This window comes from Adiantum capillus-veneris, chromosome 4 (genome assembly GCF_014529385.1).
Source record: "Adiantum capillus-veneris isolate H3 chromosome 4, ASM1452938v2, whole genome shotgun sequence".
In the NCBI taxonomy this organism is placed as follows: Eukaryota; Viridiplantae; Streptophyta; class Polypodiopsida; order Polypodiales; family Pteridaceae; genus Adiantum; species Adiantum capillus-veneris.
Genome location: NC_140934.1, coordinates 34,744,023 through 34,816,111, shown reverse-complemented (window position 1 = coordinate 34,816,111; position 72,089 = coordinate 34,744,023). Strand labels below are relative to the sequence as shown.

Sequence of the window (72,089 nt, the reverse complement as noted above, 5' to 3'; positions counted from 1 at the left end):
ATGGAGAAATTTTTTACAAGGTCCACCACTTGTCCAAGCTACAATAATATTTCTCACCATTTGGAAAATCATGGATAGTTTTATCATCTAGACACTCACATGACATAAACTCCGTGATAGTAAGGTGGCACTCATATGCAAGAAGGGGTAATAATTTTGAGAACCCATGGATAGTTTTATCATCTACACACTCACATGACATAAGTTCCATGGTAGTAAGATGACACTCATATGCAAGAAGGGTTAACATTTTTCTTTTTCCAAACTCACAATAGTGAGCGGATGTATTTTATTCTCCCAAAAAAAACGTACAGAGCGACCTCAAGCTCGTGTCAAACCTTGAGGGATTTCATATTACATCGATAAGCTACCGAGCCTTACCAAGAGGCAAACAACTACCCATATTTTGGTTAGCCCTAATCTATCTTTATGTCATTGACGATCCTATACACTTTTCTAAGTCCTTCCTTTTACCAATGAATATAATCAATTCCCTTCTCTCTTGAATGAACTCTAGGAAGCTAGCAATTGAAAGATATTTCTCAAATATTTGATAGTTCTTGGCCTACTAGATTTTCTTAAACTAGAAAAATCCAACACTGTGTATGCATACTCATAGAACTTGGTTTTTCATCACCATCCCTCCAAGGAACGGGTTGTTCTTGAAAAACCCTATTTCCCAATTCTTTTCTACCCATTTGCAATTCTTCCTTGCTATGCCGGGCACTCCTTGACATACACTCCTTGAGTAGGTGAACACGGTCCTCAGAAGCCATTTTGTAGCCTGAACATCTATCTAAGTCAATACCTCTGGCAAGAATCTCTCATTCTATTGGAAAAACACCCCCCATAACACTTTCTATAGAAAGAATGATCTCATTACAATAATATCAAAACAATACAAACATTAGATCTTAAAAATTCTTCTCCCCCAACATGTCTAGAGTTTTAAGATCTATGTTTGTATTCATATCATTGTAATGAGATCGGGATTTCAACTTGCAAGCTTTCTAGGATATAAATGAGGGATATGAACCACATTTTCATAAGATAGTGCACCTTGGGGGTTGCCCTATTGATCAAAACCCCCCTGTATAACTTGCATTCGGGGACATTTTATAAAAAAAACCTTTTTTAACATGTTTGAATGAATAAAATGACCCCTTTTGTTAATGTGTCTATGCTAATTTGACTAAATATTGTGCATTAAAAAAACTCTCTTGTTGAACTCACATGATACACTAGCATGATAAGGAAGTGCACCTCCCGATAAATATATGGTGTATGCACAATTTTCATGACTAGTTGTTGTGGGAGCAAATCACATCACCTATAAAGTGCATGCAGCACTAACTAGATCAACATAATGTCAACTGAGGACATAGATGACACGATAGGTGCACGGAGGCAATCTCTATAGCTTGTCAGGCTGAGACCATCCCACTATCCCACACATACAACACTCTAGAAGGCCAACTAAACCAAAATTAGGAATCTCACTGCTCTCAACTACACCATCCAACCCACATACACACAACAAAAGGAAACTCACCAAACCATATCAAAAACGTATGAAACTTAAGGAACAACATCCTCCTCACTAGGATACACCTGCCCCAAAGCCTCTACACTCAAAATCCTCACTCCAAACCCATATGCAAAAAATGTGTATGAAGAAGAGGAGAATTTCATAAGTGCCATGAACTGAAATTTATGAGTACCTATGTGTAGCTTATGTTGCCACAGTTCAAATGACTAATTTCTCGTAGAAAATAGACATTGTTTGATACACTTACGACCACAATTAGCTCGTAGATGTGTTAGTGTGGAATCCTTGGCATTGTTGTGTAGCTCTCTCCAAGCCTATCACAATGGTGCCATTAGATCTCCAATGCAATGAGCAAGCAAGGAGTAGCATCCTGATGAAGCTCATGCTCTCACTCTTTCTCTCTCACACATAGTTGACAGCATCACAAAACTTTGATTAAGATAAAGTTCTCTTTACCAAATGACCTAGGTACCTTATATACTAAGGCTACCATAGGTTATACCAAGAACAAAGTTCAATGGGTCAAATGGATTTGTATTTACAATTTGGAAGTGTCATTGCACCCCAGCTTTTGCAACTAGAATAGCTACTCATTACAAATGAGTAGCTACTCATTACAAATGATGTTTTTTAACCATAATCTGCATCATTTCATAACTCTCACCAAATAAGACTTTGGTACAGAAATTGAGTTATGTCGTACTATTGACCTGTTGACCCATGGGTCAACACTCCCCCCTTTGAATTCATGTATGCCCTAACATGACCTGATTGTCAATGTCGGTGCGGTCTTTATTGTTGTTTTTGCTTTTGTTTGCTCCAACGCTTGTACATTGTCTTTTGAATGCCTTTGTAAACTCCTTACTAGAATCTCTTTTGATGTCCCAGTGCTTCAGGAATGACTTAAGGCTTTGAGTCTTCAAATGGCTACCTTTGGTGTCTCTGCTCTTCTTCATTGGGGACTTCTTTTGTTCCTGCATCAAGATGATCAAAGTCCATTTTCCATTGTTAGCTTTTATGTTCTGTGTAAATCATTATGCTACTTCTACTTCATGGATAATAGGTATTCCTAATGGCTTCAAAAAAAAAGGTGCTCCTAATTCAAAGATTCCACTAAAAAACAAGAAAAATAGTGCGCTAATCTATAGCCCATAACGACAGGCAATGACAAAGCACATAGATTTGCAACAATATTACCTAAGAAAGATGAATACAACATTGCGAGCAAGAGAGATCTACAGAGAGGAAAACGCTAAAGAGAACTTAGAAGAAAACGCTAAAGGAAAAATGAAAGAGCAGAGAAATGCCTATTTATATGGACACAAAAGGTCTTTTGACTTTCCACCTTCATTTGTCTTTTCATTTCCTAAACTCACCCTTCACTTATGCACTTAATATGTTTTGAAAGAATTTTTATTTTTATGAGATTGGGGAGACCTAATTGATATATGACTTAATTAAAGCCTAAAAAACCCCAAAAACCCCAGTTAATTTCCCAAGTTTGTAATTTTCTTTAAAAGGGCCTTATCTGCCGACATCTTTCGCAATAGATGATGAGCTATGAGCTATCATTGTCCATTTGTCCCCAAAACTCATGTACATGATTTACAAGATATGTAGATGGCTATCATGTCTTCGGATAAGAAAAATTACATCTTTGGCTAGGGGTTAGACTTCTATCCCTTTTTTTCTTTTTTCTTTTTTCTTTTTTCTTTTTTCTTTTTTCTTTTTTACCCTTAGCTAGTAAGCTATTTTTTTGGATTTCAATATCAAAAATGAATGATGGACATCTCTGGCACCTTTTGGCTACCAAACTTGAAATGGGTTACATCATAAGCATCCTCTAAACATGTAGAACCAATACTATGATGACCAGAATTTGGCTTGACCCCTGGTTGCTCCTGCAGACATTTATCGCAATAGATGACTGAATTGTCATTTCTGTGCCCCTTTTTTTTGTCAGTGTATTGTTAGTCCCTTTTGTTTGTTAGGCTTCATTAAGTCACATAGAAGATAAAAGATTTTATTATAAAGATCTACTTCCTATATACGACCTTGTAGTCGCATGAAGTGTCCGATAGGCAACTTTACACTTGATAGGTGCTTTTGTTTAGTCACTTCACCAGCTTTCTTTGTCCTTGTAGGCCATCCCAAAGTTTTATGACCGTTCTCAGTCAATTTTTGCCTTGTTTTTTTGTTGAAGATTGATCAGCATTCATTTCTTACCTCTGACACATAATAGCCTTGTTCATATGGATTTTGAGACGTACCTTGTGAAGTTTCATCATTTTCCTGTACCTTCTTCTTTTTGTACGACTCGGGCATCTCTTTAGTGTTTTCCTTATCTAGATTATGGAAATTTTTTTCCATGTTTTTCTCAAGAAAATCTCAAAAAATAACTAAATATAACCAAAAATCAACTCAAAAAAAAAAAGCAAAACTATTCGAATAGAGTTCTAAATGCTATGTACATTGTACATTGTAAAGAATAAGGATGCAAGAGAGCTACACAAGGCAAGCACAAAGCACACACAGATGGAAATCTTCTTCTTCTTCGCACAGAAAAGAGAGTACAAAAATGACTAAGTGCTAAAACTGAAAAGTAGCACATATGTATATGCGGTCACTAAGTGTGAACTCGCTAGAAGCGTAATAGGCTGGCACTATAAGTGTAGTCCAGCTGTAGAATCACTGGCAGAGATCCTCCATGTCGGTCACCTAACACGCCAGTGAGAAAATGTTGTAAGCGGCCAAGACCTGTAGTGGATGCCAGCTCAAGATGTAGAGCTCGACATCTCAACACTCCCCCTCGAGCTCTGCATGTCGCAGAGTCCAAGCATAGTCCAAAAATGTCGAAGCTTCTCAGCTCCGAGGGCCTTGGTAAAGATATCCGCTATCTGCTCCTCTGTGTTCATGTAGATCAAGTCGATGTCGCCCACCAAGACTCGCTCTCGAACGTAGTGGTAAGGGACCTCTATGTGCTTGGTCCTGGCATGGAACACTGGGTTCCTAGCCAACTGCATGCTACTGAGGTTGTCACAATGGATGAAAATCTACTGGTCCACCTGCACTCCCAAGTCCTCAAGTAATGTGCGTAGCCAAGCCACCTCGCACGCCGCAACTGCTGCACCTGTGTACTCGGCCTCTGTGCTCGATAAAGCAACCGTAGGCTGCTTTTTGCTGCTCTAAGTAACAGCAGCACTCCAAAAAGAGAACATGAAGCCACTCGTAGATCTCCTATCAACAATGCTACCTGCCCAATCTGCATCTGTATACCCATACAATGCTAATGGCGCATCTGCTGCATAGAACAATGCGTAGTCAAGAGTCCCTTGCACATACCGAAGTGTGCGTCGTACTCCATCCAAATGTGGCTTCCTTGGAAGCTGCATGAACTGACTCTCCAAGCCTACTGTGTAGCTCAAGTTTGGCCTCGTGATAGTCAAGTAGATTAGACTACCCACAATCTTCCTGTACATCTTGACATCCTCAACAACATCACCCTTCTCTGCACTCAGCTTTGCATTCACATCCAAGGGAATAGAAATTGGCTTACAATCATCCATACCATACTTTGACAACATGTCCAAAGCATACTGTCTCTGTGAGGACAGCCATACACCCTCTGGAGTCCTGATCACCTCAATACCAAGAAAGTAGCGCAACTCGCCCAAATCTTTCATTTCAAACTCCTGTTTGAGAAGACCCTTCACATGGTCAATCTCCATAGCATTGTCACCCACAATAATAAGGTCATCTGCATATATGGTAATGACCACAATCCCCACATCACTCTCACGTACATAGAGTGAATGATCAACGTGAGCTCTCCTAAACCCAATACTGACAAGATACTTGGCAATCCTGTCATACCATGCTCTAGATCCCTGCTTCAAAACATACAAAGCTTTGAGAAGTATGCATACATAATCTGGGTAACCTGGATCGACATAACCAGGTGGCTGATCCATATACACTTCCTGTTGCAACTCACCATTCAAGAAGGAATTCTTTACATCCATTTGATGCATAATCCATCCTCTAGATGCAGCCACTGCTATGACAGCTCTCATAGTCGTCATCTTTGCCGCTGGAGCAAAGGTCTCCTCATAGTCTTTGCGTAACCCTTTGCGACCAGCCTTGCCTTGCGACGCTCAATGTTACCATCAGCCTTATGCTTGGTTTTATACACCCATTCACAGCCAATAGCTTTCTTGCCACTTGGCAATGGCACCAACTCCCATGTGTCGTTTGCTTCCAATGCAGCCATCTCTTCATTCATTGCATCATCCCAATGCACATTTCCAACTGCATCCTCAAAACATGTGGGCTCCACATCCTGTATCACCTTAGCCATGTAGGCTTGGTGATGAGCTAGATACCCATCATAAGTCAATTTCTGAACTGGATTTCTGACTCTGTTAGATCTGCGCGGTCCTCGGTCACTCCTTTTCCCTCTAGAATCTTCTTGTACTTTCCTTACACCAGGTGTCCTGACAGCCGGAATTCCAAATTCCTCATCAAGACTTTGTTCAGAACCATCTGAATCCATGTCTACATGTGAAAAACCTGATGATGCATCAGCCATAAAGGGAGGTTTATCAACCTTTTCCTTTCCTTTTCGTGATACGTTCCCTGTACCTGCTGGTGGAGTAACCTGCGTACGTAGTCTACCATTCCATGGCTTCTCAGCAGAGCCACGAGAAGAGGACTCTTGTGGTCCACTCAAAACCTATGACTGTGGCCTCACATTTTGTACAACCACATCATCTTTTACATCAGCCCCAATAGTGCCATGTGCATTACTATACCAGCTGGTCATCTCATCAAAGACTACATCTCTGCTCACTCGTAATTCTCGTGTAGTAGGATTGTAGCACCTGTACCCCTTTTGTTCGAGGGAATATCTCACAAGAATACATTTCTCTGCTTTAGGATCCAATTTCCTATGCAACTCATCTGGTACATGCACGTAAGCTATGCAGCCAAACACTTTCAAGTGTGCCAAATCAGTCTTTGTACCTGTAAACTTTTCCTCAGGTGTTACATCATGCACCGCAACTGTAGGTGTCCTGTTCATAATGTACACAGCTGTATTTACAGCTTCAGCCCAAAAATGATGAGGCATGTTCTTCTCATTCATCAATGCACTTGCAACCTCTGCAATGTGCCTGTTTTTCCTTTCTGCGACCCCATTTTGCTGTGGAGTATATCTGCATGTAAACTGCCTGCGTATACCATACATTCGCAAAAAATCTGAAAATTTGTTGGAGAAGTACTCTCCCCCTCCATCTGATCTCAATGTCTTGATTTGCATATCTGTCTCTTTCTCAATCATGACTTTGAAGACCTGAAAGTGACCAAACACTTCACTTTTGTTACGCATGAAGTAGACCCATACTTTCCTTGTATGGTCATCAATGAAAGAGACATAATATCTGCAACCATGTATACTTGCAGTATCGGTAGGACCCCAAACATCTGTGTGCACCACCTCAAGTGGATTTTTACATACATTGCGCTCATGTGGAAATGAGCCCTTTGACTGTTTTCCAAACTGGCATGCTGCACACACTTTATGCATACCATCCACCTTGAATTTGGGCAAACCTTTTACAATCTGTTTTGATTGCATGCTGCGCAATCTCTGCTCATTGACATGGCCAATGCGTTTGTGCCAAATGTCAACATAAGCCACAACACGTGTGCCTTGTGCAAATAATGCAGCTTTTATCTCAGGCATGTCTACATTCAACGTAAACATTCTGCCCACACATTTGCCCTCTGTGATCAGCTTACAACCATTCTGGAAATCTTCTACATAACAGCCATTCGGATTGAAACGAACCTGCAAACCCTGCTCAACCATTTTTCCAACAGAAACAAGATTCTTTGTAATGTTTGGGACATGAAGTACATGTGCTAAGTACTTTGATTTCCCACTCTTTGTATTTAGAGGTATGTCCCCTACATGAGCAATGGGGTGAGCTGTGTCATCTCCTGTCTGCACATAGCCTGACACATCTGGTTTGCGCATATCTCTAAACCACTCTCCACGAGACGTCATGTGATTAGAGGCACCTGAATCCACATACCAAACATCATCTTGGGTGGAATTCTCTGCAGTCATTGTATTCATTACATGTTGCATAACAAACATGCCCTCGCTTTTGCTGTCATCTGCATCTCTACTAGTAGATGCATAGTTGCCCTGTTCTCTCTTTCCACTTGCTTTTCCCTTTGGACAGTCACGTGACATGTGACCTCTTTCACCACAAGTCCAACATTCTCTGCTATCTGGAGTATGTTGTTGCCTGCTTGACCCTGCACCAAGACCTCTTTGACTCCCCCTGCCTTGAGACTCGTTTCCCTTGCCACCTGTATTGTTTTGATTTGATTGACCTTCTTGAAATTGGCCCCTGCAACCCCTTGGGCCTCGACCACGACCTCTGCCTCTACCTCTATTGGAGTTAGAATAGAAGGCCTGTTCAGAATTATTTCTACCATGAGAAGAAGATGTGTCAAGGTTCTTCTCCTCAAGGATAAGCATAGAAATCAAATCTTGGAACACGGGGATGTCGTCTCTTGTATTCATGGAAGACCTGAAATGTACATACTCATCTCCTAGACCATCCAAGCATGCACGGACAATGTCATCGTCTTCCACTGAGACTTTAATAGATCCAAGAGCCTCAATGACACTCTTGATCTTCAAGGCATAATCATTGATGGAGAGGTTGTTCCTCTTAACCTGATTTAGCTCCGACTTTAGCTGAAGCTTCCTGGCCTTGGTGTTCACCTCGAACACTCTGCCTAAGTTTTTCCATGCAATGGCGGGGGTTTCAGCATCATGTAGATAGCCCATCATGCCATCTGTGATGCTCATAGAAAGCCAATACATCACTTTGCTCTGGCCTTGTTGCCAGTCCCTCAAAGCTTTCCTTTGTTCTGCTATAGCATTTGCCTCGGGAATCTCTGGTTCCTTTTCATTGTCTCCTTCTACATAGTCCCAATAACCTTTTCCTTTTAGGAAATTTGTTATTGTGAACTTCCATGCAGGGTAGTTATTTTTCTCAAGCTTCTCAGTAACAATCTGACTGAAACCGTCAGACATTTTGAAGCACTAAGACAAAATAGTTGCAATCTGCAAAAACCTGCAAATCTGTTGAACCTGCTATCGTGGTACCTGTAACGCTTTCTACACTCAACGAGTGTCCACAATCAAGCGTACATACAACCACTGTACTTGTACAGTAAATCTCTGTGTACTACACTTTGGAGACCTGTTCAGAAACTTGTACGAAAAACTGTTCAGAATCGGCATCTGGTCGTGGATTGCGAACGAAGGGATTGTGATGCTCTTGCTCTCTTAGCCTCTCTTGCCTGCACCAGGCCCTAATACCATGTAAAGAATGAGGATGCAAGAGAGCTACACAAGACAAGCACAAAGCACACAGAGATGGAAAGCTTCTTCTTCTTCACACAGAAAAGAGAGTACAAAAATGACTAAGTGCTAAAACTGAAAAGTAGCACATATGTACATGCGGTCACTAAGTGTGAACTCGCTAGAAGCGTACTAGGCTGGCACTATAAGTGTAGTCCAGTTGTAGAATCACTGGCTGAGATCCTCCGTGTCGTTCACCTAGCGCGCCAATGAGTAAATGCCGTAAGCAGCCAAGACCCGTAGTGGATGCCAGCTCAAGATGTAGAGCTCGACATCTCAACATACATAGGGGCTCATATATGGCTTTTGTTCCCATAGCCCTCCTGTAACGCTATTATGAGTGAAAACACTCTGAATTTTAGCAAAAAATTATCCCAATCAAACGCAAAATTTCAATGCAGCTCACAAAACATTTCCCTCTAATATTCATAATATTAGGTTTGCATTTAGAATGTTTCCCCCCTCCCTCCTATTTGGAGTCCTCCTGGACAACAGGGTATCATGAAGGGTATGTGTTGTGCTTGGGCAATTAAAATTTGTGCCAATTCAGGCCTTGTAATGTAGCCCTATTATACATACACAGTCAGTGCATGGAAAAAAATTATGTTGTGCAAGATGTGGGTATAAGCAATTTTCTTATTGGCATTTGCTAGCTAGGCTTCCTATTCAAAACAAGGTGACGGTCTCTTATCTCTTGTGCCGTTTACTTGATTGAAGGCTTACTTATCTATTTGATGCTTCTTTGTGATCCATTTTAGCCTTGTTGTTGGTAGTTGTATTTGGCATTGTTCCTCAGCAATGGGTTTTGGCTTAACCTTCAGTATCCATATGTATTCTTGATTAGCCTATGCTTGGATCACGTTCTTTGGAACCCATACACGTTTGTAAAATCCACTTTGTCTCAAAGGTTTTAACTTACTTGTTTGAGATTTGGACTTCCTCTTTGGTTGCCTCTAGTTATTTTGCTTCTGAGCATTTTCTATGCATTCACTTTATCTTCTAGTTGTAAGCCTTGTACATCATGCACGCGTGAAGTAAGTGACTTGCTCTCTTCTAATTTTACTATAATTATATAATTATAGGAGGAATTGAAAGAATTCAAGCGGAAGTGCGATGACAATAGTTTTCTTGGTTTCCTTCGGGACCACCTTCTTTGTGATTACTGGTTGTTTGTGTTTGAAGAGACTTTTTTGGGATCAACCTTGTCTTTGTGTGAGTCAGTAGCGGTCTTTGCTTCAGCCCTTGTATGCTTGGTTGGGAACAAGATTCAGACTTTGGGAGTTGATACATTAACCATTTTGGAATCCAAGTAAACTTCTAACCTCTTTGTTCTTCAATCAATTTCTTTGGAACCCAAATTTGATTTGCAAAAGCTTGCAACTTTGTGATTTTCTAAGCGGTTCTTGCACACTTTGATTGTTTTCCTTTTGGTGTTGGACCTTCTGATTTTTCATCAAAAATCATCATCTTCTTTATCCATACCTACTTTTGGCGGAATTGGCTCTTTGGTATTCCAATTTGTCAAACTTTTTGGCTTTGACTTTTTTTTCTTTGCTTTTGGCCTTCCATGGTTGTTATGGAAGCTGCTAGTGAGGGTGATGACCGGAGTTCCTGGTAGGGGGTGTCATAAGAAGCATCGCGGTCTCTACTATCCTCAACAAGGTTGAATTTTGTCACGTTCCCTTGGTGGTCTGTCTAGTTATGGAAAGTTACCATCTATTTGCTCTTGGATTGCAGTTTTTGGGAGGACTTTTTGAGCCAATTGATTAGCGCATTGTTATCTCGTTGACATGGTCATCTTATTCTTGGCTAAGTACTGTCTTCCTGTATAGGAGCCACATATGAGGATGCTTGTTACGGTTGCATCACCATCAAGGATTCTGGAATCCACTTTTGATGCACTTTATTCTTGCAGCAGTGACATTGGTTCCTAGGCCGTTCATGTCACCTATTGGGTTGTTTGGATTCTTGTTGTTGGCATCTTCTTGAAGCTCCTTGACATGGTCATCTTCTTCTCTCCAATTGTTCTACGAAGTCATAGAACTCATCTTCTTCTTCATCTTCTGATTCATGACATTCCTTTGTTTGCCCCTCATCTTGGAAACTTTTTGATGTTTGGTTCTCTTCATTTTCTTGGATCACACTCACTGCAAAGTAAGGAACAACATCAAAGCCATTTTCACCACAAAAATTTGTTGCTGGATTGTCTTGAATAGCTCACACATCCAGAGTAGCCAAGATGTGTTCCCATTCTAGGGGCTCTAATGCTTCTTTAGGAAATGGTTCTAGGATATAGTCCTTATTTTTTATTGCCCTTTCTAGGATACATTCCTCTCTCTTTAAGCTTCAGCATTGCGAAGCTCCACACATCCACAGTTCCTTAGGCTTACCCAACCATGATGGAAGTTATGATCTTGCTATAGTAGCGGAATCAAACTCTTCTACAGGGGTTCTCATCACATCCTTGTAGCTATGGTCCTTAAAATTTAACCTTGTCATGGTTTCCATGTGGCTAAGGTAGATATGGTTTTATCCCCAACCCTAAACCATTTTCACTTGTTGCATGAATGGTCTTCCTAAAATGATGTCATAGTTGTTCTTCTTGCCAAAGTCAATAATAGCAAAGGTATTCTCATATTCAATGCCACAAGAAGTAACAATTACTTTTTCTAGCAAGTTGCAGTTTCATCTTGGTAGCCCTCACTGCTGGTTTTCCCCATTGTTTCGAGGTCTCTTTTGTTTCGATGGCAACGCCAGCTTCATTGTCAAGGATTGCCATGGTTTTTACACCTTGGAATTCCATAGGAAGAGTGGTGTTCCCATATTCTCCCTCAAAGTACTTGCCTACCTTGTTTCATGGTATTGGTCTAGTGTTTAGCTGAGGCATTTCAAGCTCTTTGATCCCTTCCTTGATTTGAGTCATTGGGTTTTTTATTCCAAATATCTCTAGGCATTTTCCCACATTAGTCCACAAATTTGGTCTTAATCTGAGCAACTCTACGAACATTACCGTCATTGCAACACGTCGCACAGAAATTGGTGCAGATATCGACAAGACAAAGTTAGTTGTAAAACTAAAAAGCATTGAAATAGGCATCGAAAAAGATGCCAATCTCGTGTCTTCGGTATAAGCATTGGTATATGTGGCGTCATAATATCCTATGAAATAAGCATCTAAACAAGCGTTCGTATACGTGCCGGTAATTCTATAGCATATTTCAGCGCGTCTTTCGAAGTGTGTACCGATGACTATACCGTAATCTGTACCAACGACCAAACCTGCAAATTTTTTTTGGGCAGAGAGGGTTGGGAATTGATGCTACGTGTACTACAGCAAAAGAAAACAGCCGTCTCTGCCTAAAGGAACAGTGCACAAGCAACCGCACTCCACCTACAAGCTGATGCTAAAGAGCGAGTGTATGGCAATTAGGCAAATTGTAAGAATAACATAACCACAAAATCAAAAGCGTGATCATGGCATAACGGCATAAAGATTTTATAACCATAATTAAAACATGAGTTGAAAACTGCAAAACCATAAATAACCCGTTTGCCATACCATAACGGTTGCCATAACTTGCTTGTCATACCATTACCATAACAGCCATACCATCATTGCACAACCATAACCATAATCATCATATGATTGCCATATCATCATAGCAAAACCATAACCTTAACTTGACTACCAAATCTTAACCATAACATCTATGCCATACCATAACCATAAGCATAAGCACTACAAAATTGTACATATGCAAACAATCACTGAGTGAGACTGTATCAAGAAGACCACAACTATAAAAAAGATTGTACTAAGAAGACTGTATAAAGATGACTGGGTAATGTTGTATCAAGAAGACCCTCATGGTAATGCCTCCCAGTCAACGTCCTCTCCCTCCTCCTGCAAAGCCGGGTCAAAAGGGTCACAAGTCCATGCTTGTACTCATACTTCTCCTCTCGGCGTGTCAGAGAGCGTTTCACGGCAACTTCCTGCAAAATTATGGTTTAATCATTAGATAAATCTTCAAATAACATATATATATTCAATAATTTAAAGCATACATATAATACTTACAAACTCATGTCAAAGCGTATCGTAGCCTCCACTCCCAAGATGTGACGCTCCAGCAGACTCAAAACATGCTCTGGCTGCATCTCTCTGCTGCTAAAATCTCTCAGGATTGTCTTGTGTCTCTCGTACAATCCCCGCCCACTCCTCTACATCCAACCATGCCGGCTTTGGATTGTCGGCATTGTACCTGTCTCTCGCCTCTGAGCAACGATGTGACATTGTGGCCTTCGCCACGCTCAAAATCCAAGGATTCAAGACTGGATCGTACCCCTCTTCCAGCATGTACTCTCTGTGAATGGCCTTGACAATGTAATTCTTTCTTTCAAGATCAAGATTATCCCAAACCTCCATCACAGAGTGACAAGCTAAATTGTATAGAGCTACCAAATCCTTTGTCGCATGGCCTTTCCGACCCTATCCGCCAAAACAACCCCATTCCTGCTCCTGTACACCTTGCTAGGATCATGCTCGTGTGATCTCTAAGGTGTACGTGATGTGCCAATTGGTGAACTATCTACTGAAGAGAGTGTTGGATGCTCTCTCGGTGGTGTGGACGCATTGGTAGAACCGCTACCACAACAACCACCACTCCAGAACGACGCCTACGTCATCTCGAGGATAAACCACCCATTTGTGTAGGGGGCACACGAGTCCTAGGCGGAGGGGGCACACTTGACTGAGGTTTGGGGCCGCTTGGTGTAGGGACCACACTAGTCCCGGGCATAGGGTCGGTATTAGTAGTACTAGAGGGACCTGCTGCCCAAAGGTGTTGTGCCATCGCAATCTTCTCTAGTGTGAACTGAGACAAAAACGAGCCCATCTGCTCGAGTGACATGCCGATTGAAGTGATAAGAAAACTAAAACTAGAAGAGTATGGCTCATCATCATTGGCCATGGCTAATCATACACAAATAACACCCACAAAATACATTAGTTTACAGAAGAAACACTTAATCAATATAATTAACAAATAACAAAGCTGCAACACAAATGAATGAATCTAAAGTGTATTGTAGACTAATAATAAGAGTTGTACAAAAGAGTTTCTAGAAAAAATCATTAGTTAATCTCTCATCTTCTATGAGATCTAATGCACCAAAGATGTCTATCTCAATCTATACTTCTGCATCTTTGTCATCCAACTCTACTTCTTCGTCGCTCTCCGCATCAGCTTCAGTATTTGACGCCTCATCTCTAGGTTCAGACAATTTCTCACTTCTGACATCCACCTCAAAATCTAAACTTAAAGTTTCCATCAGTCCTGCGCTTTGTTCATGAATCACCTCTTTGACCTCAACGTCCAATCCTTCACACACTTGCTCACTCCGTGGAGCAACTTGAACGACATAGAGCCAGCAGGGTTTAGACATATCATTCTCATCATTTTTTCTCCATAGCATGTGTGAACACAACTTTTTCACAATGCTGCAAAAGAACAAATGTATCTCGCACATCTGTCCACACCCTCCTAGAGCTCACTTGAATCAATCGACTCTTGTCTTTACGCACAATTGCATTAGGGCCGCTGGTAATAACTTTGAACCACTTGACATCAAAGATAAACACATCAAACTTTCCAAAGCTAATCTTTAAGATGTCTTGGATGTAGCCAAAGTATTCAAGTTGGCTAGTCTCTGTGTTCTCATCCCTGGCACTACTTCTACTTTATTGGACAAAGCTTGCCCTAACACCACTGTCAAAAGTGACCCTTTGTTCATCAATTTGTTGCACTTTGAAGTGTTTCCCATGCGACCACAAAGCTCCATATTTGTGATACTACAGCCAGGAATCACATGTGTGTAAGGGTTTCAAAGGCACTTACCTGAGGACTCACCGAATCTTGGCCAATCGTGCATGGTCCACATGAGAATTCCTTGCACATGTACATTCCATCATCGAATCGGCTGGGACATATCAACCACATCGATTCTTGTCTACAAGATTTGGAGCTCTTCTATAAGTGGTGCCAGATAGGTGTCCATGTTCTTTGCTTTGTACTCTCCTGGGACGACCAATGACAACAAAAGATGGCCCTTCTTGATAGCTAGCCATGGTGGAAGATTATAACTAGCTAGACAAATAGTCCACGTGCTCCATGACAAACTTCGTAATCCAAATGGGTTTACTCCGTCCATTGGCAGACCAAAACGGATACATCGAGGCTCGTTCTTAAATGTAGGCCAACTTTCCTCTATCATGTGCTTTCATGCACGAGAGTCAGTAGGTACCCACATCACATCATCTATCAATCTAGTATTTGAGTTCCATGTCATCAAAGCGGCTATGGACTTGCACTTGAACATGCTCTTTATTCCTTGAATGATAGGAAAGTGTCAAAGGACCTTTGCAGGGATAAATTTTCCATGTGTCCCCTCCCTGTACCTGTTTGATCCACAATTGGAACAATGTTCCAAATTTACATACTCATTGCCAAAAAGTATACAATCATTAGGACATGCATGTATTTTGTGATAATCCAAGCCCTAATTAGTAAGAAGCTTTTTAGCGGTTGGACGGATAGGGGGCATGTGATTCCCTTCTGGCAAGATTTACTCATTGAGCAACCTATCGTTACATGAACAAGTCAGCCCCTTGATCACATTATTGAACTGTAATATGCATTTTATCATGCTTAGGATACAATGTATTTATCTGAAAAGCTCTGTGACTGAGGCGTCAGACCAACTGTAGACAGAGACTGCAAATTAAGCATTTCCAACGTGGTACGGAGAACTAATATTTTTGCAACACTATAAAGCGACATGCATGCAAGACTTTGCATCATCTCGCCCTCTTTATCATTTCTATCATGCCAGCGATATGAACGGGATGACTGAGGTTGGTTTGTAGTATTGCGTTTAATGTTGTCGTCTTCAATGTTTTCAATGATGGGATCCATGTCAAAGAACGTGTCCAACATCTGCTCCATCTCTACTTCTTGGAATGCCACATCAGGTATTGGTTGGGAGGACTCAGTCGATGACTGCTCGTTTGAAAATCGTCTTCTCTGGGATGAAGTTGGAGCAATATCTACTTGCGGAGTTTGACCTTCAATCTCTAGACCATGAGATCGATAATGCAGGTCTTGTAGTTGCTCTATCGGAAAGAGATCGTGATTGCATATGTGTTGGTCATATATTTTTTGTTTTTGAAAGATATGATGCTTGCAATGTACACAAGGACACGCCATCCTATCATCCATACTTTATCTACCAATGATGCAACAAATAATTAAAACACTCTAGTTGTTATAACTATACACTACTAAGTACATGATAATACATTGACAACCTCACATTCTAAAGCCAGGTCTGACCCCTTCACACCTCGGTCTAGAGGTGCATAGAAATTAGGACCACATGGTAATAATCTCGTCTTTATTGGTCAATGACTATATATTAAGGTTCTTGAAGTCTGTGTGCACTTTGGAAGTTTGATTGTGTTTTTTCAACTATTTGTTGCTAGCTCTAACAACCTCACATTCTCTAGCCAGGCCCGATCCTAGCACACCTCGGTCTAGAGGTATACGAAAATTAGGACCATAGGGTAATAATCTAGTCTTTATTGATCTATGACTATACATGAAGGTTCTTGAAGTCTGTGTGCACTTTTGAAGTCTGATTGCATTTTTTCAACTATTTGCTGCTAGCTTGAGCTCTAACAAGCTCACATTCTCTAGCCATGTCCAATCCTCGCACACCTCGGTCTAGAGGTGCACCTAAACTATAACCTACCCTATCACCAAATTAAACCTAGCCTATGGCTTCACCTATAACAAAACCTAACCGAAGTCCGTTTGCGTTTTTTCTACTATTTGCCGCCAGCTCTAACCTAACTTATAATTTAACCTAACCTACAATCTAAACCTAACTTAACCTAACGTAACCTAACCTATAACCTAAACCTAACCTAACCGAAGTAGTTTGCATTTTTAGAAGTACACGAGTCATCTTCGAAGTTGGTTTGCATTTTTTCTACTATTCATTTGCCGCTAGGTCTAACCTAACATATAACCTAAACCTAGCATAATCTATAACCTAAACCTAACCTACAGGCTAACCTAACCGAAGTCCGTTTGTGTTTTTTGAAGTACACGAGTCATCTTTGAAGTCCGTTTGCGTTTTTTCTACTATTTATCGCTAGCTCTAACCTAACCTATAACTTAAACCTAACCTAACTAAAGTCCGTTTGTATTTTTAGAAGTACACGAGTCATCTTCAAAGTCCATTTGTATTTTTTCTACTATTCATTTGCCCCGCTAGCTCTAAGTTAACCTATAATCTCACCTAGACTATAACATAAACCTAACATAATCTATAACCTAAGCCTAACCGAACTCCGTTTGCATTTTTTGAAGTACACGAGTCATCTTCAAAGTCTGTTTGTATTTTTTCTATTATTTGTCGCTAGCTCTAACCTAACCTATAACCTAAACCTAACATAACCTAACATAGCCTAACCTATAACCTAAACCTAACCTATAACCTAATCGAAGTCCATCTGCGTTTTTAGAAGTACACAAGTCATCTTCGTTTGGTAGCTAATAGATGGACGTTGTATTCGGACAATTAGAACTTATGGTATGGTGTGTAAAGTCAATTAGGTTAGGCTACTCCAAATTGGATTAGCATAGTAATTAGCCATTTCAATCCGCTTCGGGCTAGACACCTAAGGTTAGCATCTTAGGACTAGTGTTGGTTTAGCCGCTAATAGATGGCCGTATTTTGGAGTGTTGGGTGCCTAGGTTTGGCCGCTCCAAATTGAATTAGTGTAGCTTTTTTCCATTTCAATCTTCTTAGGGCTAGCCGCTTAGGGTTCTATGAATTCTGGTTTGGCCGCTAATAGATGCGCACCGTGTTCGGATGGTTAGGGCACACTATGTAAAGCCGCTAAGGTAAAGCGCTCTGAAATATATTAGGGTATTGTTAGGCCATTTAGTCTGCTTAGGGATAGTTGTTAAGAGTTTTTGGCTTTAGATTAGGGACTTTTGTTTTGGTCGCTAATACATTACTACATTTGGAGCGCTAGGCTAGGCTATGTAAATCCGCTTAGGCTTGGCAACTTTTGATTTAGTCCCTCCAAATCCAATTGGTGTAGCGCTTGGCCATTCAGTCTGCTAATAAGGTTAGAGGGTTATGGTTTAGATGTTAGTAGATGGTCATGTTTGGACGTTTGAAATTTTCTTTTATCAATATACAAATAAATTTAATTAAATTTAATATGCATTAAAAGTTCAAGCACTCACATGCGGCCTATTTGAGCAAGAAAAGGTGTTGTAAACATCCTCGAACCTGCAAAAATGCACACACACACACACACACACACACACACACACACACACACACCATGTTAAACCCTAAACCCTAAACCTATAAGTAAACTTGAAAACAACCTTACCTTAGTGCTATGGAGTAGTCCACGAGCAAGATTAGCACCTCCGACAACTTGTTTCGCACCAGATTTGTAAGAGGTGAGGAGGAAGAGAGCAAGAGAAAAGTTGTAAGAAAAAGAGAAATGCGAAGGAAAATGCCACGGGTTTGTGTTTTTGCAGGGTCCATCGGTACAAGTGTTGATACAGGCGTCGAAAAGAGCATTTGTACAGGCGTCTCGTTGAAACATACATTGGAACAAACGTTGGAAATTTAAAAAAGGATTTTTTTAAAACTTCATCTCCCTCCATACTTACTACACATATACCGATGCTTGTCATTGACGCCGTAATTTGACGCTGGAATTTAACTGACCTCTTGTAGTGCGTATATGTCTCTAGGGTAAATAGAATATATATTCACCCCTTCGAATCAATGATTTTGCTCGAAGACAAACTCTATGATGGGACTGCAATAACATCTAACTTGGCCTCGTGCTTTCTCGTATAGGATGGTAGTGTTCTTCATAAATGGGGTTGAATGTCCATAGATTGTACAGATCCTTTGTCTTCCCAATATGACTGTACTTCTAGACTCATTTTAGATCCAGTCTCAATTTCTTTTATTGGTGGAAGAATTACTCCTCTTCCATCACTAGTCTACTTTACTCGTCTACTTAGATCACTTGCTTCATTGGCCTCTCTGACTTGTTTCCATAATTTTTCAAGACCATCTATTTCTTTACAACTATTTGGTATAGCTAGGTGAAATCCCACAGAAGAGTTATCCGTGGTATTCAACACGATCCTTGCTTCTAATGTTGGGTCTTGAGCTTTGTTCCTAGTTTGGTGGGATTACTAGTGTAGGTGGGACAAGGATCACATCCTCATGTTTTCCAATTGGTGGTTCTGTAAAGCTTGGACTGTTTGAATCATTTTTTGGCACATTTCAAGCCTTTGCTTTTCTAGTTCCTTATATAGATATGCCATCAACCTCTGCTCTTGGGTTTGGTTGTTTTTGAGCTGTATGTCATAGGCTTTTAGGAGGGCGTCTAAGGGTTTGTTGAATTTTTGTACCAAGACTGATCCTCTTGAACTAGCACTTCTTGGTTTACTTTTCATGGATGGATCTTCTGGAGGTTGAGATGTCTGCATAAGAGAAGATGAAACCCTTTCCTCATGTTGTCTTATCTTCTCTTTAGCTTGGGTAAGCTCCTTAGCTAGGGATTTTTGCTCTCGTTCCCTACGTACTTTTAGCCTAGCCTTTGTAGCTTTCCAACTATTCCGTTTGCTCTTGGTTTTTTGACTAAGTGTGTCGGTCTTTCGTTCACCCATCTTTGGACTCGTGTGAGTTTTTGTTTTCTCAGTCTCTCGGTTCTCATTACTCATTAGCTTCCTTTTGAGCTTGCACTTGAGTAACTACTTGAACTGGTATGACATTTTTGTTTTTCGAACTACAGGGTAGGTAAATAATACCTGAGACATTTTTTGTGTGATTTGGTTTGGATTTTTTGGACAGTTGAGGGTGAAGTGAATGATGCCACAGTCAAGACAATAGGAATTTACTTGAGTGATCTACGTCTGAGGACATTGTTTGACCAATTGGTTGTCATAGCTTTTGTGAAAATCTGTCTTTGGTTTAGGAGCTTCTTCTTACATTTCCTCTTGGTTGTAAACAAGCTCTGATCTAGCTAAGCCGCTATTCACAATGAACCACAATGTCCTTTTTTCCATCTCATACCTTCTTTCTACAAGTCAAAATGCAAGAGGTGGAGGTGGTACCGGCCTAATCACTCTATGTGTTTCTCTCATCTTCTGTCTCTTCACAGGGCAATACCCGCTTTGATTGTTATAATATATTATAGTTGGTACTCGCGCTTGTTTATTAGATTCTTCCATCATTGTGTTTCTAATGTCCATAGGCATTCTAGCACCTGGCACAATGGAGGTTGTGTCTCTAAGACTGGCTTTGGCCTTGAAATTCCTATTGGACCTGGTGCATTCCCCATAATTATCTAGGTGGAGTATGTGCTACTAGATCAGGTTGTACATACCTTTCCCTAGCATATTCCATGCTATAGTATCACTCTTCCCTCATATGGTTTTTCCATTTTCCCTCAATTTCTCACCACTTAGCCCCCCCCCCGATTAGCCTTTACAAGAGGAGTTAACCTGTTGACCAACTTTTCTTGATCGATAAGTGCCATTGGTTTCACAGTAGATTCAGTCATCTGTGAATCACTCTGCTGAGAGGATGTATCGTCCTTTTGACTCTTACAATTCTTTTCTTTATATTCCTCACAATTATCCACTACATAAAGAGCTTATTTGATCAATTCATTTAGTGTTAGGCACCTTATCATATGCAAATCCTTTTGAAGACCCGCATGTCTCATTCCCTGGATAAAGATCAGCATCAATCATGCATGCATAGGTAGTTCTGCTCTTGTACAGAACTTGACATATCTTTTGAGCCATAATGCCACTTTGTGCAATGATTCACCCTCTTTCTGCTTGAATTTGTGGATTTGTGAGACCATATTTTGAGCTATGCCTTTTTGTGCAAATTCTTCAACGAATTCCTCAAACAGCTCGTTTAGAGTCTCAAAATTGCATCTTTCCGTGAGTCAAACCATGTAGTCGCGTCATCTTCCAGAGTCAATCCAAATCCCGCTAACTATGTCACAAAATCCAAAACTTCCACTGCTCTAATTACTCTTTTGAAATCCTCTACTTGATCTCTCAAGTTTAACCATAGACTCTCCCAATCCTTCTCTCGTTATTGATTTAGGAGGGAATCCAGTTGGTTCCCTTTTTGGAATTCTCGTAGGAATTCTCGTGCTTGGTGGAGGTTTTTTTTGGTCCTTCGTTGACCAAATATCCACCTATTTCTAATGCAATTTGTGGTTTTGTGCTTTCTACAGCTCTGTATTCTCATCCATACTTGTCAACAACTATAGATTTCCATTGACAATCGACTCCGTATGTAACATACAAGAGCTTATAATCCGTGAGCTCTTCGGGGTATGGCTCTGAGCACCTATGAAGGTTGACCTCACGGTTGTCACTATACCTATACAGTCCTTTACTCTCATGATCTTTCATCCAACTCTCTCAAAAGAATTGGTCTTTACAAGTTTGGAAGATCCATTATGAGCAAATGCTACTTTATCGCTCAGATCCCAAAGCTTGTGTAAGGTGAGTTTAAATATAAAGTAGACATGATTTTTCATCTCAAAAACTCTAGCTTGATTTAAGCAGTATATTCCAATGTGCTGATGTGCTTTGGTTAGGAGAAAGTCAGAACTACGTCCAAAACCTCGACCGTTTCCTCACAATTCTCTCAAATTGTCACTTTTTGACATCCCTAACTCGCAAATGCATTTTGAGGCCTTAAAAAAATTTTTTTTTTAATTGACCAACAATGAATGACTCAAAGGGTCTGTAATTGTTTTTCAGGGCTAGAGCTACTCTAGAGCTTCGTTTTGATTAAAAAAAGTTTCTGAATCCGCTATTGAGAGCTCAAGTTATGGTCAAAACAGTCTTCTATTGCATTCAATCTTCCTCTAGATTAATTCTGGTGATTTTAGAGTTTCAACACTAGATACATTCTTTGGTCCACTTACAGGTGTCCAAATTTGGTTTTGGAATGATATTTGGGATTCTAGGGTCAAAAGGAAGTCCCTTGACTGGTCAAAGTTACTCTCTGGCCTCATGGAGACTTCATACACGTATGATGTCTCTTGATTTAGAATTGCACCAAAGTTTAACTATAGAATCTCCTTGATGTACTCTAACCACTCCAAGTCTCAGTTTGTGATTCTGACTCTTTTAGACAAGTCTATCACTCCTTTTTTTTGTTTGGTTGCTTGCAACTTCCCTAGGAGATTAGCTAAGCCAAAAGTGACCCAAATTGAATGAAATTTGTTCTCTACGCCTATTTTGTGATGACAACACTTTTGTGAGCTCACATGTGGGTTTTGGCTTATGATTTGGCACTTGAGACATCATACGAGTATGATGTCTTTTGTGAAAAATTGAAGTGACTTTTATCCCAAAGACTCTTTATCACTCAAGCAACTCTTAAAAACTTTCAGACTTCAATTTCAACACTTTTTGTACAAGTTATGGTCAACACAAGCATGAACCTTTTCCAATTTTCATCTTTTGGCACTTTTTAGCCCAAATGTACTCCAAGTGCAATGAAATTATGGCTAGGGACTAACTCAGATGTCAGATTTCACCTAAATCTGGCCCAAAAGTCTTCATATGTGTATGATGTCAAGTCTTCATATGCGTATGAGGTGTATAGCATTTGTTTCAGTTGACAGGCTTAGCAAGAAAACACACTCTATGCCTGTTAAAAAGACTATTAAGGCACATCAACTTAGGCAGCCTTCTTTAGATCTCAAATTTTTAAGTACCATGGCTTGCCAATATACATAGTGTCGGACAAAGATCTTAGAATGACCAGTAATTTCTTAAAGGGTCTCTTTGAGAATCTAGGAAGTAGATTAAATTTCTCTTTCGGCTTATCATCCACAAATGGATGACCAAAGTGAAATAACTAATTTAATGATTCTTGAATCTACTAAAAGCCTATGTCATGGAAGTACATCAACGTTCTCAATGAGAGAAGTACCTACCTCTTATAGAGTATGCGTACAATGACATTGTATATACTTCTATGGGGAAAGCACCTTTCGACGTTAACGAGGGAAGATCCAAAAGTCACTTACTACTTAAAGTACATGGGATGTTGTTGATGAATATAGCCGAGAATCACAAGAATCTTTTCCAAATATTAAAGAGGTTATATCCATCTCAAAGCAAAGGCAAAAAGAGTTGTTGCTGCTAATAAGCGCAGAAAAGCGTTAGCCTTTAAGGAAAATGGTTGGGTCTTGCTAAAGTTTCTCAAGGCTTGTCTAAGGCATACTACGGGAAAGAATCCTACGAGCCACCAAGAGTATTATGCTAAACTAGCAAAAAGATACAGTGGTTCTTTATTTTAAAATTCTTAAGCCAATCAATGAGATGGCTTATTAGTTAAAGTTTCCCAACCATTGGCTCATTCACAATGCTAACCATGTGAGCCTACTCAAGCCTTACAAAGGAGAGCCACAAAAAGAACCAATAATGGAGGACCCGCTAGAGATCGAAGATCAAGAAGAGGTGATACAGCCCGAATCGATTCTTCAACACAAAGACAAGGTACTAAGAAATGGTAAGATTATCCGACGATATCTTATTAAGTTTAAAAATTATCCTTTTAAAGATGCTAGAGGGATGCAAGAAACCTAGCTTAAGGATAATATAAAAATTGTCAATGCTTGCAATGCTACACAAGAGTAAGCAAATGAAAATGCATTTTAAATGAACAATTTTTTTGTCTTATAGGACTCATTCTCTTTCTTTTATTGTGTACAAAATTTAAGAAGTATGCATGTTTAGGATCATGTTCGTGTTGACGACATCTCCCAAACACCAAAGTAGAACTTGTCACTCTACTTTGGAAGTATGATATGGACTAAAGAGAAGATATGCTTGCGGCAGCTAAGTCTCCTGAGCACCAAATGGATTAGTCATCCATTCTGGAACGATGTTGTAGGGTAAAAAGGGATCCTCTAGCCGCTAAGAAACATGGACTAATGACTAGGCTTTATCTTCTGTACCTCATAGTCAAGGACGACTATGATTTCAAGAGAGAGGTAATGTCATAAAATATAATATCTAACTTTTTCAAATGATTTTCTCATATTAAAATGATCACTTGATATGGAAAGATAAAAGGGGAACAAGAGTTAGGATATAGCTATGTGCTTCTAGACCTATATCAACAAGGGACCAAAAGGAGAAATGGTTGCATTTCAATAGAGGTCCAAAAGGAGACGGTCTATCAAAGAGCAATGTGCAATAAGTGCTTCTAGAGTTACCTCAGCAAAGAACCAAGAGGAGAGATAGTTACATCTCAATAGGGGTCCAAAAGGAGGTAGTCTATCAAAGACCAATGTGCATCTAATGGAGCTTAAAAGACCTTAGGGTTAGCTTCATTAAAGACCTCCAAAATTTAGTGTTAAAAAGTCCTTTGACCTTAAGCAAGCTAGAGCTGACCTTGAGGTGGGAATCCTAGCCAAGCATGAGGTGCTTTTCGGCTTGCTAACTAAAGTGCTTAAAGTATTTGTGGGAACCTTGCCCAAGCTTGAGGTGATTCTCATGCTTGAATGACTAAGGTTCTTGAAGTGTTCAATTCAAAGATAAACTCTCAAGAGGTATAAACGGTTTCCATGCTTAATTGACTAAGTGCTTGAAGTGTTCAATCCAAACCAAATGACTTAAGAAGCATAAAAGACACGTGTCAAAATCCTCCACATGTGGCCCTGATGATGTGCTTGAATCCTATTGGATAGGCTTTAAAGGGGTCCAATGAGAATTTAGATGCATAAAAATAAATAATTAAATTCTTTCTCTCTCAAAGAGAAAAAAGGACACATGTCCAAATGATATAATTAAATAATAAAAGAGAGAGAGAGGGGTAGACCAAGCATGAGAGGGGGGGGTATACTCTCCTCAGCACTAAAGAGCACGGGCAATTAAATTAACTCCAAGCGGTGGGATCTACGACAGGAAAACTAGGACACGTAGATCGGAACGCGTGCAATCATAGGATGACCCATAAGTAAACTAGGACACGAAAAGTAAACTTGGACAAGGAGAGAGCCTGCATGTCCGCGTTTACTTATCATGCATATGTTTCCATCATGGTCAACATATGTGCACGGGAGTCTTGGATAGGCAACAAGCGTGCATAACCCCCACTTCGGTTCAAATCCCACGCGCGACACCGAACACCCATTTTTTTGAGCCCTTAAACCTCCTTGAGATTCATGCGCACGGCTCCCCACCGTTGATCCCATCGCTTGGCCTCATTAAATTTCCGTGCCCTTCAGTGTTGAGGGTATACTCACACACGCACGCGTGCATGCACACACACACACACACACACATACACTCTCATTGTGTGAAGTGCAAAGTGCAAGAGCTCCATCTCCTTCTCCAAGTTTGTTGAGAAGTGGAGAGCCTACACAACACTATTGGCTATGAATGCAAATCCAACCAAGAGCCATGCTTCAATGCTTAAGCTTGCCATCTTTTTCATTTTCATTACTATGCTATTATGATATGCGAAGCAAGAAGAGTGATGATAAGTAAGGAACTATTTCTTTCTCCTATGGATCATTCTTCATCCTCTTCCCTACCCTCATTCCTCGCTAGCTCTCTCCACCTTCGAAGGTGTTTGAGGCCTTGGGACTGAGGCTTGGGATAGTTAATGCTTTTTGCAAAGTCTATGTTATGTTTGTGATGCATGAAACTTTCCATCTTCATAGCATCACCAAGGTCACAAGGAACACAAAGATTGTATTGTACCAAGTCTCTCTTGATGAGAGATTCTATAATACAAACACCTTTTGGAGGGGGCACCGGCTCCAAATAAATCCAATCCTCAACTATTGTCATGTTCTCTCATACTCTCTCTCTCTCTCTCTCTCTCTCTCTCTCTCTCTCGCAAAAGTATTGTTCATGCCAAGTTAATTAAGAACTGTGTTTATGTTGCTACCATCAATTAAGTTAACCCTCTATATTCTCAAAGTGATCTCACAAAAATGCTCTTTAATTCTCTTAATTTCGTTATTCTCAAAGTTCATAAGCCATTTCCATTACATCCTTTGCTTTTGCTACCTAAAACGTTTGGTGATCTTAAGGATCATCACTAACACTACAAGTATACAAGCTACTCTCACTATAAGACCTTATATATTAAGGACTACATCAACCTCTTGTTGTCCATCTATCAATGTCCTCTTCGCTATCATATGAGCACCATCAAGTTCTTTGCCATGTCTTAAAGCAAAACAAAAATCCTATTATGCACACCTATCCATTTGTGGGAGCAATTAACAAAAATTTAATGTCACCAATTTTATATAAAGCTATAGGAACATCTTATATGTAAACTACATGATGTGCAAACCACTTGTAGGTATATGTGAAATCTAGTGTGGTGACCAAGGAGTCAAACACTTTGGCTAGTTGTGGAAAGAGCATTGGCTAGTTGTGGAAAGAGCATTTGAGTCAATAAAGCCATATGCAAAGTTCAACCACTATCAATGGAAGGATTTTCTTTTTCCCTAGGAATTGGATGGCGTAGTCAATTGATCATTGTGGATTGTTGATCCTTGAGGGAAATGAAGTGAGCCAATGGACATCAAGTAGTCAAGTTCAATGTTTATGGCAACTCACACTTCAATATATCTTCCACCATCTAAATTTCCAAACTTCAAGGAAACCTTGAAGAAAATCGACAGGATTTTACACACATGGTGTAAAAATTGATATAATCATTAAATTTTGACACAAACCAAAATTGATATAATCATTAAATTTTGACACAAACCAAAACAATTTGAAATGCTCGTGTGTTGAAAATATTGTTTTTTAAAGGATTAAGTTAGGGCAAATTGAAATTTCCATGGTCAAGAGGATCGACGGCTCGCATTCAAAGAACAATGTGGGCAAATGATAACAAGTAAGAATGTAAACAAAACGATAATCATCATGATTGAGCCACCGCTCTTGCAAATCTGGGCAAGAGCCTTATCAACATGCTATCACACAGTAAGCAACAATCCAAGGTGGCATTCTCAAGGAGGTTACTTGTGGTTTGCTTAAAGATCAGTAAGAAGTGGAGAAGAAAAGATTAAGAGAGTATGTAAATGTCAGCTATTTATAAGGGAAGCGACTAGCTCCCTTTTCCTTGTCAGAGTTCTGGTTCTGGAGAAAGCGCTTTACATGGTTGTGCACAAGTCCCCCTCTGACTCTGCATCCATACATCCCACCTCATGATTTAACAGCAAGGAACTCCAACAGCTCGTTTTTCGACATCGAAACTGCATTTCGCGAATTTGTCGGAAGCAATTAACCTGTATAACATGAGAGGATAACAGAGTGCTGGTTAGGCAGCAATGTAAAACTATCAACAAGTTGAAATTATGACCTTGATTTGTATAATAATTTGTACCTCAACAGGCTACTTCTCAGTAATGATCTAAAGCATTGCAAATACTCATAAATGATCAGCTAATTTTGGCCATACGAACATGCGCGAGCAATTATTGTGCTAACGACACAGCTCTTGGCACACTAGGTGCCTCAATCATGAGCATTAATCATGGAGTGAGTTTGAATGCGTCTCAAGCTTGGCTCTTGCACTCAGATGCAGAAAGCTTGAGGAAAATCTGAGAGTGACATAACCATTAGTACACAAAATGAAGTTTTGCGACTCACAAGCTTGGTTCCTTCAGAATCTAGCACAGCATCCATGTTGAGGAAGAATGCTCTCCAGCCAGTTACCTCGCTGCCTCCCTTGCTGCCAGCACCCACATTGCATCCCATGCCTGTCTTCAAGAGATCCTCTTGGTGGGACACTTTGTCCTGATGCCAACCAGAAATTACCATACTTTGTATCCTTCTTCGGCTACGCTTAAGAGCTGCACAGGCATGCAACTCTCTCTCTCTCTCTCTCTCTCTCTCTCTCTCTCTCTCTCTCTCTCTCTCTCTCCCTCCTTCGCGGGTGTGTGTGTGTGTGTGTGTGTGTGTGTGTGCGTGTGCGTGCACGTTAGGTATAACCTTTCTATCACCCAAGTGTGGTAGATTGGTTATGCCATTTCCCTCTTGAATAACAGGTCTTGAGTTCATTCTCCTCATCGGATAGATCTTTAAGGTCTCTTGGGATAGTTTCCTACGATGTTGAAAATTCTCTTCTTCTTCTTATTCCATGAGCAAATTACCAAGAAGCCCGAAGGCATTACTATAGCCCCTAGGCATTACAGATACAGAGCTGGTAGTGAAAACCCCATGAGGTATGACAGGATAACAAAACAGGGGAAAAACCACCAGTGATTCTCTCTCTCTCTCTCTCTCTCTCTCTCTCTCTCTCTCTCTTACCAGATAAACGGCCCTTGATATCCAACCGCAGAAGATCTAGCCAGCATGCTGCCGGATTTCCTACATAAACCAAGAGATTCAAAGTCAGTGAACGCAAATCATGTTAAAATCAGGAAGTGTGCTGCAATGAAAGCAGGCTGGGACAAAATATAGGCAACAAGAGTCCAAACCACCTAATCTTTTGTCGCCTGAAACGGTTTGATTGCATGTCCAGCCGGAACTGCTTTGTTTTTCTGGTTTAGCCACCGGATATCCCTGTTTGGTTGGGCTCACACCATCTGCTTTCCTTTCCAAACCTTCTAAAAAATAGTTACCGACTATCATAGAAGCTGTGGTGGCATGTTTACATGAGCATTCTCCATTACACACATTTTGCACCAAAACTTGGTCTCTTTTATGTGAATCATCTTGTGTGTTCACATCCATTAAGTGCACTGTAGTGACAAAATCTGGAGATGAGAAGCATTGTGGCACGCCTTCCATATCCAATGGAGTCATTCTCCTCCTTTTAGCTGGTCTTTTCTCATGGACCTCAACATTAATATTACCCCCCTGCACCTGCAGCCCTTGAGGAGAGGAGGTGATGGAACAGGGGCTCCAAGTAAGGCAGCCAATACTTCATGGACCTGCTTTTTGTCTCTTGGTCTGTTGATTATACCAAGGTTCAAGACCTTCATCTGTTTGAGAGTTTCTGTTTTCTCTGTATCCTGATGCCTGCTGGTAAGACCGAGATTTGAGATATCAGAGGCTCTATCTTTGTAGGACTGAGTCCACATCATCTTTGAGTCCATGGAGTAAGAGATTTTGGAGGCAGGCCCCTGCTTCATCATGGTTTTGCCAAGCCTTGCAGAATCTGATGAAGAGGAACTTGAGTAGTTAGCATAAGTGTCGTATGTTCACACTCAGAGTCCAAGCCTCCAATAGTAATGACATCAACCTCGCATTTCTCTGTTTTGATGTCAGCGAATACCTCTTCTGCAGGCTGTAATGATGTTGCTGCTGTATAAGGCAATGATTCATTGTGCCGCTTGGCAACATCATTTGCTGCCTTGGAAGTGGGATTATTAGTTTCTCTATGGGACTTGGCATCAGAGGGCATGCTTTTTATGCTTTTGGCATTGTTCATATTGTCCCGGAGCATTTCAGAGGGCAACTCAACAGCTTGCCTAGCACCAAGTTTTGGGTGCTTTTTTGGTATGGCCACTTCTCTGAAGCCTGGATCAACATTCTCATGCACTTGCAAAGTGGTTTTGAAGCCTTTGCACATAGCATGTGGAGCACCATCCATGTCTTTGGTGTTTTTCATTTTCAAGTGCGTGTTCCTATCATCGCAATGTGACATCTCTTTAATCTGGCGAGGCAAGGCAGCTACTTTCCTGTCAATGGCTGAAAATCACGGTCTTTCTTAGCAGTGAAAATACTGTAGATCATCAACAATCTCCCAACCATATCACAAAGAACTTATTGACAGCAATAGTACGATGTACCTTTATGGTTTAGCCTCTTGTAATTGAACCTTTTGCTCTTTGTGTTCCTCGAATGCATCCAAAGGGTAGCATGCCTTCTTCCATCTTTGAGAGAGATGGTATTGCATATTACTTTAGTCCTTTGTCTTGTCAAATAGTGCACCTATAATGTACTTAGCAAGATTCAGTTATGGAATTGGTTTGAAAAAAGTCATGATTGCAGGCAAGACTCTGAGGAAGGTTAGAAAATTGTGCGTGTGTATGTGTGTTAATAGATGAGGTTGCATGCAGGAAAAAATAAGAGTGAACAAGAAGCGCAAATTTAAGAGAAGTAAACTTGAGCACATAAAGCTAGGCCACTTGGTCTCTGAGATGCATTGTTGCAGGTGGCAACACACTGAGTTTGTCGGCCTGATCTGCTGGGAAATACCAGAACATGGAAGAAATTGAAGGTGCTTCCAAGCTCTCAAACAGCTAACAAGCGTCTCTAATATGCATTGTTGCGGGCGGCAACACACTGAGTGATCTGCTGGGAAATACCAAAACATGGAAGAAATTTAAGGTGCTTCCAAGCTCTCAAACAGCTAAGAAGCGTCTCTTGAGGCAATGATTTCAAGATTAGGTATCCTTGAGAAGGTTCAATCTGTTGGGGTATAAAGCCCAATGTGGTCGCCCAGGTAAGTGGGCGGCCGCCAAGTATGTACACATATTCTTTTGTTAAAACCTAATAAGAACTCACTATGCTCTACACATTACAGTAGAGCGAGTTCACCATATCGTCGTGCTCTTCTTCTCGCACTCTCTCTCACGTCGCACTTCCACTCGTACTCCTTCAACCGGTATCAGAGCTCAGATCGAGGCTCGGGGCAGCATTTGCAAGTAGCCAGAGTCACCTGCTCAGATTGGAGTGAGATTTGACAGGCGAAGACACGACCCCAAATCCTGTGGGAAAGACCGAAGGGCTTGGTGTTCTCAGAATTTCATTCTGAGGTCATCTCGACCACTATTCGGCATCGACAAAGTTCTGTGCAGGCCATTTTCGACTACGTGGTCTCGGCGGGTGCAGATCCGCCGACTCTGCAAATTTCGGCCTACGATTGCAAGTGCTGAGGATATCTGCACTTCCAGAGTGCTGATTTGTGGCTGTCTACACAACGAAGAACGGCTCACAGTTCTTGGAGACGTCACATACGACACGGACGCACCTACACACAGACTGTAGGCGACATCCACTAGTTCATCAGGTAGCTTGTGTTTGCTGCTTGATATTCCAGATTTCATCCTGACATTGCAGGTACTTCCACATGGGATGTATTGTCAGAGATGATGTATGTCTGTTGAGGGTTTGCTGGCTGTGAGTCACGCAACAAACAACCGCCGCAACGGTTACAACATACAGTGGAAAATTTATGGATGTATGACTTTGTGGGAAGTCTATGTACTGTCAGATTTACTGCAACCTTTGTTGAGGGTTGAGTGAGGTTCAGTGTGACATAAAAACACGTTTCATGCAGATGAAACCTCGAAACCTATGAAACGTTTTGCCGAAACGCATAAAACGGACAAGCATTTTTTATGAAACATTTAAAATTGGGGCTTTTTTTCTATTTTTTTGAGGTCTAGCTCCAGTTAACAAATGATTGTGGTCCCTAAAACTTATGGTTTGTGACATTGAATTAAGTTTGAACTTTGTTCAATAGAAGTACTTTGCTAAATGAATCAATGATGCATCAGTTATGATTCATGAAACTAGTGGCTGTGTTTTAACTTTCATCAATACTGAACATCTCTTTGATCGTGCTCGCTTGAAGTCGCTTCTAAGCAGTGAGCACTGAGCTGTGAGCACGTCTCTCTCTCTCTCTCTCTCTCTCTCTCTCTCTCTCTCTCTCTCTCTCTCTCTCTCTCTCTCTCTCTCTCTCTCTCTCGTGGACATTAAAATCTAGTCATGTGTGCTACATTGTATACATATATCATATTTTATTAATATATAATTTAATGTCGTTTATGAAACCTGTTTCATGTTTTTGACGCTATGAAACGAAACGTTTCAAAACCCCGAAACAACCGAAACCACGAAACGTTTCATGTCACACTGGTGAGGTTTTATTGAGCTGAGGGATTCTCGAATGTTGAGATCCTTTCGGTGATACAGGTCTTGAAGCGATTCATCGAGCACCCTTAGATAGACAGCTAGGATGTATTGACTGTGAGTTAGACAGTTGGGATTGCATCTTTGCTTTACTGCCATTGAGGCATTGTCGCAGTCTATGCTTACAGGACAGTGACAAGACAGTGAGAGACGGTACAGGTGCAGGACAGGTTTACCCACAGCTTACAGTGTTAGAGAGACAGTGGTTTTTTGAGCTGTTTTTGGTCTGTTTTTTGAGTACACCAGAACCATTTTACAAAGGAGACTTTGCCGAAATTTCTACAGAATCTGAAGCTTTCTTGGTTCATTTGACAGGTTGATATTGGTTTAGAGGTCAGTTTATAGAGGAAACTCTGCCGAACTTTTCCCAGGAAAGTAAACTACTATGAAGCGTAGCTATGGCTGGATCATAGGACACTGCTCTTTACAATATCAAGAAGCTGGATGGAACCAATTTCCCATTGTGGAAGAAGCAGATTTGGCACGTGTTGGTACAAAAAGAAGCAGATAAAACCTATAAAGCTCAAGGGGATAAAACCAGAAGATATGGACGAAGATGAATGGAGCGAAATGGATGAATTGCCACTTTCTACCATTATGCTGACTTTGGCAGAAAGCGTTTACTTCAATGTAGCAGACGAGATGTCGGCTTATGAAGCATGGATAAAGCTGAGTGATCTTTATGAGAAGCAGAGTGCAGCTTCACAGGTATACTGGCTTAAGAAGCTTGTTGACTTGAAGATGAAAGAAGGGACACCTATGTCCAATCATCTGAATGAATTCAACGCCATCTACAGTCAGTTGTCAGCTCAAGGTGTCAAGTTTGATGAACCTGTTAGAGCTATGTTCCTGTTGATCACATTGCCGAAAAGTTGGAACACTTTTCTCACAGCTTTGAGTAATTCTGCACCTCCAGATGGTTTGACCATAGCAGGTGTAGAAGGCAGTCTGCTTATTGAAGAAACCAACAGAAAGACAATGGACAAAGGCAAAGGAACAGCCTTAGTTGTCAGGGGAAGGACCAAAAAAAAGGCCAAAGGTGGAAAGAGGAATCGGTCCCGCAGTGCTAAAGGCAAGAGTAACATAGAATGCTACCATTGTGGCAAGAAGAGTCACATGAAAAGAGACTGCAAAGAATGAAAAGCAGAAAAAGGCAAAGAGAAAGCTGAAGACCATGGTGAGAAGAACAAGTCCTCAATGAAGATTCAAGAAATAAATGTGACAAACACTGTTGCAGAGGATGACAGTCTAGTGTCAAGAGACATCTACTTCTTGAAGAATACAATGGACTCAGCTCTTCTTACAGCATCTGATGGAAATGCACTGAGTGACTGGATTATAGACTCAGGGACATCACTTCATGTGTCTCCAAACAAGGAGTGGTTTATCTCTTATGTGACCACTAAAGATCATGTTCGGCTAGGCAATGGGCAGACATGTGAGATCTTAGGTGTTAGAGATGTTCAATTGACGTTTCAGAATGGCTCTTCTTTCACGCTGAAGAATGTGAGACATGTTCCCGCAATTACAAAGAGCTTGATCAGCACAGGTTTACTTGATGATGCTGGCTACGTCACCACTTTTGGACAGAACATGTGGAAGATATCCGAGGGTTCTATGACAGTAGCACATGGAGTAAAGTCTAGACAACTTTACATGATTTATGTATCAAAATGTCTCTACAAATGTAATCAATGTAACCGAGCAGCCGAACGTTTCTTTGTGGCATAGCCGGTTAGGACATATGTCCAAGAAGAGAATGGAAATCTTGTCTCGTTCTGGTTATTTGCCTGGCTTGTCATTTAATGATTTTGAATTCTGTGAACATTGTTTGTATGGTAAGCAAACACAGCAACCACATAAGCATAGAAGCAATAGAAGAGATACACAGTTGACACTTGTTCATAGTAATTTGTGTGGACCTATGCCTAACCTATCTCTAGGGGGAGCTTCTTACTTTATGACATTTATAAATGATTACTCGAGGAAAGTATGGGTTTACTTTCTCAAGCACAAGGATGAAGCGTTTAGTGTTTTCAAACGTTTGTGACACTTATGGAGAATCAGAGTGGCAAGAAGCTTAAATGCTTATGCACTAACAATGGTGGAGAGTATGTTTCGAAGGCCTTTCAGGACTTTTGTGAGTCAAAAGGTATAAAACGTGAACTTACTGCTCCTTACAATCCTCCTCAAAATGGTGTTGCTGAGAGGATGAATAGGACCGTACAAGAGAAGGTCAGAAGTATGTCGTCTAATGCACAACTGCTAAATGGGTTTTGGGCTGAAGCTGTATCAATAGCTGTTCATCTTATAAATAGATCTCCTAGCAAGGTTTTGCAGAAGGATTCAGTGGCAGAGATGGTATGGTCAGGCAAAATGCCCTCATACAAGCATCTCAAAGTCTTTGGCTGTGAGGCATATACTCATGTTCCAAAGGAATTTAGGAACAAACTTGAGCCAAAGAGTAGAAAGTGCATCTTTCTAGGCTATGGTAATTCTGGTGAGATGGGGTACAAACTTTGGGATCCCGAATCCAGAAAGGTTATCCGCAGCAATGATGTTCACTTTAATGAAGCCAAATATCATTCTAAACCAGAGAGGGTTGAGGAGATTAGAAGAGTTGTCTTCCAAGAAGATGAACCTGCACGTGCAAGACAAAATGTCAAGGCTCAACAGGAGCAAGGACAGGATAGAGTGGAACCACAGGTTGTGGCTGAGCCTGAGCCACCTATTTTGTGTAAATCGGGACGGATCTCACGACCTTCTGATCGGTTTGTTTCATCTATGAACTATGTCATATTGACTGATTGCAATGAGCCTTCATGTTACAAGAAAGCAGTGCAAATGAAGGACTCCGGGAATTGACAATTGGCCATGCAGTCAAAAATGACAGCTCTGCATAAAAACTAGACATGGAAGCTAGTTAAATTACCACAGGGCAAAAAAGCTCTACCTTGTAAATGGGTTTACAGGTATAAGATCACCGCTCATGATAGTCACCCAAAGTACAAAGCAAGGCTTGTTGCCAAGGGCTTTAAGCAAGAACAAGGCATTGACTTTGATGAAGTCTTCTCTCTCCGGTGGTCAAGATGACTACATTGAGATGCTTTCTTGCATTGGTTGCCATATTAGATTTGGTGTTGCACCAAATGGATGTCAAGACAACGTTCTTACATGGTGATTTAGATGTGGAAATTTACATGCAACAGCCAAAAGGGTTTGTTGAGAAAGGTAAGGAAGATTTGGTATGCCAGTTGTTAAAGAGTCTTTATGGCTTAAAACAATCACCGAGGACATGGTACCATAAGTTCCACAAGTTTATGCTTTCTCAAAGCTACAAACGTAGTGAGTTTGATCATTATCTATATACAAAGAAAGCTAAGGATGGCAGTTGGCTGATCTTTATTTTGTATGTGGATGACATGTTGATTGCTGGCAAACACTTGGAAGAAATTTCAGCTTTGAAGTCAAAGATGGCAAAATCGTTTGACATGAAAGACATGGGTGAGGCAAGTCATATACTTGGTATGCGCATTGAGAGAGACAGATCAAAGAAGTTGATTTGGTTATCTCAAACAGAGTATATTGACAAGGTTTTGCAACGTTTCAATATGGAGAAGGGAAAGGCATTGAGTGTTCCATTGCCACCATATGTGAAACTTAACAAACAAGATTGTTCTGTGTCTGAGGAAGAACGGGCTTAAATGGATAAGATTCCATATGCGTCTGCAGTTGGTAGTTTGATGTATGCAATGATTGCTACTCGCCCAGACATTGCATTTGCAATGGGAGTAGTAAGTCGATACATGTCAAACCCAGACAAGAAACATTGGGAGGCAGTGAAAGGAATATTGAGATACCTGAAAGCTACAAAGAGTATGCGTATATGCTATGGGAGTCAGGAGCTAAGTGTAAAGGGTTTTACAGACTCGGATTATGCAGATGACTTAGACAACAGAAGGTCTACGTCAGGGTGTGTCTTTACATTGGCTGGTGAAGCAGTATCATGGCGTTCTAGATTACAAGATTGTGTTACTCAGTCTACTACAGAGGCTGAATATGTTGCAGCATCAGAGGCATGCAAAGAATCAATTTGGCTTAATCGACTAGTAACAGATTTGGGAATCAAAGAAGAGATGTCTTTGTTATATTGTGATAGTCAAAGTGCTATACAATTGGCTCGCAATCCAGTTTATCACTCAAAGACAAAGCATGTGGATGTGAAGTATCATTTCATCAGGGAAATGCTCGAGGATAAGCAACTTCAGCTTATCAAAGTTCACACCACAGAAAATCCTACTGATCTACTTACAAAAGGACTTCCCTCAGAGAGCTTTACGCATTTTCGCAAGCAGTTAAGTGTAGGGTAGTACATCACTTCTCTACATCTCTTGTATATTAGCTTGTATAGTAACTTCTCTCACACTTAAAGTACCACATTGGACTTTAAGTGGGAGGTTGTTGGGGTATAAAGCCCAATGTGGTCGTCCAGGTAAGTGGGCGGTCGCCAAGTATGTACACATATTCTTTTGTTAAAACCTAATAAGAACTCACTATGCTCTACACATTACAGTAGAGCGAGTTCACCATATTGTCGTGCTCTTCTTCTCGCACTCTCTCTCGCGTCGCACTTCCGCTCGTACTCCTTCACAATCCATGTTCTGGTTGTTATCCACCGAATGTGATATGGAATGCATCTCTAACCTTCAACATGAAGAGGCTTTCTCAGTCGCACTTTGGGAGCTAATTAGTTGGTGTGCCTCTTGCTGTGACTAGACACAGCATCACCTACAAAACCTACTTTTCTGCCTTGGATTTCCTATTCGATGCTCTTGCCATAAGTAGCCACAATATCTACTGCAAAACCTATGTTTTGGTCTTGGATCAGTAGTGCTGTTTCCTGCATTCCTTCCTTCAATCTTCCTCTTTCAATTTCGTACCAAAATAGCATTATGTTGCCTTTAGAAAGAGGCAGGCAAAACTTGAAACCCAAAACTAACCCTGCCTCTTGGTTGGCATTCCATACATATAACCATCATGCAGTAGTGTTAGATTTGGAGGTGTTCTCCCACTCCAGGGGTAACCTTGAGGGCGCCATCCATTCAGCATCTATATTGATCATATGAGCGAGTGAGTGAGTGAATGAATGTGTGTGTGAAATCCTTTCAAAGATGAACCATTAAAGTATATAGCATTGCATTAAATAATACATTGGCCTGATACTACATTACAATGACATTAAAATCAAGACAAAAAAAATGAATGCACTCGCACTATATTGTCTATGCGTGCATGCATGGACATTTGCTCGTGTGCGTGCAAAATGTAACTCCACTTTAAGCAGAACGATCACATTAATCTTCCAAGCAGGAGGCAATCCCCTGCAATGTGAAGACTCAACATCCTAATTAAAATATCTGGGGTGATGCGTGCAGAATGAAAAGGAGGTCGCCAAAAAATGCACAGAGAAAAGGAAAGAAAGAGAGCGCGCGGGCATGGAGGAAAGGAGAACCTGTGAAGAAGGATTTGAAGCTGCAAGAAAGCATTTTTTTGCAGAGCTGACACCAAGGCTAGACAGGGGTTTCATGCGGCCTCCGTGCACAGCATCATCATCCTCCACAGCCACTTCGCTCGCAGCTCCCTTTCTGTGTCGGATATTCATGCTTGACATGGCCTCAATGTGTCACAGTTCTACTTCTTTGCATCAATCTGGTTGAATTCAGCGTCTAGCGAAGCTTCCACGCTTTCGTTAAAGGTTGCAGGCGCAGCTGTGTGTGTGTGTGTGGGTGTGTGTGAGAGAGAGAGAAGAGAGAGAAAAAGAGAGAGAGAGAGAGAGAGAGAGAGGGAGAGTGAGAGGAAATGTGTACATTCGCGCGATCAAAATTTTGAAATGGCGACCTTGGAGGAAAAATTTAGAGTGCGTTCTCCCCGCGGCAACAAGAGTCCCAACAATTGTACTACACAGCATGTAGGCTTGGTGAAGTTTTGCAATTCTGACTTTACAGATCCCGTGCCGGAACCTGGGCAGGATGTCTATTTTGCAGATGTCATTTTAAAAAGACATCGCTTATGCGACACTAAGTTATTTAAAATCTGGAGTCACTTTAGCAAAGTTTTTGTGTTGCTTAAACAATGTCTCATATGTGTCGCAATTTATGTCTTAAGGATTTCATATTAACTTTTTCTTTTAATCACAACATGTAATGAAAAAACATGTTAGTTTCATTCCAAGACACAGATAGAGTGACCTGAGGTTAACTTGCTCGGCCATTAAAAAGCCTGACAGGCGTTTTCTTTTCCTTGGTGGGTCTTGCTAGGATTTACAAAATACCTGGTTGACATGTTGCCTTGCTTACTAAAATTTTCTATGTTGTTGTTTGAGCTAGAGATATATATATATATTCCATTATAGGCCTTGGAGGTCAAATATGACCTATGGGACCAAAAGAAACATATCAAGTGGTGTGTGTGGAGCCCATAAGTTACTCTCACTGTTCAAGAATGAGTGTCGCAATCGAGTGATTGGGAGAGGAAGGTATGTTGGGAGAGTTTCTAGCTGGAAATGTGGGGCAAGCAAGTTTTAATGTGATGAAAAGTTGAGCACTCAAGTAGGTTATGTTATTCAGAATTGTGAACTTGCTACCAAGGGCATAAAGTGCATAGTTGATGAGATTTCTCACCAGTCTCCCAATACTCTATCTCATAGCATAGAGAATGAGAGCTGAGCCGGATGGATCTTGCACTCAATGAGATGGGCTCAAGCATATAAGGGTGGGTATGATGTCCTCTTCTGGTGAAGAAGATGGTTTTGTACTTGAGGTAGCATATGTATTGTAATAAATGAAGTGTGAACCTTGATATTTCTCCCAAATCATGATACATTGATGTTATAAAAAAGCCCCATTCACTTTGTAGTCAATCTAGGTATCATAAAGTACTGATATGTGACCCGTGTGTTGTTGTGGCGTGAAAAACATCGCTTCTATTCTTGTAGGGATATCTTCCCTTCCAAGTGAAACACTATCAATACTCTGTTCCTACATGTATATTCTATTGCATTTCTAAAAGTAATGCATTACACACACTCTTGAAGATTCTAACAAACATAAATATATGTAAGATTCTACAAAGCATTCTTTGATACCAAGCTTGGGAGCTTCTCATAGACATTGTTTTCCATGAGGTGCTAGCCCTTGTTCGAAAAACTTAGGAGTGTTCTACTTCTATTGTGGTAGAGAGAGAGAAAGAGAGAGACACAGAGAGTCTCCTCCTTCTAATACATCTTGGTTTAGCAATGCTACCAACATTGATTATACCGATTAGGTAAGTTAGCATGGTGTGAAGAGATGAAACCGTATGAAATCAATGTAACAATAAATCTTTTTTTTATATGGATTGGGTTCTAGAATTGGTTTCAACAATAGGAACACAATTGAACTCAATTTCTCTACTCCACTTTCTTACTTACTTCTATCCTTACATCTTTCTTATGAGCAAGCCATGATACAAGTGTACATCATAACATTTTATATGGCAAGAAGACCATCTTTCCCTTGGTCTACTTAGAGTTGGCAAAAGTGCTACCAAGTCGAGAAGTACAAACTAGGTAAGCCATCACGTTTTTAAAGATGAAGGCCCATAATTACTACAGTGTGTAATTATAAAACTTCATGTCTAAGAGTAGAGTTGTGAAAATATAAGGGCTCATAGTTTCCAATGTACTAGACAAGGTTCAAGTTTCAAAGAGATGAGGTGACGTTCTTTTATATTAAGAATGTGATTACATCTATGCTGCTCTCTAGATGCTTCTCTTGGATCTCTATCTATGTTCACAAGCATGGTAATGTTTACGTCATCACCTAATCACAACAATACATAAGCAGCTTAGTATGATAAGGTGTACACTATTTGTTCATGTACACTTTCACATCATTTGCATCTTAAAATGTGATAGAAATGAAAGCAAAGTAAGGTTGCTCAATTGTTTATTTTTGTAGGAGTTTTGGCCATTATACTAAATTAGATGACGTGGTGTAAAAATGAGGATGTGATTGAAATCATGCATGCCATTGATCTCTATCCTCTAATTACAAAATCATATTCCTCTTTGAGAGAGCAGATTGTATTCAACCAGCTTGAGCTTATTTCCTTGCACACAATCTATACAATACCAACCATTTGGCTTAACTGTTGCTATGTTAAATGTGCGATTGGACATTGAGGCAATGTAGGACAGTCTCTTTTTGTGTACACATTAGGTTCCTTGAAAATTTTACACTACAAGAGGTTGTGTGCACTTGTGAAGTTTTTAGCGATGGAAATACATTGGGTTTTTATACTCCCCAAAGTCACTATACGCGTCGCTAAAATCGTCACTATATAGCGACGCTTATAAGCTACCTATAGCGACGTCTGAGAGTAAAAAAATTTGGTGTCAGGGCATCCATCAACCATATTGAATGTTTCAATAATAGAGTAAACCTAAATGAATCCAAGATAATCCCAAATTCACCTTTGAAAGAAAGTGCAAGCTTAGGTATAGACCCAAAGTAGTCACCCACAAGACAATATAACCATTAACTCCATCATCCATAGTATTGTTTGCCTAATAAAGATACAAAACTAAAGAAAGTGCAAGCTTAGGTATAGACCCAATGTAGTCACCCATAAGACAATAAAACCATTAACTCCATCATCCATAGTATTGTTTGCAGAATAAAGATACAAAACTGACAAAAGTAAATCAATGACAATTGTACACATCATAGGCAAAATCACTTGATTGTTAATCTTTGCAAATGTAATAGTTACAACACCATTGTCATTATTGAGAAAATATACATGGTTTTCCAATAGTTACAAAAGGACGTATACAGGTCATCTCATGATACATATGCTATTACAAAAGGAAACTAATGCCATCTAGCTACGGCTAGACTGACGTCGTCTAATCAGACGTCTCATCGCGTCTAAGCGGCGTATCTGTCGGATTCTGCAAAAAAAAACAGTAAGACAGCTTTCTGTAAGTATAAACATATAATTTACAAAATAGATAATTTAAGTATCTACTCGATATCTTTCGGAATCACATTTCAGACACTTCTCCATGTCTATGTATTCCCCTCTGAAAAGAATGCAGTCGTTAGGACAAGCGTGAATGGAATTGTAATCCATTCCCAAGTTTCGCAAGATCTTTCTTGCTTCCTCTCTGGAATCTGGCATCACATTCTTAGCTGGTAGTATCTGCTCTTTGAGCAATCTACACAGCGAAAAAATACGGTACACTTGTGTAAGTAATCTATCATATCATTATACATCTAGAGTTTTTTATTAAAGTAAACACATTGTAATAGATCACTTGAAAAGCGTTGTGACGCTAGTGTCACTCCATCCAAACTTTGTCTGCATATTGAGAAGAACCAGGACTGCCTTCAATCTAGACACACATGCTCCATCATACAATGGCATATCGGCTTCACTTTTCATATCATCATAGATAAGCCTTTTTGAATCCATGATCGTTTCGATCATTTCATCGATCCCGGGCTCAAACATTGCCTCGTTGGGAATGTGTTCTGCATGATCATCCTCCGAGCTGTCAGAGGCTACATCTTGTGTCCTCACGTATGCTGCTTGACCAAAGCGCATGCGAACACATCTATTGGGTTGCAAGATTGCTGCCTGTTGGCCAGGGTCAGAGTCCGATGAGTTATGATTGGCAACAACTCGATCTATAATAGATGGATCGAACTCGCCAAATTTGCGAACGTGCTGCAAAGAAACGCGTCTTGTCCGTCGCACAACATGCTTGCATTGATTACAAGGACATAAGATCCTTGTTGAGAGATAGGTGTTTCGGTTGGACGGCCCCACATCCTCGTCACTACTCATAATGAAGGTAAAAACCTTATAACTTGGACATAAATTTAATCTTCTATTGGTATCCTCCGTCTTTTATCTCTCTCTCTCTCTCTCTCTCTCTCTCTCTCTCTCTCTCTCTCTCTCTCTCTCTCTCTCTCTTTGTTCACACTGTAAACTATCTCACATTCTCTAGTCATGTCCAATCCCCGCACACCTCGGTCTAGAGGTGCACGAAAATCAGAAACACCGGGTTATAATCTCATCTTTATTGGTCAATGCCTATATTTGTGGGTATGAGAAATCTACACACCCACGTCTACATGATAGTGCATGTAGTGGACAAAACCCCTTTGCCTCTTCTCTAGCTGTAGCAATTCACAACATCTTAATATCTCTTCACAACAGATCTTTGTTCGAGGGATTACTTAGCACATTACATGTTGGCCTCCAATCTGAGTATCATGCTGTTGAAAGCTTTCCAACTCAAGGTCGCATCCGTAGAGAGGAAGAGAGGGATCCGTTTGTCTAACTCTAATTTTTTTACCGTAATCCCGAAGGTAGACTCTAATATAAAAACTCAATCCAAAATCTAACCTAAATGTGGTGATTCGCGGCTAGTTGAATATGGTTAGTGTGTGAGTTAATAAGTGTCAGATTCTGATGGGAATATACATATTGTTGTGTAACTAGTGTTTGCTCTTTGGCAAAGCGCGCCTTCATTGGACATACACTAAAATCTAACCTAAATCTAATCTAATCTTAAACTCAAAATAAACCTAAATCTAATCTAATTTTAAATCTAACATAAACCTAAACGCAATCTAACTTAAATCTAAATTTAATCTAGTTAATCTTAAATCTAAATCTAATCTAATATTAAACTCGATATAAACCTAAATCTAATCCAATCTTAAATCTTAAACCTAAATGTAATCTAACTTAAATATAACATAGCTAGCTAATCTTTAATACTGTCCTAATTTTAAATCTAACTTAATCTTAATCTAACATAAATCTAAATCTAACCTAATATTAAACTCAACATAAACATAAATCTAAATGTAATCTAACTTAATCTAATTTAAATTTTAACATAATCTCTCTCTCTTTGTTTTCTCCCCTTACCGGCTCTCTCTTTCGTCTTCTCCCCCTCTCTCTCTTTGGTTTTTTATTCTCTCTCTCTCTCTCTCTTTCTCCCTCTTTCTCTTTCTCTTTGTTTTCTCCTCTCTCTCTCTCTCTCTCTCTCTCTCTCTCTCTTCCTCTCTCAATGTGTGTGTGTGTGTGCATTCTTTGTTTATGCATGTGTGTGTGTATGTGTTTTTTGTTTATGCATGTGCTCTCTCTCTCTCTCTCTCTCTCTCTCTCTCTCTCTCTCTCAAAGACACAATGTGTGTGTGTGTGTGTGTGTGTGTGTGAGAGAGAGAGAGAGAAAGAGGGGAAGGAAACATGAGAGAGAGGAGAGGGAAGGAGCATAACTGTCTCTCCTTTCTCTCCTCGTGTATGTGTGTGTGTGTGTGTGTGTGTGTGTTGGGGGGGGGAGAGAAAGAGAGAGAGAGGGAGAGCGCGGGTTACCTCTTTGCTCGAGCGTCGAAAACTCAGATCTGAGTTTTTGGTGCTCTCGGTTTATTTTTTACCCCTGTCGGTGTCGCTATGGGTGTCGCTATGTAACAAATAGAATAGCGACGCTCAGAGTGACGCCCATATAAGCGACGCCCTAGATTTTTACTTTTGAGCGTCGCACTGCGAGCCTCGCTAATATGAAGTACCTCTTGTAGTGTTAGAATATGAGTATCATACCCTACTTGAGTACACACACACACACACATATACATACTACATCTATACATATATGTATAAAGATATGTACATACATATATATATGTGTGTGTGTGTGTGTGTGTGCGCACGCGTGTGTACATAAATGTATACATATATATTCTTATATTGAAGATTTTTCACGTACGTCTTGAAGCCTCTTGTTGTTGTTATAGTACAATAACTATGACATTCAAAACATTTATGCTCTCTTCATGCCCCCTTTTTTTCAAGACGTGTGTGTGTTATATATATATAAAATTGTATGCTCACCCGCTTACTGGTCGTTTTTGAGTTCTTCCTCTTTCAAAGGTCAGTAAGCGAGATTGTGAAAGAAGGTTTTAATGCATATGTGCGAATAGAAATATACAAAGATAAAGAGTTACATTGCATATGCTTCCATTAATTATGAGTGCCTATGCTTCTGATAGTTATTGTTTGAGAAGCTAAGGTGAAATAATCAATGTATTGCTGCTGTATAAGGGCAACACAGTGGAGTTCATCTCCCACTATTTGTGTTTAAATAGATTTCAAGTGTGTGTGTGTGTGTGTGTGTGTGTGTGTGTATTCGAGCGAGAGAGAGCTTGCGTTGGAAAGTAACATGCCAAAAACCGGTTCCACTACTTGCTGCAGTCGGCAGTTTTTTACTGCAGGAAAACGTGTATTATCAGGCTTTTTCAAGCGCATACAAAATCGGTTTTTTTACTTCTCGAGCATGGTGCCCAGTTTACCATGCAGGGGGAGCAAGTGAGTGTGATTAATGCGTGTGTGTGTTTTTTGTGTGTGTATGTGTGTGTGTGTGTATTGTTTACTGCGACTATTGCGCAAGTGACAGGCCATGTAACTGTTTCGCGTAGAGGAGCTGCTGAATCATTCAACGGGTATAACTCACGCTTATATATATATATATATATATATATATATATAAACCTTGTGTGCTCAGTTTATCATGCAGTATCTGCATGTTAGTGTGATTGTGTGTATTTACTGCAGCCTGTGCTTCAAGCCACCTCGCTTGTAATGGAGCCTCTTAGAGGTGCAGCTAAATGGTGGCTCAAAAAACTCGCTTTTTAAAAAAAACTTGAGTTTTTTTTTTTAAGAAAGAAAGAAAGTAGCTGATTATGCAGTAGTTCCCACATTCCAAAATATCCTTCAGCTGTGCTAGGGAAGATTATGTATCATTTCTATTTTTATTTTTCTTTTCAAATACCGAAACATGCCAGTTTTGAGGGTCAGGGGACAGAAAAAAATTCGACTCCTCACAAAATCTAATTTTCAAAAAACTTCCTTTATGTAGAAATCCGGAAAGGGGTATAACTCCTCTCTGAACAATAATTGTCCGTTTGGCGAGCTTTACAGACAATTATACGATGTCATTTATTTAAAAAAAAAGAACCTTAAGGGACCCCCTTATCATTGCCAGGTAAGCTCGTACCCTTTACGGAGACGTAGGTATATATCAAAACATTTCTGACTTATTTATGAGTAGTCTAAGTATCGTGTATGCTTGTGTACTCCTATTTTAGCATTTTAAAATTTAGTGTAAAAGTAGGAGTTATCATACAATGTGTGTGTGTGTGTGTGTGTGTGTGTGTGTGTGTGTGAGAGAGAGAGAGAGAGAGAGAGAGATGAAACAAAAATAAATATATTCTCACCCAAGTTGCCATATATATTTTTTGGGATTGTTCCTACGGTGTCGGGGGATATGTGTTCGAAACATGAGTCGGGAAGGCATCGAGCCTTTGGCTGTGAGAGGTGTGAGAGAGAACAAGAAAAACAAATGCATATGACTTTGGCAATTACCGTAATCTTCAATTAATCACTTCAAGCTCTGAGTACATTTTAATCGATAGCAAGGCGGGCTGTTAGCAGCACCGTCACTTGAATCAACTCATAACTAGGAGTTAAAGCTTTCGTTTTATAGGATTAACCGGACCGTTAACGACATCGAGGTTTAATAAGATGATTAATTAATCTTTGAACTGATGACGGTGAAGGAAATTTTTGCCTGTCGCTTAACCTGCTTCAACTGCCCCTTGGATTTTGCAAACTTTAATTTTGCTCACTGCCTCAATCTTCATGCTTCAATTATTGTCAAATGTTCACAAGCTTTGACTTTCTCCTCTAATCGACTTGCTCCGATTGCCTTCAAGCTTTGTATGCCCTTGGTGATTTCTTTTACCGAGCTCGATAGAGTGAGCTTACTTTCTCCTTATGGGATGAGAGAGAGCTGGATTCCTTTTCCTTAAGATTTGAGAGAGAGGGAGAGCGCCTTCTTAACTTGCTCAAGTCCCTTGCCTGGTTGTTAACCCTTGCTTGGCCGCTACACTTCTCATGTCGGAAGAGAGAAAGAGTGGCTCCTTGTATCGAGAGCTTCCAACCACAATCTTGCCTTGGTCATTTCTTCTAAACTCGTCCCTTTCCTCTTGATTATGCCCGCCCGAGAGAGAGAGAGAGAGAGAGAGAGAGAGAGAGAGAGAGAGAGAGAGAGAGAGAGAGAGAGAGAGTTGCTTCTTAGCTCCTCTCCGACTCCTTGCTTTCCAGTAATTCCCTCCTGCTTCAACCCCTTCTCGTTGTTAGGCCTTGAAAAACAAAACCCTTCTTTGCTTGTCACGGTGGCGTGACAAGCTGCTTGATGACGTGGTGGGCTAGATTTCAAGGTGCACCAAACACTGTAGAAGCAAAACCGAATAGGGGCACCTCAAGGCCATGATTATTTCTCGCTTCTAGCCCGCGCACGTTTGTTCTCTCTCGTGGTCGCTACGTCCTCTTCATTCCATTGTGAAGCCTCTCCTCACTACCGGCACGCTCCTCCCCCCTTATTTTATTTCTTTTCCCATTCAAAAAACCCTCACTTCATTGGCTATGGGTGGCCTTATTGCCATAGACGGCGGCCATACACCTTTGGCTAATCCTCAAGCCCTTATGGGCACACCATATTTGGAATATATATCACCCAAATCATTGCCTCGCACCACATTTGGAATGTACACAGACCAAAGCATTGCCTCGCAGGTATTTGATTTTCAGTAGCCTTGACTGACAATATCATCGCAAATTCTACTACCCATATCAGCATCTTGGATAATGCCACATGCTTTTAAGATGCACATATACGTGATTGCATTTGCCGGAAGGCATTTGCTTGTATCAAATTCTCGGATGATGCCAAAATTATTCAGCTCAGCAGTATCGGCAACTGACATCGGCCTCAAGCCATATTGTCTCATCAACCCGGACTCTGTCCGATGAGCCATAAATTCCTATAGATTTCTCAAGATGCATAGGACGCATACACACCCTGCTGATCATGAGGCTGTTAAATTCCCAGATGGCATAGAACTGGCCCTTGGGAAACTTAAACTGGTAATAACTTGGCGACCAGATCTTTGATTGCTGACCTGAAAAGAGTGACGTGCTCCACAAATTGAGCAATTCAAGCCCATGCATTCACTTCATCTTTGTCCCGTGAGCTGCAGTTGCATCAACTTAAACTTCAAACTACCATAACTTCTTCACCGTAGCTCCAATGAATGAGCCATAAGGACAAGCCGGTAGAGCACTTCAAGCGCTGCAGTTCTAGATCATAAAATCACATCTATGCTCACTTCAAGAATACTCTTTTTTGCATCATTAAGGCATCTGTTGGCCCTTTAAAGCCGCATGTGGCATACATTAATTGTAAAACTAGCTTGTTAGCAAGCCCTAAGCACTTATCATTAATCAAGTAAGCTTCAATTAAGCTCAATGTGCATCTTCTTGGTATCTTTCTTAGTAGCACGACATCCACCCCCTCTGAACTTGCAGAGCCTCCGGTCTGTGCCAATTGCACTTCAATCTACATCTGCTATAGGTACCTTATGCCATCATCAGACTCACGTAATTGGTAAACATATGGAAAATAACATAAGGCTTATACCCTATCATCAATGTTCTAGTTTAATCATTAGGTAGCTGCCCATCAAAATCCTTTGAACCGTATCTGCCGTATATCCAAAGCATTCAATTATGGAAAACCTATTTAGTGAACCTCGCCAGACTCAAGTGCTACAGTTAATGATGCACACGGCTTGACCATTAAGCTTGTTTTAGGGAACCCTGTCAAGCTCAAGTATGCCTTACTCTGCCTGCACACAGAATAGCCTTCAAGTCATTTACTTCAAGTTATGGTAGCAGATGCAACTCAAAAGATGTGAAGTTACTTCATCAATTGTCCAAAGAAGTCAACTGGAAACCAGCCATGTAATCTTAATGAGCGCATAACCAAAAGCTCTTCTGACTTAGCATAAATTCAAAAAACAAAACCTTGTACCATGCAACCTGCTACAAGAGACATCTGGTATCCTTTGAATCTGCAACTTGCACTTCAGTAGTCTCCTAGGATCATAGGGAAAACACAAGAATTTCCAATCAGTAGAGCATAAACATGAATTAATCCACAAATCTTCATGAAAAATGCCTGGATCATATGGCATATCAGTCAATTGCCCTGGACCATGCATATATCTGTCACCTTCTGGGTCAAAAGCTAGCTCAAAATCCCCTACATCATAGGGTAACATCAGATCCCATATAGCATCAAGTATCACTAGATACTGTTGGCGGGAGCAAAGCGAACCCCGAACCCCGACGGCCTCTAAAACACCGGGGACCGAATGGCACGCCTCGAGCCTGTCATGGTAAAGCAAACAGGGGGCACCACCTAGCTTCAGCGGCTAGGACGCAAACAACACACCACCATAACAAAGTTTTCATCCAAGAGAGATGGATGCTTGGGAGTAATGATGAAGAGGAAAGGGAATGAGATCAAGTGAGAGAGAGAGAGAGAGAGAGAGAGAGGGAGGGGGTATACCGGCTTAGTACTTAGGCATCACAAAAGGATGGCGAATCCGCACACCCTTCACACATACACAAGTTCACTCCAAAACACAAGACTAGGTGGCGATTCCGCACACCTCACATGGGCAAAACATTGCAAGAAAACATACTCACAAAACCTCAAGCTTTATTTAGAGAATTAGGCGATGAAATGGGGAGCATAGGGTAGGGGAATGAGAAGGGAGAGAGTGGTAGAGCACATGGCGGATAGGTGGGAGTTGATGGCAAAGACTCGCACGAGGATTATGGCCATCATCCTTCATTTAGTTGCCCTTCATCTTCCATAGCCAAGGGTGTAGAGGTCATGCTCAAGACAAGCATGGTGATTGCGGTGATGGTGATGGTGTGGGTGTGTGTGTGTGCACTAGGCACACACAGTGCATAGTGTGTTCTTTGGTGATGTTGTGTGTGTTTGTGTGATGGTGACCCCTCTTTATATAGGGGAGGAGGGGGGGAGAAATTCTAGAATTTAGAAATGAAGAAATCATTATCTACATAGGCCATGTGACTGTGGGCCCCACTTGTCTGGCTGTGTGTATATGTGCCAGAATAGCAGTCTCATGAGAGAGAGACTAAGAGAGAGAGATGGGTTGATGAAAAAAAAGTGAGAGGTGACATGGAGAATAAAGTAATTACAAGAGGGGAGAGAGAGGAGTGTGTTCAGAGGTGAATCTGTGTGCAGATGTGTGTGAACACAAGAAAAATCAGGTAACCACCGGGTGGGGATGGGTCTGTGGGCACCTTTGTTAATGAAACTGAGTGTCTGTGAGTGTGGGGGAGGTTATTTAGCTACAAGACAAGAGACATGGCGCCCTTTAGAGAGAGGGGGGGGTATTTGGGTCATGGGATATGATAGGAGAGAGAAAGAGGGGGTGGGGTATACTATTTTGGAAGATAGGGTAAGTTGCATGTGAGTTGGTGCATTATTGGTGAGTTATAATGCATTATTGGTGAGAGGTGGGGTAGCTTGAGGGGAGAGAGAAAGGAGAAAGGACAAGGGGAAGAGAGAGGGGGTTGACCTTTTGAGTGGAGGAGAGGAAAAGGGACACACGGCGGGGCAACAGTGAAGAAAAAGGAGGCAAGGTGGGGATGGGCTGCCCCGCAGGCATGAGGTGGCCTATTTCACCTTTCTCATATATTTACATAATCATACTTTTTTTTTTCTTACTTTTTCCAATGTCTTTTATCACTCCCTCCCTAAGAGGGGGTTTCATGGGGTAGGGACGAGAGAAGAGGGGTATGGGAGCTTGGCTTGTGAAAAGCCCCCATCATTAGCCCTCCCCTTTTGGCTAGAGGCATTCATGTCTCTAGCTCATCTGTTTGATCATTATCGTTGGAGGTGGCGGCTGATGGTGTGTCCTCATCTGGAATGTCAATAGGTGGAGCCTGGTCAAATCGAAGAAAATAAGGTTTAAGTCGCCAACCATTTACCTTGGTTTTATAAAGTTTTCCATCAGCCTCCATAAGCTGGTAGCTTCCATTGGCATACTTTTTCCTGACGATGAAAGGACCTTCCCATCGGAGTAGGAGTTTCTTATCCTTGCGCGTGTCGAAGCGATTGTCGTAGCGTAGCACCAACATTCCTTTCTTCAATTCTTTTTTCCGGAGATGCTCGTTAAAGATAAGCCGTCTATGCTCTGCTTGTACTGCATAATAATTTATTGCTTCTTCTCTGTCCAGCTGCAGTCTTTCCAAGTTGATGATGTGATCTCTCAAATGCATGTTGGGCTGTTGAAGCTGGCTTGCCATTACTCTGAGACTTTGTAGTTTCACTTCAATGGGCAAGATTGCTTCCTTACCAAATACTAGATGATACGGTGTGAATCCCAAGGATGTACGAAATGAAGTTCTGTAGGCCCATAAAGTTGGTAGTAGATACTTATCCCAGTCTCCAGGATGATTGTTTACCTGCTTGGTAATAATTTTAGAAACCATTCCATTTACCTTTTCAACTAGGCCATTACATTGAGGGTAATATGGTGAAGAGTGCCTCCTTGTAATGCCCAGTTTCTGCATTAATTCTCCTACCAAGTCTGCTCTGAAACCTGGCCCTCTATCAGAGATGATCTCTAAAGGTGTGCCAAACCTACAGCATATGTGCTCGTAGATAAATTTAGCTACCTCTACCGCTGTGATTCTAGTGGTGGCTGTAGCCTCTGCCCATCTAGTCATGTAGTCGACCCCCATGATAATGTAGAATTTTCCTGAGTTGGCCCTAGGTAATGGCCCAATGGCATCGATACCCCATTTTTCAAATGGGCCATATGAGAGAATAGGTGTCTGTGGTTCAGGCATAAGTGACCTAGTGCCGGCCTTTTGACACAACTTACACGTTTTGCACCAATGGTGTACATCACGGTTGAGGCTAGGCCATATGAAGCCTGCCTGCAAGATTTTCCTACTTGTTATGTCTAGGGCAAAGTGACCACCACAAACCCCGTTGTGACAGCTAGCAATTACTCCCGTGATTTCGTGAGAGAGAGGGACCTTCCTGAGTATTTGGTCCTTACCCTTACAGTACAAACCATCATTGATGAGTCGATACCTTGTGGCCTTCCGCGTCAGCCATTGCTTCTGTCCCTTTGTTAAATCTGATGGGAATTCCCCTGTTTCCAAAAAATGCATGATGTCAGGCAAGGCATCACTGCCTTGAAATAGAGGGAGCTTTAGTTTTATTGCTCCAACCACCACTTCTTGTAGTCTTTCACTTGCTAGGGCATCTGCCTCTTGGTTTTGAGCCCTTGGGATATGGTGTATTTGAACTTCTTCAAACTTACCCAACAAGGTTTTTACACCACTTAAGTGAGTCCTTAAACTAGGATTCTTGCATGTCCATGCTCCATTTACTTGCCTTACCAGAAGTAGAGCATCCCCAAATACATTAAGGCGTTGTACACCTTGCGAGACGCACCATTGTAGACCCTTGGTTAGTGCTGCATACTCAGCTTCATTGTTAGAATGTGAATCTAACAATTGGCCCAACGAAAATACCTTTGTCCCTTTGTCATCAAAGACCACTATGCCTGCAGCTGCTTTGTCGGACGCTCGCTTGTAGGCTCCATCAAAGTAGAGAGAGTATGCTCCTTCTACCATCGGTGGTACTGGAGGTAATCGGACTTCTCCTTTCTTAGATTGCTTCTCCTTCCTTTCAAAGACTTGGTAGGGCATGAGTCCCCCCAAACTTGCCCTTGTCGTGCTTTCTACCTGTACCGTGTAGTCAAACTCTTGCAGACGAACTAGCCATTTAGTAATTCTAGCAGACACATCCATGTGTTGTCCAACATAGGGAAATATTTCATCCGTGGTTAGAATCACAAATTGCTTAGGCAGCAAATATGACCTAAACTTTGTAGTTGCAAATCTAAGAGCTAGGACTAAGTGTTCCACATGGGTGAAACCTTTCTCTCCTGCTGTCATCATTCGACTAGAGAAGTAGATTGGCCTCATGAAAGATGTCGTCGTATCCTTTTGGAGTAGCACAGCCCCCAATGAGTCATCACCAACACTTGAGGTGACATAGAATTTTTCATCCCACTTAGGTGGTGAGATAGTTGGCAGAGTGGCTAAGACCCCCTTTACCTTGTTGTAGTGATGTTCGCTTTCCTCGTCCCAAGTGAAAGTTGATCTTTGAGTGAGTTGTTGCAGTGGTAGAACAAGTTGTGATAGTAGATGTATGAATCTACTTAAGTACCTCACCTTCTGTAGAAAAGAGACCAGTTGACGTGCGGTCGTTGGTGAAGGTAGGGCTATGAGTGCGGACACCTTACTTGGGTCGGCGTTGATACCTTTTGCTGAAATTTCATGGCCTAGTAGAATGACTTTACTCTCCCCAATGTGGCATTTATCCACATTTAATTGCCCACCTAGGCTCTGCAACCTGGCCAAACCTTCAGTTACCTTTTCTAAATGTGAAATACGGGAGCTATATATACAAAAATCATCAATGAACACTCTTATGGATGTTCCAAAGAACGGTTGAAAAACATATGTGACATATCTTTGGAATGTGGCAGGTGCATTTGTGAGACCAAATGGCATAACCCTGTATGCAAAACAACCCCATGGAGTGATAAAAGTGGTTTTTAGCTGATCTTCCAAGGCTATGCGTATTTGAAAGTATCCAGAATAACCATCACAGACGATATAGCATTCAAAACCCGCTACTTCATTCAGAATTTCATCCAAGAAAGGAAGAGGAAAGTGGTCTCTCTTTGTAGCTGCATTTAGTGGTTTGTAGTCAACACAGACCCTCCACTTACCATTCTTTTTAGGCGTTACCACTACGGGTGACACCCATTCTGAGTTTTCTACAGGATAGATGAATCCCGCCTCCAGCAGTTTCCTTACCTCGGCCAAGAGTGCCTTTTCTTGTATGACCCCCAATCGTCGTAGCTTTTGCACAACTGGTTTTACCCCTTCCTTCAACTTAATATGATGTTCCACCACTGTAATGCCTGTGATTCTTTCATAGTTGTCAATGAACAGGTTAGGAAATCCCATCAACATTTGCAAAAAACTATCTTTCTCCTCAAGTGTTAATTCCGTAGACAGCATACCCTTCAACCTACTTCCTCCTAGGCCAGGTGATTTTCTCTCCTCTTCATTGGGTTTCCCTTTTGGTGATGGATCACCAGTTGTGCTTACCCTTTGTGGATCCTTCATATGATACCCATCACATCAATGGAACTGTCACTTTCGTCGGTGGATGTGGTCTCCTCCTCAGAACTGGAAGATTCGCTAGTGGTTTCATCTGCCGATGTTTTCAGATTCATTTGCTTCTGCTTGCCAATCCTCATGTCGTAGTAGATTGTCTCCCCTTTCTTACCGGTCATGCGTAGAAGGCAAGTACCCCAGTCCTGTTTTGCCTTCATGGCCATCAACCATGGCCTTCCCAAAATTAGTGGATAGCCCTCCCCCTTAGTAGGCATTACAAAAACATCTACCTCTACCTCAGTGTTGAAAGCTTTGATTTTCACGGCACTTACCACACCCACACACTTTACTTTTGCGTTGTTTGCCATCTTTGCCTTGCATGGAGAAGGCCTGTCAACCTCGAGCCCTGATCGAAGCATCATAGCTTCGCTCATTACACAGATTTGTGCACCTCCATCAATGTAGGTGTTTCCAACCCTCTTTCCTTTTATGTTTACGTCGACAATTGGAAGGATGTCATCCATGTTGCATCCCGAAATTGCTCCGGCTACCTTTGTTTTGGAGCGTCTTGTACTTACCATTTTAGACCATTGTCGCCTTACTTTTGGTGCAAGATGTAGCAGCTGTGGCCATGTAATCTTCGGTCCTTGCTCTGCCACATCCAATGTTAGATCATAGGGCTTAGAACTTTCCCCTAGCTGGAAGTCGGTGATGCCCAATTTCTGTCGTGGCCTGGATGGCCTCTTGCTAGTTTCTCCCTCATGCTTCTCTCATCATCTGATTGTGTAGCTTTCTCCCTCCTAGCTCTTTTCACAGTCATGGCTTCAAGTGGTTCTAAAAAGGTTACCTTCTCCTTACCCTTGTCCCTCTCCTTTGCTCTGGGTGGATCCACTACTATGGCTTTTCCTTTCTCTTCTAGCCTTATGATGTTTACAGGGCGATCAGGTGGTGGGGCTGGTGGAAGAGGTGGGATGGATGCTTGTAGTGGTGTCTGGGGTGGACGTAGAATTTGTGTTGGTGGGGGTGGTGCTCGGGGTGGGGGTGTTCTTTCTCTAGGGGGTGACAATTGGTTCCTCCTACCTCCTCTATTATAGTTTTGTCGTGGTTTGGGACAGTAGTACATACCGTGACCGTCTTCTCCACAGTTGTAGCAATGATACTCCCTGTTTTGTCGTCGTGCTCTTCCAGGGTCTTGATCTCTTTCTTGACTCCTCCCTTGTTGTATTAAGTGGACAGACAAATTCTACAGTTGGTCAGTAATATGGGCCAACATATCTTGTTGGTCATCTCTTACCCCAAGAGCCGGTGGTGGTGGTGGAATGGTGGTTGTCGTAGTTGCTGGTCGATGCGATGTTCCTGATTCTGTTGACTCGGTTTCTTTGGCTTTCATTCGCAGCTTCTTGTCTTTAAGGCGAGCAATCTCAACGGCTAACTCGTACGTAGCCGGGAATCTACCTTTCACCTTCTCCTTGAGAAGCGGCCATAAGCCATGCGTGAACCGATCTTTTTTTAGGAAATCGGGTGCAGCTTCCCCCCTAGCCAGTGACTCAACCCACCATTCCCACAAATCCACAAATTTGGACTCATAGGTGGCATATTCTAAAAGACCCTCCTGCTTCAAGTCTCTCAACTTGTCCCACAACTTTTCTGAAGTGGTACCTCCCCCAAAGCGCCTCTTAAAAGCGGTTTTTAAGGGTTCCCAGTCATCCTTGGTTGCTTGTGGAAGTGCATTGTACCATGATCTAGCTTCTAGCTTCATGAGATGCTTAAATATTCTAACCCGGGATTCATCCGTATCTTTGTTGCTCACTACACATGCTACTTCAAAGTCATCTAGGAAGTCTGTTACCAAATCCTCCCCCTTCTTTCCTTTAAATGTTGGAAATGCTACACTTGCCATGATTACTGAGAGAGAGCTAGAAAGACACACTGCTTAACTTGCAAAAGTTTTTTTCTTCTTTACAAGGAGGCGTGTATACCCTCTTATACTAGGACATAGATTAAAACTTCAAACGGTACATTGCCTTGTACCAAAGGTAAGACAAATGGTTGATCTGATGCCAGAACCTCCAAAAACCGCTTCCCACCCGGCATGGTGTCTATGACGTGCTGATAGTGAGCCTTCAAATCCAGTATTACCTTGATTGAGCGTACACTTGTTGGTATGTGTGATCTGTCTTGAGGTAGGTTGTACTGATTCATGTGAAGCTTAGAGGTGCTTAGTAACTGTCCAAGCTTGTGGGAGAGGGTGGTGTTCTTTCCTGAAACAAACTCAGTAGATCCCTAGTTTCTCTAGTGAGAGTGTGAGCCAATGCTTCCGTTATCTGTGCTGCAGCATCAGGTGCGACTTGAAAACTGACTGTGATAATTACCTCGGTGACTTGAGTTACCCGATTCTCAAAGTAGAATAGTGTTGATTCTCTATTGTGTAGAGCTCCTTCCATTTTGTTGTTGTGGGTTGGTTGTAGGTTGCGGACATGTTTTCGACCTTCTCCTTCTTCTTCTTGGCACTTGGCCTATGTATATCCACTGGGTTTGGCGTGTTGGTTGACTCTCCCACTGCAAATTGATTACCGTTACGCTTGGCACTCGAGCTTCGATGGAGATGCGGAGTTCGTCTAGTTGTGCTTGGAGCTCTTCTTCTTCTGTCGTCCAATTAGCAAATCCTGCTAGCCATTCATCCATTCACAATAGTTTAAGGGTTTCAGTCTTGTAAACTGAAGGGTTTCATGAAAAGATCCTCAGTGGGGGCACCAAAATGATGGGAGCAAAGCGAACCCCGAATCGCGACGGCCTCTAAAATACCGGGGACCGAATGGCGCGCCTCGAGCCTGTCATGGTAAAGCAAACAGGGGGCACCACCTAGCTTCAGCGGCTAGGACGCAAACAACACACCACCATAACAAAGTTTTCATCCAAGAGAGATGGATGCTTGGGAGTAATGATGAAGAGGAAAGGGAATGAGATCAAGAGAGAGAGAGAGAGAGAGAGAGAGAGAGAGAGAGAGAGAGAGTGAGGGAGGGGGTATAGCGGCTTAGTACTTAGGCACCACAAAAGGATGGCGAATCCGCACACCCTTCACACATACACAAGCTCACTCCAAAACACAAGACTAGGTGGCGATTCCGCACAACTCACATGGGCAAAAAATTGCAAGAAAACATACTCACAAAACCTCAAGCTTTATTTAGAGAATTAGGCGATGAAATGGGGAGCATAGGGTAGGGGAATGAGAAGGGAGAGAGTGGTAGAGCACATGGCGGATAGGTGGGAGTTGATGGTGAAGACTCGCACGAGGATCATGGCCATCATCCTTCATTTAGTTGCCCTTCATCTTCCATAGCCAAGGGTGTAGAGGTCATGCTCAAAACAAGCATGGTGATTGCGGTGATGGTGATGGTGATGGTGTGGGTGTGTGTGTGTGTGCACTAGGCACACACAGTGCATAGTGTACTCTTTGGTGATGGTGTGTGTTTTTGTGTGATGGTGACCCCTCTTTATACAGGGGAGGAGGGAGGGGGGGGAGAAATTCTAGAATTTAGAAATGAAGAAATCATTATCTACATAGGCCATGTGACTGTGGGCCCCACTTGTCTGGCTGTGTGTATATGTGCCAGAACAGCAGTCTCATGAGAGAGAGACTAAGAGAGAGATGGGTTGATGAAAAAAAAGTGAGAGGTGACATGGAGAATAAAGTAATTACAAGAGGGGAGAGAGAGGAGTGTGTTCAGAGGTGAATTTGTGTGCAGATGTGTGTGAACACAAGAAAAATCAGGTAACCACCGGGTGGGGATGGGTCTGTGGGCACTTTTTTCAGTGAAACTGAGTGTGTGTGAGTGTGGGGGAGGTTATTTAGCTACAAGACAAGAGACATGGCGCCATTTAGAGAGAGAGGGGGGTATTTGGGTCATGGGATATGATAGGAGAGAGAAAGAGGGGGTGGGGTATACTATTTTGGAGGATAGGGTAAGTTGCATGTGAGTTAGGGTGCATTATTGGTGAGTTATAATGCATTATTGGTGAGAGGTGGGGTAGCTTGAGGGGAGAGAGAAAGGAGAAAGGACAAGGGGAAGAGAGAGGGGGTTGACCTTTTGAGTGGAGGAGAGGAAAAGGGACACCCGGCGGGGCAACAGTGAAGAAAAAGGAGGCAAGGTGGGGATGGGCTACCCCGCAGGCATGAGGTGGCCTATTTTACCTTTCTTATATATTTACATAATCATACTTTATTTTTTTCTTACTTTTTCCAATGCTTTTTTTATCACTCCCTCCCTAAGAGGGGGTTTTCATGGGGTGGGGACGAGAGAAGAGGGGTATGGGAGCTTGGCTTGTGAAAAGCCCCCATCAGTAGCTCGGCGTCACAATAACTTGTCAATGATGGAGTCTGCATAACATTTTGCGGATCTTCAAGCACAAACTCTTGCTTAACCAAGTCCTAAAAATCTGGTATACCAAAATTTGGTAAATTTGGTATACCCAAATCCATGGTCTTGCTGCTTTCAATCGTAGCCTTGCTTTGACCTATAATATTTGCATCATCGATCAACTCTATGGTAGAATCTGTACCAAACAAATTTGCTATAATTCTGAGCTAGTAGCAAAAGTATCACTTGTAACCGAATCTTCATGCATGTCTACTTGAATATGGTTGCACTCATTCACCTGCACAATTTCTTGTTGAGCTTTAGCCACTTCGTTGTTTTGATCCCCTGATTTCTTTTCCTCCTATACTGCATGTATAGTTTCTTTGCAAAATTCACCCTGTGTATCTTGAGGCTATAGAGCCTCACCCTAAAAGACTTCTACTTCATGCAAGGCATCTGCAATAACCAACTTTTCATACACAACTTTAACTATGTCTTTATATTAGCTTGTAAGAAGGTAGCACCTTGTACAATACACTCATCAATCACAACTTCTAAATTCGATCGTTCTTGTCCTCGAATATTTGCGTAGTTCTGTAGACTTTGACTCTGTTCTTGATAGCTTGCATAATGCTCATAACTTACTTGTACAATAGCTTCTTTGAAGTATTCCCACTTGTCATTGCAGGCTTTGGTAACCTCTTGAATCTGCTCCTTCAAATTTGAACTCACTAACTGCTCAAAGGATCTGATCATTAACTCTTTTGTTATCCCTTTTAACTTGGTTTCCAACTCATAGCACTCTACGTAGCCCTCTGGATCATAACCATCAAAGACTCACCTCTTGTCGTATACCGCATCTAAAGCTGCATCCAAAGCTTCATCCATTTGATTCTTCTTCTTTATGACCGCCATTCAAGCAGAGATCCTTGAACCGATTGAAGCATCTTTGAAAAATCTGGAACTGTTAACTTATCATCAAAACCATTTGCACTTAACTCTTCAATCTACTTCATCATCTATTCTAAATTCTCCATCTACACCTCACACCCCGACTCGTTTCATGTCGGGTTCACCAAAGATGTCGAGGGATATGTGTTTGAAACATGAGCCAGGAAGGCGTTGGGACTGTGACTGTGAGAGGTGTGAGAGAGAACAAGAAAACAGATGCATATGGATTTGGCAATCACCGTAATCTTCAGTTAATCAATTCAAGCTCTGAGTACATTTTAATCGGTAGCCAAGGCGGGCTATTAGCAGCATCGTCACTTGGATCATCTGATAACTAGGAGTTTAAGGTCCCATTTTATAGAATTAACCTGGACATTAATAACACTGGGGTTCAATAAGATGACTAATTAATCTTCGGACTGATGACGATGAAGGAAATTTTTGCCTGTTGCTTTACCTGCTTCAACTACTCCTTGGATTCTGCAAACTTTAATTCTGCTCACGGCCTCAATCTTCATGCTTCAATTATTGTCAAATGTTCTGTAGCTTCTTGCTCTGTGTGCTTTGCACTGCCTTAATTGCCATTCACAAGCTTTGACTTTCTCCTCTAATTGACTTGCTCCGATTGCCTTCAAGATTTGTATGCCCTTAGTAATTTCTCTTATTGAGATCGATAGAGTGAGCTTACTTGCTCCTTATGGGATGAGTGAGAGCCAGGGTCCTTTTCCTTAAGATTTTAGAGAGAGAGAGAGAGAGAGAGAGAGCACCTTCTTAACTTGCTCAAGCCCCTTGCTTGGTCGTTAACCCTTGCTTGGCCACTACACTTCTCATGTACGGAAGAGAGAAAGAGCGGCTCCTTGTATTGAGAGCTTCCTCAACCACAACCTTGCCTTTGTTGTTTTTTCTAAACTCATCCCTTTCCTCTTGATTATGCCCGAGAGAGAGAGAGAGAGAGAGAGAGAGAGAGAGAGAGAGAGAGAGAGAGAGAGAGAGAGAGAGAGAGAGAGATCTACCGTCCTTGCTTTTGAGAGAGGGATATCTCCTTCTTGATTAGTTCTGAGAGCGACAGAGAGAGTTGCTTCTTAGCTCCTCTCCAAATCCTTGCTTTCTAGTAATTCCCTTCTACTTCAACCCCTTCTCATTGATGCTCGAATCCCCTTTCTCTCCATATTTAGGCCTTGAAAAACAAAACCTTTCTTTGCTTGTCACGGCGGCATGACAAGCCGCTTGATGACATGGCGGATTGGACGTCGAGGTGCACCAAACGTCATGTAAGCAGAACCGAATAGAGGCGCCTCAAGGCCATGATTATTTCTCACTCTAGCCTGCACGCGTTTGAGCTCTCCCGTGGCTGCTACGTCCTCTTCCTTCCATTGCGCAGCCTCTCCTCATCACTGCTTTCACGCTCTCTCCCTCTTCTTTTCTTTCTTTTCCCATTCAAAAAACCCTCACTTCATTGGCCATGGGCAGCCTTATTGCCATAGTGGGCGGCCATACGCCTTTGGCTAATCCTTAAGCCCTTATGGGCACATCATATTTGGAATATATATTGATCCGAGCCTATCATAAATTTTTGTTTATCATATTTTGTTGGTTTTCCTTGCTTCTAGAGGTTTACAATAAAAGAAAGAGTGAGAACAACCTCTTGGAATTTTTTTTTTAAAAAAATGATTTGATAGGAATTTTTTCTTGACTAGTTCACCGGAGGTGAAAGGTAGAGGGAGAACCTAGTGGTAAAGGGAAGGGAAAATATGTAAATGTGAAAAGAAAAGATATGATGTGGTTGTGGAGCCATGCACCCATGATTCAAGGGTCATGAGTGGCTCATATCATCATGGCTTTGGAGCCATATGATGATTCAAAAAAATGGGACCCAAGTGGAAGACTTGGTAAAGGAAGGAACCAGACACATGATTTTGCTGAATTTTTAAAAAATACTTCCACTCCGATCCAAGAAAAGTTGTCTTCATCAAAGTTGTAGCTGATGAGTTGGAGATTTTGGCCATATTTTTTTTATAATTTTTGCATCTACGGTCTAGGAGATATGGCCAAAATGGCGGATGCCAGTTTTTTCAACTGTGGTGGAGACCACCCCCTCTACCTTTACACACACACACACCCTTCCTTTTCCACATTGAGACCTTCTCTAAAAATCAGCCATTAGTTTTCTCACCCTCCTCTCCTTCCTCCTCTCTCTCAAGCTCAAAAACCCATCAAAATTCCTCTTCTAATCACCTCTCAAGTCATGCTTAATCTTGTTGTAATTCATAAGTTCTCATTCAACCCCTTTCTATTATTACTAGATATGTATTGATTTTATGTAGATTCTTTACATTTTAAAATAAGGAAGCTCTTGGACTCAAGCTATGGAGGAAGGAGTGAAGACAACACAAGTGATGATGGAGCTAATTGGTCAACAAATCACTTGGAAGGAGCTTCTTCATTGGTTGAATGTCCCTAATCAAGCTTCATTTGTACAAATTACACTTGGATCTTAACCTCACTCCTAATCACCCTCTTTCCTATATAAAGAGGCCTTCCCCTTTGTAATTTCAAGCCTCCCTCAGCCCCATTGAGTCTTTGTATCACTCACAATGAGCCCATAAGCTCATTCATTCACTCTATTCTTGCACATTCTAGAGTGCAAATTGTTTCATGCTAGTAACCTCTCCTCCTCTTACTTATGTTAATTAAGAGAAATCTTTTATATGTGTGTGAGAGTGCTTGATGTGATCTTGGCTAATCCTTGAGTGGTTGTTTGGTAATCTACATGACTATTTGTGTTGGGAGTGTTTGAAGTCATCCATTCCTTGTACACACACTAAGGTTAATGCTTCATTCATAGTGATCTCTCTCTCTCTCTCTCTCTCTCTCTCTCTCTCTCTCTCTCTCTCTTTGTGTAGCGGTCCTAGCCCACGCTTCCAAGACTAGGTGGTGCCCTTATCTCATTTCCCTTGTGGCGCAATGGAGTTTGTTTTGGTGTAGAGGCCGCCATTCCAAATTTCCTTCGTCAATATCACCCAAAGCATTGCCTCCCATCACATTTGGTATGCACACAAACCAAAGCATTGCCTCACGCGTATTTGATTTTCAGTAGCCTTGACTGACAATATCATCGCAAATTCTACTGCCCATATCAATATCCCGGATAATGCCACATGCTTTTAAGATGCACGTATATGTGATTGCATTTGCCGAAAGGCATTCCCTTTGCACTCGTTTGTTTATTGCTTGTATCAGCTTCTCGGATGATGCCAAAATTATCAGATGATGCCAAAATTATCCAGCTCAGTAGTGTCGGCAACAACTGACACCGGCCTCAAGCCATATTATCTCATCAACATGGACTCTGTTTGACAAGCCATAAATTCCTATCAGCTTCTGGGATGATGCCAAAATTATCCAGCTCAGTAGTGTCGGCAACAACTGACACCGGCCTCAAGCCATATTATCTCATCAACATGGACTCTGTTTGACAAGCCATAAATTCCTATAGACTTCTCAAGCTGCATAGAACGCATATTGAGGCTGTAAAATTTGCAGGTGGCACACCAATCAAGGCGGTCGACCTGGCACGAAACTAGCCCCCGAGAAAACTTAAACTGGTAATAACTTGGCGACCAGATCTTTGATTTCTGATCTGAAAAGACCGACGTGCTTCACAAATTGAGCACTTCAGGCCCATGCATTCACTTCATTTCTGTCCCCTCAGCTACAGTTTTCCAATCTGGTATGGATCTGCATTAAGTTAAACTTCAAACTGTCATAACTTCTTCACCATAGCTCCAATCGATGAGCCGTAAAGACCACCCGATAGAGCACTTCAAGCATTACAATTCTAGATCATAAAATCCCATCTGTGCTCACTTCAAGCATACTCCATTTTAGCATCATTAAGGCATCTGTTGGCCCTTTAAAGCTGCATCTGGCATACATTAATCTTAGAACTAGCTTGTTAGCAAGCCCTGAACACTGATCATTAATTAGGTAAGCTTTAATGAAGCTTGATGTGCATCTTCTAGGTATCTTTCTTAGCATGGGAGTGGAGCTGCATGACAACATGATTAAAAATATTATTATTATTATTATTCTTCTTCCCCTCTCTCTCTCTCTCTCTATCTATCTCTGTGTGTGTGTGTGTGTGTGTGTGTGTGTGTGTGTGGGACGGGTGTATAACCTCACTTCTATCTTATTGCAGACGTAGCGAGAACCACGAATAAAATTATCAATCCATGGGACAAAGCTGACTTGACTAGTGCATAGAGGCTACAAGAGGCTGTCAATCTCTTGGAAAACAACAAACAACTTGCATCTAACTCAAGCTACACTCAAATGACTGAAATCACCACAAGCTAATCGCTCATCGGCAAACAAATCACATCCGTTACAAATGACATCCAAATGTCACGAAACTTCTAGGACATGTTTATAAGACCTAAGCACACATGATTATGGTCTCAAATCTCACTTTAGGTCAAGTAAAAAAATCACGATTATTAACAACAGTGAGTTTTTGATCTAGTCGTTTTCGACTCAAAATGCATCCAAAATGCTTGGCAATGATGCCCCAATATCCCGTCTATACTTAGTTTTTGATTTTAAAGCTTAAATTCTTACTTATGATGAAATTAGGCCACAGGTTGGCGATGCCAAAAGCTACGAAATACCGTCAAATGCTTACGTCAATGCGTAGAGCTCTTACCTGTGGCGGCGGTTGCAACGTAACAGACGCGACTACAAAGTGACAACCAGGGAGGGAGTAGGCCGAAGCGCGAGAAGGAGAGAAGTGAGCGCCATTAGCTCACACTATATTTCATTATCCAAAAACTTAATAAAATATTTACAAAGTTGGCTTTTATACCTTAGCCACGGTCTAAAATGTGCAATGGCTGGCGCCTAAGACCTTTGAGGCTCCACACTTATTGTATCTTCAACTTAGGTTCACTAACTGACCTATGCTTTATATCTTGAACTCTTATTGAGCCCATAACACGTTACAATTATCACAATGGCTAAATAAATTGGGAAATTACAATACATGGCCATTTTGGAAGAATGTGAAAAGTATGTAACTCCAATCTTCACTGCTTCTTCATATTCGTCTTCGATGTGTAGGCTTCGATCTTTAGCAGCTCTTGTTAACTGACGTCGGCACATTCCCACCTTTTGGTTTTAGTGCCCGTCCTCGGGCACTGTTGAAAAGTGTCCGTGGAGGCCATGGAAGGTTTTTGATTGGGTGTTGATGGGTTGACCGTCTTCATTTGTCGTTGAATTTGTTGATGAGGTTCAATTTGCTACAGCATCTTGATTGGTCAAAATATGTCGGTTGTGAGTGATGATGTTTCATTTGTCCGTTGTAATAGCATAATGATGAGGCTGATGTTTATTTATGAAAAGTATGTACAAGGGAAGTAGAATGATGAGGTTCTAAATTACGGTGTAATATCTGGATGACCAAAGGGAAGAAACCCAGCGGGAAAAAAGTGCCTTTGGGATACGCGCATTATTGGAGTACTTATTAGCATGGGAAATATTAATAAAGTACTCAAGGGATTATTTGCAGATAGATATGGAATTAAAAAGGTAGCAAATATAAGAGGATAGCATGATGGAACATTGGTTTGCCCATTGTAGTCCACTCAAGGTGCATAGGTGGAAGCAAAAAAGAGTGTCTAATGCATATGTCCAATGGTGGGACATCTTATTTATGCATACACATAAATGCATGGAAAACAATATGCTGTGTAAGAAAGATTTTGAGGGGTTCTTCAAAAAGATGGTGTAGCTATAAAAGCATATGACATGGCTTTGCAAGCTGGCACCCCTTTAAGAATGGTTTTCATTGACGAGGATATGTGCTCTCATCTTACTGTGCACTGTGCGTGAGTGTTGGACTCTATGACACTCCACCAATTGTAAGTTAATAGACTTCAACTCTTATGCTCATCTCATCCAACATGAGCAACATGACTTAGTTATGCTCAACTCTTCCAGCTTGAGAATAAGCCTAATAACTATGACTCTTAGCACAAAGTTTAATATGACTTGAAGCTTTGGGACTAATGCTTTGCTTTCATTTTATGGTTCAACAGTCCGACTAACTATGCCAAAGAGTGTTTTTTGCACCCTAACGACTTGACTTTTTACATTCTTGTGCTTACTACAAACATTTCTTCAGGTAAAAGTAAGCTTAAATCCTCAAAAAGAGGATTAGTGAAGGACCAAGTTGGCATTGAAGGTTTCTTTTGCCATACCTGTTTTATCATATTTAAATATGCATTCACATTGGTTGGGTCGTCCTTCTTTGACTGTGAAGACTCCATTATTCGTTTGATTCTCCAAGTAGGCATGTTGTTGATAGGAGTCTTTGACGTTGTTGTAGGCCTGTGTTGGCTGTCCGCATCTGGATTGTGACTCAGAGCATAGGAAGACTTAGGAATCCGAATCTCTTGATGACCTTTGTATATCCTTTGTTGAGCTCTAGGTCTTGTTCAGCTCTTGAGATCTTCATGCAGGTCTGGTGTAGTTGTAGTTGGCTTGTGGTTGACTGGTAGCCAAATGTTTGTATAACTTGTGTAGAATCCTTGTCCAAGAGGAACATTCTTTGAGATCCGTCTTTGTTCTGTATCCTCTTGAGATTTGTGGTTGACTTTAGCATTTTTTGATGTTGTTATGTTGTATACCTGCTTCTTAGGTATCCTAGGATATTGCGAGGCTGATATCTTGTGGGCCTTCTTTCTTGGGAGGAACTTGATGTTACTTCATATGCCCTAACTTGCGCTTTTGGTACCCATATTTATCTGTTACCTCCATAGTACTCCTGTTCTTTTAAGCTCCATTGTGATGCTATGCATCCCATGTGTTTGTCTTCATGTGTTGATTTCATGTCCTTAATCCAAACTGTATCATTGACTTTAACTAAATTGCTCGGGACAAACACTTGCTTGACTTTCCTTTGCTTTCTTGAGTACTTTGGCTGATATATCTTTGCTTTTTTGGGTGTCTCCTTAGAGGGTTTAGTTGGGTCAGCATTTGACTTGAAGTTTTGAAAGCCTGATTTGCTTGAAGAAGGTGATCCATGAGGGTTCTTTGATGTAGAGGCATATGATGTCACACCTTCTTTGCTAATCGATGGAGGGTCCACTTTAGCTTTACCTTTGTCTGCAAGATTTGTCTTTGATTCTTGTGACTTTTGCAACTCTGAATCTAACATTAACGATACTTGTAAATGTTGTTGGCTACCTCTTGGAAAAGAGAGTATCAGAATTTTATCTTTTTTGTAGGCCTTATGTTGGTCTAGCCACTGATGTCCGATGATGACATCTCCAAGCATTTTCTTTGAAGGATTCACCTAAAACTTCAGTTGCTCTTCATGATTTTGGATGCTAAGGGTAGCAACCATTTCTTTTAGACTTGTATATTTACCCATGATCTCCCTGTTACCTGGATTGCCTTGAGTAATCTTTAGAATGCTCTGGATGTTGTCTGCAACCATATTGCACTTTACTTCTTTATCCAATAGAGAATTACGTCTGACACTTTCTCCTTTTGTACTACTGAGAACTATAGCTATTCTTATTGTTGGTTCTATTGAAGATCTTTGTCTTGCATTTGCCACGGTCTCATCTTGATCTAACTGTGTCTGTATGGAGGGTAGTTTGAGACTTTGTTTTCCAATCTGACTTATAACAGCTGATTCAACTGGCAATGTGTGGATCCTTGGACTACTTATTGCTTCTTGGTTTTTTGCAACCTTGTTCTTCTTAACTTCTGGCTTTGATGGTATTCTTTGCTTAATAGCTATTGTGATTGCCCTTCGCTCTATTTCATTTGCACTTGTTATTGCTTGATTTTCTTTAAGCTCTTTTGAAGTTCTGCTCAATGGAGACGTATCGTCTTCAATAAGATTTGCTTTGATATTAGTCTCCATTTGAACTGTGCTTGAGGACCTTGTGTTGTTGTCCATGAGTGACTAGTCTTGGTCTTCATTCTTAGTTGTCTTTCAAGACTGCATCTTCATTGAACTCTGTATCTCTAGGACCTTTTGGGCCATTGGCATTCCCATTATGATGTTTTTTGGTATATCCTTTGCTGTGATCACGTGGAATTGGGTTGTGATGATTTGTGAACCTATTTGAATGGCGGTGGAGATGATTCCCCAACATTCTGCTCGTTTGTCTCCAGATATGATCACGAATTCAGGAGCATCTGTTACCATATACATGTGGTAGTGATGTGTGTGAACACACTAGGACCGCCGGGGCATTTTTTCCCTCTTTAGGAGGTTTTTTCCCCCGTGCATTGTATATGCGCCCATCACTCTAGGGCTATCTATCTTTCCATTGCACACTAAGGAATACACTCTCTATTGTGTGCCTTGAGCTTCCTTCGTCTTCTCCAATCTGTGTGTGTTTCTCTTCAACCCTAATTCCAACAATTGGTATCAGAGCAGGTCACGTCCTCCCGGACTTAGTCGCTAGCTGCTCCAGCACACGCCTGCTCACTTTCTCCGATTTCAGTGAGCTTTGGCAAGCATTCGTAGGTCGACAAATATTTTGGGAGAGCTCGAAGAGCATGGTCTGCTCAGAATTTTGATTTGGGCTCATTTCGACCTCCGTTTCCACTACGGGCAGTACTGCACAGGTTATTTCGTCATTTTGTGCAGATTTTCTGTCAGTGCCGTTTTCTGCATAACAGGTGCCTTATAGTCTTCCACGGTTTGTGCTATATAGCACAAGTTGTTCCCGCTCCATTTCTCCTATTTTCGGGCAATTTTCACATCAGGTGCAGCATTTACCATGGCTGACAACAACAACACAGATGTGTTCAAGATGTTTGCTGCTGAGGACAGGTTGGATGGGGACAACTACCCTATGTGGGCTTATATGATGCAACACGTTCTTGTGTCAAAAGATGTCTGGAACATTGTGCAGGGCATTGATGTACGTCCTGGTTCTGAAGATGTAGGCGATATTGAGGATGTTGCAGGTCTTGCTGCAAGGATTGCAGCTGTTAGAGTTGTTTTGCCTACAACAGAACAAGCTCGTTGGGATGTTAAGGATGCGCAGGCTCATGCATTGATTGCGTTGTCTGTGAAGTGCACCATTATTCCTCACATCCGTTCAGCAAAATCTGCAAAACAGGCTTGGGATATTCTAGCAGGTCTTTATGCAAGCCGCAATGAGGCTAAAATTGCTTTGCTGCGTAAAGAGCTAGAGTCGAAGATTATGCATGAGGAAGATGATATGGACACTTTCCTTGCTAGTGTCAAGGATATCAATGAGCAACTCATTTCTGCAGGTGAAGTCATTTCTGACAGTTCCCTTGTGCAGACTGTTCTTGATGCCTTACCAGATTCCTACCAGACTTTTGCTAGTACTTGGAGACTGATGACCCAAGGAAATCTTGAAGTTGTCAAGTTTGATGCATTATGCACATTGCTGTTGCAAGAGTCACTTTCTAGAAAAAACAGGACTAGGCAGCGTGCAGTTGAACAGGCTTTTATTGCTTCTCAAAGAAAGGGTGGTAACAGTAATGCAGCCACTTCTTATGGTTCTGCTGCGAGTGGCAAAAATTCTGTTCCTAATGCTTCTGCTGGCAGCACTTCGTCTGGCAATTCTGGTGATAAGGGCAAAAAGAAGATGCGTTGCCATTATTGTAAAGCCAATGATCACTTGATCAAGTCGTGTCCTAAGTTGAAGGCCAAAGAGGCTAAGAAGAAAGAGGGTGGTTCCACTGCAAATGCTGGTTCCACTACAAATGCAGCCATTGTTGAGTCTTCTGTGAAAGGAGATTGTGATGCTGATGTTGATGCAGAATGGGCTTTTAGCGCAGAGTGCACTTACAATCCTGCTGTCCATGATGCATGCTTGTCAGTTGCTGCAGATTCACATGTGTGGTATTTCGACAGTGGTGCTACAAAGCACATTACCTCACATCGTGAATTGTTTACCTCTCTCGAGTCTGTCCCTCATGGGAATTCAGTCACTTGTGCCAACAACGCCTCTTATCCAGTTCAGGGAGTTGGAAAGATTGTGCTCACTGCTGCTAATGGCAGTTCCTTCACACTTGTTGATGCACTTTATGTACCTGGGATCAAGAAGAATCTCTTGTCTGTATCCGCACTTGCTAGACTTGGACTTGTAGTCAAATTTGTGGATGACAGATGTACAGTTCATGATCTCAAGTTTGGTGATGAAATTGTTGCATCTGGGCTTTTGTGCCGTGGGCTGTATAAGCTCACTTTGTATGACAAGTGTGGACAAAATTTTGCAAATGCTGTTGCAGATTCAAGGGCTATTTCAGATGCAAAACTTTGGCATGCACGTTTTGGTCATCTGAATTTTGCCAGTTTGCTGCGTTTGCAGAAATCTGATATGGTTGCTTCTTTGCCGCCTCTTGAAGCACCTATCAAACATGTTTGTGAAGGCTGTATTCTGGGTAAAATGCAGCGTTCTAAGTTTCCAAAGGATGGTTCAGTTAGGGCCACATGCAGGTTGCAGCTTGTGCATAGTGACGTTTGTGGGCCCATGCAGACTCCGTCCTTGGGCAATTACCTGTACTTCGTGACTTTCATTGATGATTACTCCAGGCATGCGTGGGTATTTCCGCTTAAAGCGAAGTCCGAAGTTTTTATGTGCTTCAAACAATTTTTGGCTATGGCTGAAAATGTCTCAAAATGTACTATGGGCACCCTCCGTTCCGATCGAGGGGGGGAGTATATGTCTCATGAATTTAATGCATTTCTGGCTAGTCGTGGGATAAAACACCAATGTACAGTGCCTTATACACCTCAGCAAAATGGTGTTGCTGAGAGGAAAAACAGGTCACTAACGGAAATGGCACGATGTATGGTCAAAAGTCAAGCTTTGCCGCATTCTTTTTGGCTTGAGGCCATCATGTGTGCCACTTATGTACTTAACAGGTGTCCTACGAAAGCTTTGCAGTCTATTACTCCATATGAAGCATGGCATGATAGAAAACCTTCTATTGAGCACATGCGTGTTTTTGGCTGTTTGGCATATGCTTTGGTGCCACAAGTGCAGCGCAGAAAATTGGATGATAAGGCTGTCAAATGTATTTTTGTTGGTTATAGTGCTGAAAGCAAAGGTTACAGGTTGTATCATCCGCAAACAAAACGTATTTTGGTTTCACGGGATGTAGTGTTTGTGGAAGATTCTGTTCAACCCTTGCTGTCATGTACTAGAGACAGTAATGTAAGCTCACAGGACATTTATGACACTTTGTTGCCTCTTTTCAGTGGTGGAAATACGAATGTAAGTTCCAATGAGGCAAATGTACAGCCTATGGGGGTTTCTGAAAATGTTTTAGAACAGCCTATTACTGATGCAGATGTACATGATGTACTTGATGAGGAAAGGGCTGAAAATGAGCAGGCTAGAGGTATGCCAAAATGGCTGGTGCACACTTTGCGTGACAGTAAATTGGATGCACCTTTATCTAGTCGTACTCGTTCAGGCTCTCGCCATGCATCTTATGCATCAGATTGTTATGCTTTGGCTGTGTCTAGTTTACATGATGTTGAGGAGCCTCTGTCTTTTGATGAAGCACAGAATTCAGAAAATTGGATTGCTGCCATGAAATCAGAATATGATGCACTTATAGAGAATGACACATGGACTTTATGTGATTTGCCTCCTGGCAAAAAGGCCATTGGTACGAAGTGGGTTTACAAGTTGAAACGCAAGCCGGATGGTGAGATCGATCGCCATAAGGCTCGACTTGTTGCAAAGGGTTATGCACAACAAAAAGGCATAGATTATGAAGAGACTTTTGCTCCCACTTGTCGTATGACTACTGTGCGTTTTCTATGTGCATTGGCAGCTCATTTTGGTTGGGATGTACATCAATCAGACATTGTTACTGCTTTCTTGAATGGTGACATATTTGAGGAAGTTTATGTAACGCAGCCTCGCGGTTTTGTCATAAAAGGACAAGAAGACAAAGTGTGCAAATGTAAGAAGGCTTTGTATGGGTTGAAGCAATCTCCTCGTGCTTGGTATGAGAAAGCTGACAATCATTTGGTTAAACGAGGCTTTCGTAACAGTCCAACAGAAAGCACATTGTATGTAAAGCGTGAGGATGATATATTTCTCATTGTGGTTCTTTATGTTGATGATTTGCTGATCACTGGACCAAATGAGAGACATATTGCTGAATTTAAGGCTGATTTGAATGCTACTTTCAAGATGAAAGATTTGGGGCTGTTGCATCATTACTTGGGTATACAGTTTAAGCAGTGTGATGGTGGTATTGCCTTGTGTCAGAAAAGTTACATAGAGACATTGCTATGTAAGTTTGGACTTGAGGATTGCAAACCTATTGCCACTCCCATGGAAACAGGTTTGAAGCTGAGTCTACATGATGCTGGCGATCCTGCTGATGTCACTCTTTACCAAACTGCTGTTGGTTGCCTCATTTATGTATGCAACACGAGGCCAGATATTCAGTTTGCAGTCTCGCAGGTCAGTAGATTTATGCATAGCCCAGGGTCTAAGCATTGGCAGGATGTCAAGAGGATTTTCCGCTACCTTAGTGGCACTTTACATCTTGGCTTGTTTTATCCCAAGGGGGGATCATTGCCGCCAGACTTACATGCTTTTTCGGACTCAGATTGGGTTGGTTGTTTTGACACGCGAGTGTCCACAAGTGGTTTTTGTTTCATGCTTGGCAGTTCATGTATATCATGGTTGAGCAAGAAGCAACCTACTGTGGCCACTTCGAGTTGTGAGGCTGAGTATAGGGCAGTCTTCACAGCTACGGTTGAGTGTGTATGGCTCAGACGCCTTATGGCTGACTTGGGTGTTGGACAGGACACTGCCAACACTATCTACACTGACAGTCAGAGCGCATTGGCAGTTGCGAGGAACCCAGTTTTTCATGCTCGCACAAAGCACATTGAGGTGCATTACCACTATGTCAGGGAGAGGCTCTCAGCAGGAGAGATCAGCTTGGCTTATGTGCCAACACAGGACAACCTTGCAGATCTTTTCACAAAGGCATTGTCTCGTGAGAAGCTTGAAGCTTTCCGCAAAGCTTTGGGCTTACTCCCCTTTGTGGACTGATCCTGTCCTCAGGGCATGGCACTTCCCTTTACTCATGTGCCAGCTCTCGTTCACCGCATCACTCCAGGGGGGATTTGTTACCATATACATGTGGTAGTGATGTGTGTGAACACACTAGGACCGCCGGGGCATTTTTTCCCTCTTTAGGAGGTTTTTTCCCCCGTGCATTGTATATACGCCCATCACTCTAGGGCTATCTATCTTTCCATTGCACACTAAGGAATACACTCTCTATTGTGTGCCTTGAGCTTCCTTCGTCTTCTCCAAGCTGTGTGTGTTTCTCTTCAACCCTAATTCCAACAGCATCTTCCAGCTGTGGTTGGCCACATTTTTTCCAAGTGCAAAAAGACATGACATTCTTGTCTAACTGAAAATATAGCTTTACTCCACTTGACAACTTTTCTTCTTTTTGACTGGTGATGTTGCACTTGA

The 72,089-nt window shown here is 41.5% G+C and overlaps 2 protein-coding genes across 2 annotated transcripts; both read right to left on the bottom strand.

Moving 5' to 3' along the window:
• Positions 1 to 26,952: 26,952 nt before the first annotated feature.
• On the bottom strand, positions 26,953 to 28,946 carry LOC147458970 (uncharacterized). Its single transcript, XM_086509741.1, has 4 exons — positions 28,612 to 28,946; positions 28,439 to 28,498; positions 27,779 to 27,981; positions 26,953 to 27,414 (listed from the first exon to the last, which is right to left on the bottom strand). Exons 1-4 carry the CDS (start codon positions 28,934 to 28,936, stop codon positions 27,280 to 27,282), a joined length of 723 nt encoding a protein of 240 aa, XP_086365867.1. The 5' UTR covers positions 28,937 to 28,946; the 3' UTR covers positions 26,953 to 27,279.
• A 304-nt stretch (positions 28,947 to 29,250) lies between these two features.
• On the bottom strand, positions 29,251 to 37,959 carry LOC147458969 (uncharacterized). Its single transcript, XM_086509740.1, has 3 exons — positions 37,566 to 37,959; positions 29,926 to 30,067; positions 29,251 to 29,824 (listed from the first exon to the last, which is right to left on the bottom strand). Exons 1-3 carry the CDS (start codon positions 37,722 to 37,724, stop codon positions 29,265 to 29,267), a joined length of 861 nt encoding a protein of 286 aa, XP_086365866.1. The 5' UTR covers positions 37,725 to 37,959; the 3' UTR covers positions 29,251 to 29,264.
• Positions 37,960 to 72,089: the final 34,130 nt, after the last annotated feature.

Excerpts from the sequence above, each read along its gene's own strand:
- LOC147458970 (XM_086509741.1), bottom strand. The coding sequence starts at position 28,936 with ATGACTCCATTGGATATGGAAGGCGTGCCACAATGCTTCTCATCTCCA. Across the intron at positions 28,499-28,611 it reads TTCAGGCGACAAAAGATTAG|GAAATCCGGCAGCATGCTGG; the intron begins GTGGTTTGGACT and ends TGGTTTATGTAG. Across the intron at positions 27,982-28,438 it reads TATCAAGGGCCGTTTATCTG|CTCTTAAGCGTAGCCGAAGA; the intron begins GTAAGAGAGAGA and ends ATGCCTGTGCAG.
- LOC147458969 (XM_086509740.1), bottom strand. The coding sequence starts at position 37,724 with ATGTCAAGCATGAATATCCGACACAGAAAGGGAGCTGCGAGCGAAGTG. Across the intron at positions 30,068-37,565 it reads CTTCAAATCCTTCTTCACAG|GTGCACTATTTGACAAGACA; the intron begins GTTCTCCTTTCC and ends AGTACATTATAG. Across the intron at positions 29,825-29,925 it reads CAAGAGGCTAAACCATAAAG|CCATTGACAGGAAAGTAGCT; the intron begins GTACATCGTACT and ends CGTGATTTTCAG.